Source organism: Myripristis murdjan, chromosome 6 (assembly GCF_902150065.1).
Source record: "Myripristis murdjan chromosome 6, fMyrMur1.1, whole genome shotgun sequence".
Taxonomy (NCBI): Eukaryota; Metazoa; Chordata; class Actinopteri; order Holocentriformes; family Holocentridae; genus Myripristis; species Myripristis murdjan.
Window position 1 is genome coordinate 3,720,566 of NC_043985.1, and position 65,379 is coordinate 3,785,944.

General features: G+C 39.6%; 1 protein-coding gene across 2 annotated transcripts; it reads right to left on the minus strand.

Moving 5' to 3' along the window:
• Positions 1-2,950: 2,950 nt before the first annotated feature.
• On the minus strand, positions 2,951-27,302 carry rpgrip1l (RPGRIP1 like). 2 transcript variants are annotated; one of them, XM_030053431.1, is made up of 26 exons: positions 27,253-27,302; positions 26,259-26,354; positions 25,362-25,506; positions 24,811-25,124; positions 24,050-24,149; positions 23,589-23,732; positions 22,638-22,743; positions 20,240-20,386; positions 19,906-19,979; positions 19,384-19,523; positions 19,098-19,204; positions 18,728-18,778; positions 18,102-18,281; positions 16,917-17,034; positions 15,400-15,852; positions 14,925-15,067; positions 14,245-14,581; positions 13,372-13,676; positions 12,706-12,801; positions 10,742-10,816; positions 10,035-10,185; positions 9,286-9,383; positions 8,296-8,482; positions 6,793-6,877; positions 6,283-6,419; positions 2,951-5,726 (listed from the first exon to the last, which is right to left on the minus strand). In XM_030053431.1, exons 2-26 carry the CDS (start codon positions 26,344-26,346, stop codon positions 5,596-5,598), a joined length of 3,912 nt encoding a protein of 1,303 aa, XP_029909291.1. In that variant the 5' UTR covers positions 26,347-26,354; positions 27,253-27,302; the 3' UTR covers positions 2,951-5,595. The 2 variants fall into 2 exon arrangements, with proteins under 2 accessions (XP_029909291.1, XP_029909292.1); XM_030053432.1 differs by lacking the exon at positions 18,728-18,778.
• Between the last annotated feature and the right edge of the window lie 38,077 nt (positions 27,303-65,379).

Below are 65,379 nucleotides of genomic sequence, written 5' to 3' on the forward strand. Positions count from 1 at the left end.
GTGGCCATACTGGAGGCCTTCAACTCTTAGGCCACTTAGGCAGCACTGTGAAAATGTATCGCCCCTGAAACGATGCTGTTTTTGGGTATTTGATTTCATCGCCTGAGTTAAGTAAATTGCTTAGAGCACTAGCGGAGAGTTACTTTGAGGGCCCACTTCTTATAAAGATCAGAAGGTCTCTCTCAGTGTTCATTGTTGTGCCCTGTACAATATGTCAGACGTTAATATCTACATCTATTATAAAACCTTTACCTATATCCACTATAAAACTTAACAGCTTAAGTATAATTCCAAAGCAAAATAAGATCAAGGATGGAAGATGGTGGGAACCATGGAAGGTCATCTGCCAGCCACAAATCATGGAAGATGGTGATATGGCTGACAAAAACAAACCAGAAGTAATCACTTCAAACAATGAAAACATTATGCCCAAACTGGCTGTCACAAAATGTAAAGATCCATCCCCATCTCAAGTCTATTTGAACATGTAAAGATTGGTTCTCTGTACTCTGTACTAATGTCCATGGAAAGGTTTGTACTGGAGGGAAGGTTTAGTTAAGGAGTAAAATATTGCACACTAATATGGGAATAACACTCTTTCCTTACAGTATCAATTTGGAATTCAGGCATATAGTATTTTTTGTCCAGTCTGACCAAACAGGTTAGAAGAGCTCTGTGAGATCAGTCAGAGCAACACTGTAAAGACCTTTCCAAGCAATATCAAATCCATTACTGCACTCTTTGCAAGGTACAATCTACAAATGGAGAAAGCTCCAGACAACTGGCAATCGCAGGCCAGCCTATTGAGTTCAACAGCTGACCAAAAATGCTCAAAGTATCTAAGAACCCGGAGGAGTATTTGTGGCTCTGGAAGCATCTGTGTTGAGATAACCAAGAAAAGTCCACATGGCAGAGAAGAAAGAGACTACCGGAGCAAGTTGCTTTGGACTCACAGTCGTCTGTCCCGCAAACAAGACATAAGAGAATTCAAACTTTCTTCATACCAGTATTCCATCATCATAACAAAGTCATCCATATCAGTTTTCCTGAAAGCAGCAGCACTGTTGTGTTTTGATGACTTGATATATATATATGAAAAAAAATCCACCAGAAAATAATCCCTAGGGAAATGTTTACTTTACACAGCCAATTATCAGTTCTGAACATTATAAGGTGGCTATTTCAACCAAAAATTCATATTTAAAAATCAAGGGATTTTGATTATATGCTGTGGAGTCATTGGTACCCCTGCATGGTATGCAAAATGATTTGTTGTAAAATGTAGGTAAATTGTAGCAAATGGGCCAGACATTCATACTCACTCATATAGTCCTTTAAGTGCTTCAGGAATTCCAAATTTTATTAGATAATACTTGAGGATGAGGGAACCCATCAAAAACACTGCAGTTGAACCAAAAGCTTCCCAGTGAAATACTCTAGCAACCCACCGACAAAAAGCCAATAAGTTTAAAGACCTCAGGGTTATTTTTTCTACACAAGGAAATTATATTTCCATTGGTTTTTAGTGCTTCAGAAGAGTACTGAGCAAGAGCTGTGCATTCATTCATTTGGTCGTGCAGATTTTGAAGCAGATGGCGTAATACGCATACTGAACAAGCACATAAAGCACTGGCACTGCCTAAATGGTCGCGCAGTAATATTTTTAGCGATAACAGGTGGATTAGATTATCTATCAACAGAGCTGACTGAAATGAAGGTCAAATATCTCGATGCAACTTCTCAGAAAATACATCCTCTTGAAGGATGTATTTACCATGGCATTGTGCGCGCTTAGGGCTCACAGTGCGGCTCTTCAGGCTCATATTCATATATTCCACAGTGGTTTATATTAGAGGATGCTGAAAGGCACAGCTTTGTTATAATGGCCAGCCTTCACAAACAGCTGAAATCCTGCAGCCATCCTGCTGTATTGGCCCAGAGGAAGGACTATTGATAGACTCCAGGAACATTTAGTATGTTGCCATGGATATGTCAGCTACAGAGAAAAAAACACAAACCTTGCTGCTAACAATTATGTAAAATTACCTAAAAACTGAAATACAGATAACACATTACAAGCAATATCTTTACACAGTGGATCCTGTTGTCCAGTGTTGTGGAAACAAATAATAGCAATAATTCAGGATGCCACTACATAAACAGCGGAAGAGATTCTTCTCTAAAATACTTCCTCTCAATTCAGTTTTCTTTTTGAAACTAATGTTTAACTAAAACCTGTTTTGTAACAGTGCAAGCATGGCGCTGCTTGTTCTAAGTGAAATTTGTAGTAACTTTCTTTCTCTGACATAAGAGTTATCAGTTATCAGAGTGGATCCATTTACACCCAATGCTATATTGTAGTAATGTGATCAAATGTTTTTTTTTCTGAGGCCTCAGATCAACAGTCCAATCAATCAAAAGTGTTACTTAAAGCAGAACTAGTTCATATTCAGAAACCAAATGCCTTACCTGTAGCAGTGAAACAGGCTCAGTCTTCAGCTCTGGCTCAGTGTCCCTCTTGATCTACTTCTCTTCTTCAGTGGTCCTGTCTGTGTCAGCTGGAGCTGACATCCAGCTGCCCACACCCAGAGGATCAAACTCCCATGATCCCTGTGGGGAAATCAGGATACTCCTGCAGCAAAGTCTAGGAGATAGGTAATAAAACAACAAACACACCCGTGGCAGTACAACAAAGAGCACATACTGAAGATTTAGTGTAAGAGGAGTACAAGTGTCCTTTACTTATGGTTTTTGAAGAAAAACAAAACTCTAAATGTTTGCATCTTTTTATTTTTACATAGGAATCCGCTATAGCTTTACAGAGATTCAGAGAATTAATATTCTAAATAAGTTATAAAGCAACCTTTTCCCTGTGCCCTTTCTACACCATTTGTTGCCTAAGGTTTACAGTTTTGACTTCAGTCTTTTGGATTTCCTCCTTCATCATCTTTATAGCTTCAGTTTCATTTTTGGCATCAAATAAAGCTGGAAATGAAGAGCTTCACAATGATATATACCGTAATACTCCTGTGCACAAAACCTTCAATATGAAAAATGCTAAAAATTCATCATATTGGAGATTTAAAGTACAGCATCTTATGATAACATGTAACTGCCTTGAGATAATTCTCACTCGGTTGATGACTGACAGATTTTCAGTTTACCAGCTGTTTGTCGCTGTTGTAGCGTCTCATGTAAAGAGATACACAGATACATGGATCATCTGCATAAGCACAGACAGGATTGCGTCAAGCACAGTGTAGAGCAAGCAGGCCTCAGCATCCTTGTGGGTGAGCAGGGCCATTGAGTCAGGAAGCATCGGACCATGATGAGCAGTGAAAGCAAATTAGAGCACCACGGAGGATCATATTAACACATACACAGGACACTGATGCAACTTTTAAGACAAATGATGAAGATACAACAGCTGAATAAAAATATTTTTATGTTGTATATTTACAATACATAATTCTTAACCAAATAGCTTGGCACAGCTGAGTACACTGGATTGGTTAATAATAAAAATTTGTATCATACATAGCCTGTTTTAAAAAGTCAGGTGTAATTTTGTCTGGTAAAAGTTTGTTTGCTTTTTTGGAGCAGTGAAAAGATGGTTCTGTTAATTTCAGTATAAGGAGATGGCAGAGATGGAACTCCTAAGGCTAAGTTACTTGATGGTAGTACTACCAACGTCAAGAGTTTAACTTTATATTGTACTAACATTTACTCAGTCTGCCTATGATATTCAGTATTGGGTTTATATGCTAAAGTCTGTGGGCACTTAATATTTTTTCCTGTGGTGTTAGCATCCTCGTAGTACCCGCTTCTATGGAATAATATTAGCTCAGTAATGTAAGCGCAAAGAAACTTTAAAAAAGCAATTTATATTATTTTTAAGTACATATTGACTCAGTGTATCAATCTATGAAAACAGATGTTTTCAATTAATTTCTTGTTCCTCTGGACGTGCTGTGACATGAAAATATTTTGCAATACTGATTTCCACCCCTACATTTAGTAAGTTTACTTAAGTTCATCGTCAATAAACTCTTTATTATTACACTAAAATACAAAACATCAAACATACAAAATTCAAGGCACACTTTCAAAGATTCTCTCATAAAAATCAGGATCGAGCCTACCATGTGACACAAATGTAACTTTCAACTCAGACAAATGCAGACATACAAATACAGTCATGAACTGAAATGTCGTTCTATCATACAAGTTGCAGCGATTCTGTATGGCAACGGGCTTCTCAAAAGTGCTGTCCAATATCAACATGGTGACAGTGTGGCTGAGTAATCCAGCTGTTTCTTGCAGTGTAGGAGTTGATTTTTATGTTCACCTGTGACCATAGCTGCTGAATGCCAAAACCCAAAATATGGCTGGTTATCTGCCAAAATTCTAAGGCTGATGAACTTAAAAAACACAGCCAAACTGACCAGCAACTGGCTGGTGGTAAATTCAAACCTTAAACTCTGGTAGACTACATGAGCAGCTATATCCACACTCACAATTCCCATGTGCCTGAAAACAGAACTTAAAAGAACGGTGCAAAATAACTTAATAATTCCTTTCAAGTATAAAAACATATATTATTTACCTAATTTCATACAATATATAAACAAACTCACTATTACCAATTTTTGACTATAGGACTTTAAAAAATCTCAAATTTTATGAATATAATAATAGTACAGTACACATTAAACAAGATGTTTTATTACAATTCATATTGTTTTCCAAAACTACCTTAATAAATAATTACACTACAGAATTCTCTTCCGGGAAGGCATCACAGTGGCTGGCACGTCCTCATATTAAACCAAACAGGTTTCAATGACAGAATGGAACCTTCAAATGGTGGCCCCTCGCCTGCCAAATGGCTGATGAAGTAGATAAACATTAAAGCCAAAACTGACCAGCATTTGACCAAAGGTAATTTTCAACCAGTGGATAATACCTGAACATACTACATACTTAGTACTCTTGTGCCAAATATATCAACAGAATGACATACCCCATATCAAAGCTGATATCTACAGTATACCAACACTGTGCAAAATAAGAAAATAGGGAGGAACCTACAAATGAAGGCTGCCAGGCTCCCAGCATGACTGATCAATAAACCGCCAAATTTAGCAGTATTTGTCTGGAGTATGTCCCAGTGTACTCCTGTTGTCCTTTTGCCGTGTGTTAGTGTGTTTTTAGCATGCAAGTGTGTTACTACACAAAGTGTCAGTATGTCTCTGCACCAAGTTTATTAACACAAACTAGCCCTTTTCACCCTTGAGTTCCTTGGCCCTAGGCTAACTGTATCCTAGGGCATAATTAACCTTGATTCACACTTGTACTTAACCCAGGCCTTACAGTTAGCCCTGGGTTAAGGGTTCACAAGCGAATATTAACCCTAACCCAGCATATCAAACTTTTTGTATCTTGCCCAGAACCTTGGCTGGATTCATAATAATGCATCTCTTTCTCTAGCCTACTTGTTATTTCTTTAGCCATTACTTGAGCACAACAAGTCTATCATGGCACCATGGACAATTGAGATGCACAAGTGATTTTGACTGTATGCTGATATTAGGCCTATAGCTGCAGGGCGGAAACAGGGGTGTACTCTCGGTCTGGGTCCTCCATGATCGCCTGCATCGCCTCCAGTCCCTCTACAGACACAGTCAGACTACCCACCACCACGCTGGTATCCTCTACATCCACCACTGCAGAAGAAAGAGAACACACGACTGAATATCAACATGACCATATTTGGCACTGACGGTTATCTGTCTGTGTGCTGTACCTTTGCTGTAAGTTGAGGTCTAAACGTCTGTAAGAATGGAAAACATGGAAAAGTGTGCATTTGTGTATGTGTGTGTGCAAGATGAAGACACAAAGAAACAGGGAGAGAGGAGCTGTACATGCATTTTCCGTCTTTCATGGAGTTCAAGAAAGCTCATAACTGGAGCTGAATTACAGGCATAGTATGTCATTTTATGATGTCTTAGTACCATCTAGCGGCTATTGGTGTCCACGTCTAAATATATACTGAATGATAAGCTCAATCATATTTCATTTCACAAAGTTAGAGGCTGTATTTTTATACAGCAACACAACTTACGTTTGCACATAAAGTTAGATATGTTTAAAAGAGCTGCCCTCAGAGCTGTTATGATCATTTGTACACGTAATTACAGAATAATTACAGATTGTAGCTTTAAGCATGATAACTTCTGGATGTTTGTGTGTGCATGTGTGTGTATCTATGTCTGCACTCACCATTCAGACTTCTTTCAATCACATCTTGTTGTTTCTCCAGGATGTCAGGGATCCTCAGGTAGGCCACACCCACATCCTCACACTCCCTCTCCTGCTCCTCTTCCTCCGGTGGCTCGCTCACCACCGTAAACCGGATGCTGCCCAGTCACAACCATGAAGTCGGTTCAGGTCAGATTTTTTTTTATTATAACCTTTATATCCAGTGGGAATCTGCAGATTGCTCATTCATTTTTCTTCATCTTTAGTACTAATGTGGTCACTGCTGTTGTGTTTTTGCAGTGCATGATGTCTTTTCCTTGTGTTTTCTGTTGATAAACTTTTATTCATCTGTTCAGTCATGGTGGCTATCACTAATCATGCTAACTGATTCCTGTGTCATGAAGGAGGACAAAGTTCCCAGAACCTTTTCCCCCCTTCCTCCCCAACTCCCCTTTCAGCCTTCCTAGTGTCTGTTTCAGCAGAGAGAAAATAATAAGCAGAGTGGACTTTTCTTGTTCGAGGTTTCCATACCTTTCCATCTGTGGGTTGTGCCCCTGTAGGACTCCCTTCAGCAGCTCCCGCCTCGCCTGGTTGTTCTCCACATCCACGTGAATCACTGGGAAAGAGTAACAAAGTTACAGGCTGCTGGGTCAAATCTCACATACAAAATAAATACAGTAGGTTTTCTGATATGGGCACACTGACAAGAAGGATATGTAAATAACTGAAAAGCACACTGAAATGGCAGCACTGACTGCTGTCATTTCCAAACATCAACAAGCAACAGTTTATTTTCTCATTCTCACAGTTTAGATGACCACTTCAGCCATAGTAGCCAGTGATATGTTGAATTCTTTTCTTACAAATACAATTCAAAGTTGGAAAGAGACTTAAATGCTATTCAAACAGTACAGCAAACATAAATATTAAATAGCATTAGCTAGCCCATGCATTCGTTTGTGCTTGGGCTAGTTAATGCTCAATGCGTCCAGGTGGATCTCACACATAGGCCCAGATCAAATAGGATCTAAAAATACTTTATATGACTTTTTATATTAAGCTGCATGCAAGGGGTCTTGCAAATGGAGGGCATTTTTTTAAAAAACTTCCTAACACAAGCTATAGGTGCTGCATATCAATAAAACGCACCAAAGTAAAAGATACATACAAACAGAATTTCACGACATAAAAAACAAAAATAGGTGCTTGTTTTTATGTGTTGCAACATGTTGCTGGTGCTGCCGCTGTATTTTAGCTCTGTCGCATAGTGTACAGCGAGCGTCAGTCTTTTCTCGTAAAATGATCCCAAAACAAGCTTTTTGTTCTCTTCTTTTTGTCTAAGCTGTTTCTTGGCAGAAGGCCAGAAAACGCAACGTACTCGATGTAATGTCATTTGACCTCAGTTGTTCACTTAAATCTCACATGTTCACTTTATTTAACATTTTTACACATTCACCCTTAAAATGAATACATAATAGGACTGGCTAACTGGTTAACCGCATATCTGTGCACATATCTAGACAGGATACTTCATGATGCAAAATAAGCGGCCTAACCCTAACCTGTGAGCTGTGAGGGCGGATACTGAGAATGCGTACAGTCCATCAGCAGTTTTCTGTCTTCTCCCACAAGCCAGAGGTTTTAAATCTGGACCAGACTGTGGTAGAGCTCATTTAACATTTCTTTGTTTTGATCGTTTTAGGGATATGAAATCTGACTTTGACCCTCTATTCTTTCCATGTTGGTGGGATTATAGTGAAAGACCATTCTCCTTAACAGGAGCTGACCACTAAGCCAAGCCGATGAAGATCAAACATATTTGATTTAAATGGGAGCACTGCCAAGCAGCTCGGCTTGACTCAGTCAGAACCTCATATTACGCTACGCTACAGATTCTCAGTATGGCTCAGCCTTGAACCGGGAACACCCCTCCCAATCGACAGAATCTGTGTTGACCATGCCGTAGTGTGGAGTCAGCTTCAACCACCCTGTTGCACCCAGATGATCTCACCAGTGCCTACTGCCAGGCCTTACCGTTGCTGTAGTTGTAGTGGATACTCTTGCCTGGCAGTGGCTTTGGCAGGGACAGGGGGGTCTCCTCTGTGGGCAGGTCCAGGAGGGAGTACTCCACAAACAGGCGCACCACACTGCTGTCCTGGGCCACCCGTGACTCAGGTCTCAGGCCAAGAGACACTATCTCCACACGGACACGATCTGAGGGCTGGGGAGGTCAAGTTGGATCCATGTTTATAAAATTCATTTAGAACAACTTGGAACATTCGTTTAACCTATTTAAGGTGGTCGTTGTCAATTAATTGTGATATCCCCAAAACATTTCCCAAAAAGCCTTTGCCTCATGTTTTAAAGAGGATGCTGTTACTAGCCCTAACCTTCTACTTGGTGTACCCATGTATCACCCATGTGATACATGGGTGATGACAAGATACAAGAATGATAACTTTCATTTAAAAGTATGATTCGATATGATTCACTGTATTACAATATGATAAGCGACACAATACACCTTACAGTACATGGTTGGTGTTGCCGTCTTCCTGTTGATGCAGTTGTATTGTTACAAAATGATGCATCAATGCAAATGATGACTCGGCTACACCTCTACTGATTTCATTTGGAAATTTACACTGGTAACTTGGAGGGAATGGACTGAGCAGATACAAATAGAAGCTGGTATTCAAAAACAATTTCCAGCTTGTGCGTAGAATCGATCTAAACTTAGACAAAAACATTACACCCACACAAAACACACCACAAACAAAACTTAAGTTCAACTTTGTTTTCCAGAGCTGAAGACCAACTCCTTCCTCCTTCCCATGCCACTGTGTAATCCCCAGCTATGAGGCCCTAGCTGTGTACATCATAACAACACAACAATCCCAATAACCTTGATACATTCCATCTATTGCATCCTTGTGCAATGACTACATCCTCTTTCCAAGGTTCTTGCCAGTGCTGAAAGAGGTAAACAGAGGAGTGGATTCTCTGTGCTCTCCATTCACCGACCTTTCTCCCTGCAGACAACTGTCCAGGAACAATGCAGTCATCGCTGTCGGACTGGGTCGATTCACTCTGATCCTCCTCGGCTGCTGGGACCTCAACATCTGGAAGGATCCAGACATAGAGCAGGAGAAAGGGTGGAGAAAGACAAGGGAAAAAAAGACATGAGAAAGAGATAAATCACAGGCACTAAAAGGGAAGGTCACTCTTTGTAGAGCAGTCAGAGCAGCAAAACAGAAGTGGAACTGGGAATGAGCTCTACTTTAAGTGAGTGTCTGAACAATAAGCATGCTTTATAAGGGGAAAATGAATGGTGAAGAGATTTGAACGGATCATCTCCTCAATAGCAACTGGTATTGTTATGGCTATTGATATGGGGCATCACACTATCAAACATGGATTATTGGCAGCAGCATTCAATATTTATGTCTGTTCTGGTGAGGAGGCACTGAGAGAAAACAAAAACATTGTCCATTTGCACTTTAAGAAAGCATACAAGCTCAAAAACAGGATTTGTTTCCCAACCAAGCCATTAGGGATTTAACAGATGATGTTTGGGTTGACCTGTGATCATTAAAGTGAATTACTTCAGTGCCTTCTTACTTGCTATCATGTCAATAGAGGTGTAAGAGTATAGGGTAAGGGGTATGGAAGTGGTTTGTAAACAGTGAATGGAAAAAATGAAGCAAGAATTGATAAGATAACTTCAGTGAGGTAGCCACTTCACGAAAAACATGTTTTTACTTTCTTTTTACCTTTTTCAATAATTTCCTCAGAAATTTCAGAGTCGTCAGAGCAGGACTGAGAGCTCACTGGGATCACCTGCCCTTCAGAGTAGTGAGACTCATCTTCCTCAGGCTCTTCTTCTGTGGTGTTTGGAGGGGTTAGGGTTACTTCTGAAACAACCTGTGGAAAAAAAAACACAGTGTTTGTCTTAGGTACCTTTATAATGTTGCACAGCACTATAACTAGACTGTACAACAACAGTACAGAGCCAAAGTGTACATCATTTCTCCCTTCTGTCCCATCCTCTCCCCGAAAGCTCCTCCACACACCTCTTAACAATTTCAATTCAACTTCTTTTTGTTCACTTCAGATTCAAGTTCAACTTCCTGTTTATGATTGGCAATGTAAGAATCAAGTGCAAATAAGCAATAATAGTAATAATGAGAAAACAAAGCACCATTCATATCACTGAAAAAGGAGGTTTTTCAGGAGGAGGAGATTTCAACTGAAAATTAAAAATTCACCATTTGAAAACAGACACAACAGCATAATTATTGCTGGCTGCAAAATAAAACCCCTAGAAGTTGTCAGCAATCTAAATGACCTTACTGAGAGTAATGTAATTTGAATTACTGTAATGTTTGAGCAATGACCATCAGGTGTTAATTTCTTCCTCCCAAAATGGACGTATGGTTGTATAGCAATTTTCACTTACACTCAGTGAGCCTGAGCTTACCTTTACTATAGGTGAGAGCTTTGTCTCTTGCCTCTGTAGAGGCATGCTGGCAGTTGGCGAACTGCTATCCTCATTCTGACATAGGAAAATTGAAAAAAAGAAAAGAGAAAAAAGATTTGTTATTTTTACCACCCCACAAAAGCTGGACCAGCCAAGAATTATGAATGTCTCTAATCGATCACTCCCTGATTGATTCCCATTGTTGAAACACTCGCGAACATGCAGCATTTGGCTAGATAACTGGAATGACTGGACACAAAATAGAGAAGTCCCAATTTCAGGCATCGTGTGGTTCGGCATGTTTGTTTATACGTTAATATATATGTGTATGGATGTATTCAGTTATGGATGACGAATAAGTAGGCAGTGGATGAAGAAGTATTTACTGCGACCACAATCTTGGAACCCATCAGTTATCGTGTGGTGACGATAGAGTTTTTTTCCCTAGCAAAGCAAGGGGATTTTTAATTTACTTACATTCATTATCTACAGCCTTTCCCCAGTGTTAGCCATAATGAACTTATGCCTAACCCTAACCTTAACCAATAAGGCAAAATTACCTCCCAAAATGTAAAAAGTGCCTGCACTTTGCCAGGGAAAAAAACTGGCAGGGGCAATTTTTCCGGGCTTCTGGTATAGCTGCTGGCTGCTGGCTTCCTTTTCTTCCGTTTCAGTTTCCACTTCAGTTTTTTTTTATTTATTTATTATCTTTTTTTAAATTACACTAGTCAAATGTTTCACCACATAGTACACAATGAGTTCCAATGACTTCCACTATGAAAATGCACAATTTACATTAATAAAACTAAGAATTCTGTGTTCCACAAGATTTCATTATTTAGAAACATGTAGTCCCTTCATGTAATGATGTGAAAATGATGTGATACTTTATTCCTCTCCACAGGTCAGTCAGTGGCCAGGCTCAGATACAAAGTAATACCCTTGACCTAGGACACCTATCCAGATAAAAGTCGCTTAATGACTTAATGACTTTGCCCACTTTTGTTATAGTGATATATGTGGCAACTAATATATTTTAATGGCCAAAACTTGACTGCATTCTGAATGAAGCACCTTGTTCAGTTCCAGAGGTGGGAGAAAAAAATCGATTTTTAGATGCATCGTGATGTGGACATGGGGCAAGCCGGCATCGATGCATAAATGTCAATAATCAATGCTTATAAAATAATTAAAAATTGCAGAACTGAAGTATATGAGCAGCGTCTAGCCGGGCAGTTACATCGTGGAAAAAAAATCACGGAACCTAAGTGTGAGAGAGCAGCGTCCAGCCGGGCAATTACAAGATGCACACAACAGAAAACAATCACTAGAAGATGGCTGAACAAGCTGAAAGAAACATCAAAGCGGCACCCTGTGCATTAAAAGGGAGAGTTTGGAAACATTTCGGATTTTATGAAGAGGAAGGGACAAAAGACCTGGATAAGAGACAAACAGTGTGTGAGTTATGTCACACAACACTGAAATATTTTGGCAACACGAAATTACAGTAAATAACAGTAAATTCATTATTTAGCATTCTTTTAAATCATAGTTCACTACAAATACACCTTGTTTTAGTTGTCACACAGTAAAAAAACAAATTGTCTGAAAAATGATTTAAAAAATGACAATCACAAAAATATGCATCGAGATGCGTCAAGATGCATCGATAATCGCTTTATAATTGCATCGTTGCCCTCATAATCGTAATCGAATCGAATCGTTAGGTGGCCAAAGATTCCCAGCTCTGTTCTGTTCCATCTCAGATTTCTGGACCATCATCTGGGAAAACAGTTTCTCTACTTGCAACACAGTGAGATTTGACATCTGAGGCAACATATGAGGGTGTGCCATGACAAAGCCCTACGTTGGATTCACCTATATGGAAGGACAAGCTCAGGCACATATCTTTGCCTGCTGAAACCAGGACATTACCTAGCGCCATTTTTTCTGATAAATCTCACCTTGTCATCCGTAGTTGTGACATCCAGGAACGTGACTTTTTTGGGAGCCAGTCTCTCCTTCATCTGTGTCTTCAGCCTGGGCTTTGGCAATGGTGACTGATTGGGAGAACACATGGATGGGATATAGTGAGTATCTATGCAGAACAGTATCAATATAAAACTACTGGTAGCAGGACAGAAAGCTAACTTCACCTTGTACAGGTGCTACAGTGGTCGGTTCATCCTAAAAATCACAAGCCACTTGGCAACCCACTATAAAGATTCTAATGCTGTAAGCATTTCTAGAAAAGAATGGGATCTCCAAAAAATCACTGTAAATTTGCCAAAGTGGCTGGTGGAGTAGACAAACTCACTATGCACAGTCAAAAGTTGGGCAGTAGGTAATGCTAATTTCCCACTCTGAATAGTGGACATGAGGGGTTATTAATCATTGTTTTTTCATTTTCATAAGAAACTAAATCAATGATAGCGTATAGAGGCACAAAGGAAAAAAAGTGCAACAGTAGATATTTTTAAATCAACATGCCAAAAATTTTAAGCAAACCAAAATAATATAAAGTACATGGGTCTGTGCACCTATGTAGGAGTTTGTCCCTCTTCTCTATGTACAGTTGCCTTAATCTTACCCTCACAGTTGAACAGTACAACATTAATTGAGCTGCTTACATTAGAGACAGCAACATCAGGGAAGGCGGTGGAGTGATGAAGTTCTGTGACTTCCCTTTCTTCCTTCAATATTTCGTTAACATCTTTGTTTTTCAATTCCTCATGTGTTGCCGTCTCCTCTTTCATATCGTAAGGTTCTTGCTTGTGTTCATCGGTTTCCTTGACTGGCATCTCTTTGGGGACAAACTTGGCTGGTTCAACATCCATGGTTGAACCTGGCGGAGGCATGTAAGTGAACTTCCACTTGAGCGTGACTTCAATATGGCCGGTGGAGAGTCCAGAGGGATTGGCCAATTCAAACACACCTGAGGAGCATTACGTAATTAACTGTAGAATATAATGCCACAGTCAATTGCTTGAAATACCTTGTTTTTACGTAATTAACTGATCCCTCAGTGGATGGATGGTTATACAGATACACACACACCAGCAAATAAGATAGCCTTGCAGCTAACCTGCTAATCAAACAAACAAACCAAAATCAAGTGAAACATGCTTGAGTTTGGAGAAGCATTCTGAGGGTGCACTCACATCAAGTCTGTTTTAACTCTGAAGTGTCAAATTGAGTTCATTTAAGTAGGTAAGAAGCATGCCATTCAAACTCGAGTGGAGCCAAGTAACCGCACCAAAATGCCTGAAAAATGCCAGCCTCAGTCCTCTTCCAAGCACACCGTGATGCAACTCATTAGGAGTGAGAACATTCTTATACTAACCGCATGAAATGACCCGCAAAAGATTTCATGGATATAAGTGACTGCACCCTGAGGCCACAGAAATCTGAATCTTTGACTGGTTTTGAGACTAAAACCAGACTCAACCACAACCCTGCCACTGAATTTCTGGCAAAGTAATGCAAATCTCAGCTGCACTCACCTGTGATGCCCTTGTCATGGGCAAGTGACAGTAAGGGCACCCTGGCCTTTCCCAGATATGTGTCCATCTGCTCGTCCTTGTAGTCAAACACATAGAACTGCAAGGCATCAGACTTCAGGTAACGGTCCAGGTCCATGTCCATCAGGACAGAGTAGGACTGGAGGTCATGGAACTGGGGGTCACAGCAGTCTTGGACAGTGGCGGTGTCATGTTCAGGAAAGTCAAAGAATTTGTAGATCACATATGGACTAGGCTGCTGGGAGTCCCGGGACGGAAGATTGCGGCAGCATTGCACAGTAACGTAGAGTACATTGCAACTGCTGCTGGGTGGTGCCAGCTGAGTTATGACATGGAGCAAACATGAAAGGTATATTATGGAGTTGGTTGCATCATTCTACACACAAGGTTAGGTTTATCATATCTGGTTGTACATTAGCATATATCACTCTTAGGTTACAGGAATATTTATCACATCTACTGTCAGGCTGCTGTGGCTTTGATTCTTGTGCACCTTACTACAATTTTCTTGATATGTTGGCGACCTGGAAATTTAAATGTCATCTATTGCTTCATTTATTCAAACTTGCTTGTTCTAGATAAGAACATCAGTTAAATGACAAATGTTGAATGTAACATAAAGTGGTATGATAAGGAAGGATCTCACTCTAATATGTGGGTACCTGTCCACTTTCATTCAGCGTAGGATCGATGTAGCTCATGGCTTTCACCCTCTCTTTATACAGACGGATGGTCTCCTTCATGGGTATCCTCAACCTCATCCAGTAGTCCACAGAGCCAAAGGACTGGATTTCATCAGATATACCTGATAAAAGAACTGCATCTTAGACATGTACTTACATGATGAAACATTTTGTACATCTTGTGTATGTGATGTACAGTATATCTTCATACTTACATATTCACCTTATTGATATATTAAACATATGCACTGACAGATTTATTTCCACTTACTTAAACGAAAATATTCAAAAAATATGTCCATGTATGTCCATGATATATTTTTGAAATATTTTCGTTTTTTCTTTGCCTCAGTTGTGTTGCTGATATTTTGCACAATTTAATAATGCTCCAAATCGTGATATTTGCCAAGAACCCAAATTCCCTGTTAATGTTTCATTATTTCATCTTACTCACCAACCAGCTGCACGGTACCATGAACCTTGCCGTCCTGCTCTAGAAGCTGCCGCAGCCGAAGCTGTCCCTTTGCTACTGTCCGGTAGTCCAGTCCCATGGCCAGATGCAGCTCTAATGTGACTGAGAAACTATGAAGATACTCCAGAAATGAGTCGCCCATACACACCACATACTGAGATGTGAACCCATACTTAGGGTTGTGGCCCGTTACCACTGGAGTGGAGTGCACTTCAAAGTCATAGAAGGCGTAGCTACAGAACGTGGCAGGTTCACTGTCACCAAAAGCCTCCAGAGCAGAGGGAGGCAGTGTGGCATTTACTATTTGGAGCTCCAGAAGATTCTCTCCACGTTCGAGATGAACAGTTTCATCAAACTCATCCGCCTCATCCTCGTCAGTGATGTCTGGTTTGAAGACATAGGTTTTGGTGCCATAGGCTAAATTTCTCAGCTGGGCTAGGGAGGACAAACATGAAAAATAAAGTCACAGCTAATGAAGACCAGAACAAATAAATAAATAAACACATAAATAATTAAAGGTAAGAGCTGACAAAGCAACCATTCACCACACAGTAATGCATCAAAGCAGATTAGCTTCAAGAAATCTAGGGCACTGGTAGAGAGAATACTGACAGCTGCTACTCAAATAGATGTGTTGTTACTTTCCTGATATTTTAGTCAAGTAGAAGTAGAACTGGTACTGTAAATATCTACTTGAGTAAAAGTAAAAAGTAGATCATTTAAAATGTACTCCAGGTAAAAGTTATTGAGCTAGTTTTTAGAAACAATAATGCTGAAAGATGCAATCTTTTCCATGCAACTATAGGAGGACAAGAGTACAAAGTTCAAACTAGCTTCTTTTCATTGGAAATTTCAAAATTACAAAAAAATGCAACAACAAAGTAAAAACAGATTCCTCTTCTCTTCTATTCTGAGTGACTGTTCACTGTGAAAGGCCCTGCAAATTGTGAGTTTATGATGGTGCTTAGAAAATGTGTACTCTGCAATAGCTGTGATTTGAAATATAGCAAAGTACAATACTTCAGTAAAAATGTACTTCAGTACATTTAGTACTGTAAAAAGTAAAATTACTGACTGAAAATACACAAAAACAGCTCACAAAAATTTACTCAGTTACAATAACATGAATACATGTTCCACCCCTGATCCAGTGTTTCTACAGTTTTACTTTTTAAAATTCCACTTTTACGCAAAACTTTATTTCTTCACTTGATTTTAAGGTTTTGGCTTGTCTTCAACACATGGTTAAAGAGAATTACAGTTAAGTAAGCAACATTGCTCTGTATGGTATAATTACATAAAATGTGTAGTTATGCCTGTGAGGACTGAATCAATTTTTTTTCAGTACCTTTCAATACTTTTTTGAAATTTCAATACTTTTCAAGAGAAGGAAATTCCATGTTCAGCACTTTTTTCTAGGCCGTGGATTCATATATGAGATCCCTGGGAATCGTAGTGAACAAACTACAGGGTCTGACAGGGGAAGCTCAGAGAAATACCTTCCAGTTTCTTGATCTTGGCCGCTCTCATGTCAAGCAGCTGGGCCTGACGTTCCGACCTCTGCTCATACTCGATTTTATCACAGTCCATCTTCCGTGACACAGCCTCAAGCTCCACCTTGTCATCCAGAGTAGACAAAGATTCCATTTAGATGTTTACATGTACATTTCAATTTTACACATTTAGAAGGCACTCTTATTCAGTTTTCAGTTTTATATTTAAGTGACACTGTAGTTATAGTCCTGCACACAGACCACCAACACGCCATAAAGCTTAATTTCTCCTGTTCTAACAAAGCACAAATAAAAATGGAGTTAAATGTATTAACATTCCCCAAACACTCATTTGGAGGTACCTAAACCAATCTTTAGGGATATTTTTTATAATTTAGTTGAATCTGGCAGTATTTGTAATTTACATAAGCTACTAGGGCAGCCTCTGCAGGCCAAACTGACACCTATTGCAGCATTTTGACTCCTGTTAGATCACCGACTGATCCAACTTGTGACCTTTATTGTCTTGCCTTTAGTTTCTAACATGCATAATTAAATCTTAATGGATTTTACCTTTTTTATTTAATTCATTATTAATGAAAAATTAGTCCTGTGGGTATGGTCACATACAAAAAGGTTCCATAACGCTTTCTTTTACCAAGGACATATAATGAACTCGTCTCAAAACAAATTTGTAAAATTACTTATTTCATTGCTTTAAACAATCAGCTAAAACACCAAAATTGGCTAGAATTTGAACAGGCATATTTCAGGTGCCATTTCTCGTCATCAAAATGTATGCATTTCCTGATGTGAAACAGGTTAATTATGAGGGAAAAAGTTATTAACATTTGAACATCCATTAAGTGTAACTTTTGATAGCTGCAAAACATTGTGAAGGTATGAGCTCTACTGAGTGCCATCTAGTTTTTTTTTATTTTTTATTTCATTCTCTAATTTAGTGGATTGTTGTGCACGTAGGAGCTGGTAAATCTTCACTGTAGTAGTAGATCTGTCTGCTTGAAAACTCACATTAGCAGATTAACCAACTATTATTTGGAATTTATTTTCTGTTCTAAAAATCTATTTGACTTGTAAGCTACTGTGAGCAGCAAGTGAACACTAGAATCCATCAGCTAAATGGGCAAATTAAAAAGGTAAGTTTCCTGCCATGCATGCAACTTATTTTACCTTGTAGTCTTTGTTGATCTTGTGCTCAATGCTGAGCATGTTTCTGGTCTTCTCCAGCTCCTGGATGGTCTCAGCATGTGCTGCTCGTAGCTCCCTGATGGAGCTCTCTGTATTCCTGAGCGTCTCCTCCTCCACCTGCTCCAGGAATCCCAGCTCACCATTCTTCTGGGATTTACATACCTGTGAAGGACAGAATCTCATATCTTATTTTATGGACAGAAGGATGTTAGAGTATGGAGTTCAAGTCCCCACAAGTCAACTAATACCCATCAAAATGAAGCCTCCTTGGGTCTTTACCACATGCAAATAACACTGACTAGTACCTGAGCCTGACTTCTGACCTACCCGTGTTGGGAGGGGCAAAGGAAATTTCCTCAAAGCAATCGATAAAGGATCACATGAAAATTATTTTTTATTTCTGCTTCATTTAGACACTGTTCAAAGAGAAGGAGAGTAAGCACGAGAAGGTACGACATGCATTAGCCCACTAAATCACCAAGACACTGCAAATGAGCATTTAGTTTATAGTGCAGGGTCAAAAACATGCTTCACCAATACATATGCTAACCCACCTGAATGCATGCACACACACTTTATAGCCACCGAATGCTGACTTTTCTGTTTACCTTAATTAACATCAACGCCTCGGTGAGCTCTGCCACGTCTACCTCGCTCTCCTTAAAGAACAGATTATGATGGGATTGAGACATTAGTGTGTGAATAGGTATGGACCATAAATGCACTGGACATGTAGTGATTTTCACATGCAATGCTTGAGATGAACTAAAGTCCACACTAGCCCTGACCTGGCTGGGATATAATGCCACCTATCAGCAATGTATTGATAAATTTTGGATGTTATAATCATAGGTTTGCCTTTTGTGCTTGTTACTTACATGTTTATTTTCAAATGTAAATATGAACTTAGCAGGTTAAGCAGTGAATCATTTTTAATTTTGAAGTTAGCTTCTGTTGGACAGTAGCTCTGTGGACTACCTTAGTGTAGAACTTCATGCGATCATTTAGTTCATCGAGCTGTTGCTTCTGCTCCAGCACTTGAATTTGAAGTTGCTTCTTTTCTTCTGCCAACTTCTCACTGTTATCTGAAAAAACAAACATGATTTAACCAGACAGTTCAATCACAATTTCCACTTTGAAACTTTTTGTCACATTTCAATTCGATGTATGCTTCATGCTCTGACAGAGCATATCTCTAGATCTGTTCATGAAATCAGCTTTGAATGCAGTACAAGCAGTATAAGAAAGCGGAACTCAACCATACCCCTCTCTGCCTTGATTTTGTCCAGGATCTCATTCTTGTCAGTGAGGTCAGCCTTCAGCGCCATCTCTAGCTGTGCTATCTGTAATTTTAGCTGCTGCTCCTGAATGCGCCATTTTTGTTGCTGAGATACATCAAAGGCACTGGAAATAAACAGAAAATATATCATAACACTTATTCAAAAGTTAAAGGCCTAATATTTACAAAATGAATAAACTTCATGTTTTTGCTAATCTTTTCCTGAAGCAAGCAGTAGGGGTTCACCATACTGACAAAGTATCATACTGCAATATTTTCCAGGCATATTGTTATTTCAATATTGATTTGAATATTCATAAAACTATGAGAAAATGCTTTATCTTTCTATCTGCAAAGGCTAAAAATATAAAGTATCACAATAACTTGAGGCAGACATACAGGTGACATGATATGGTTCAGACAGGGTTCCTAAATATTTTCAATTTCAAATTCCAGACTTTTCCACACCAAATAGCTCGATGGCAGCAAATGATGAAAGCTGCTCACCTGCTGACCAGTTTATCATGATTCTCCTTCAACAGGTCCCTCTCCTTCACCAGATCGTTAATCTGGTCTTGCAACTGTGCAACACAAAAGATGTAAAGAACAGATGAACATGTAGTGTGTGTGTAATTGAGGATGGGTCAGTGGTAGTAATCATTTAATATATTTAAGAGTTTTCAACAAATTTTCAGATTTTCCCTGCACGCACCTTGATTTGTGGACCAGGCATTCTGCACAGCACATAATCTCCCAAACAGTTCACAGCCAGTATTGTAATCCTGCTACTTTTTCGACTGATTGCGAGTTTTTCAAGTTTACAACATAGTTTAACAGTTACCTCCTCTGTCCTCTTCTCACAGAGGGTCATATTCTGTAGCTGCCTCTCCAGATTCAGGCTCTTCAGCCTCTCATCCTTTAGCTGGCCTGTGAGCTCGACCACCTTCACCATTGCTGCGTCATGGCTGGTCTTCATTGTGTTGTGACTCTGAAAACCCAAAATGGACATTTCAAATACTGAAATCACTTTATTCTTCTTATAACATGAGCAACATCCAGCATGATGTGCTAATTCAGAGTTCTCTTTGCCATTCATTCAAAGGGGAACAGCTGACCCAACATACAGTGGTCGAAAAAAGTTGTCGGACACCCTTAAAATTTTACACAATCTCAAATATCATCATGAAATATTTGTGGAAAAATCTTTTTTGTGATTCAAAAGGTGTGGCTGCATTAGACAGATAAAAACAAATACAAATTATATTTTTTTGTTTATTGTTTACAAGAAAAACTAACAAAACTAAATTCTTGACAGTTTAAATATGTCAGTTCTCAACATTGTCGGCATCAAAGTCAACAAATAACAGAGAATGTGTTCAAAACTGAATAAAAAATAAATAAACCATCACATCATCAAATTAATATTTAGTAGTCCTGCCATTGGCACGTAGTAGAGCTCTAATCCTGGCTGGCATGTTCCCCATGAGCCTTTCACACTGTTGAGGGGTAATCTTGTCCCATTCTTCTTGAATTACTGCTTTTAATTCTTCTAAATTCTTTGGTTTATGCTTTGAAACAGATCTTTTGATAATCCACCACAGATTTTCAATGGGGCTCATGTCCGGGGATTGAGCTGGCCACTCTAAGACCTGGATACTGTGCTCCTGCAGCCAAGTTCTACTGGCCTTGATGTGTGTCAAGGGGCATTATCTTGTTGAAACATCCAGTTTTTACCTCGACGGAACAGTGCACGCGCAGAAGGGAGCATGTGGGTTTCAAGAATGGTACAATACTTGGCAAAGTTCAATGTGCCATCACAGACAGTGAGATGACCAACACCAGCAGCACTCATGGATCCCCAAACCATGATACTGCCTCCACCATGCTGTTCACCATGACAGTAGGTACTGTACATGCTGGAGATAATGCTTCGCCTGGCCTTCTGCGTACCCTCACATTAGTAGGAGGAAGATAAAGCTGGAAACTGGACTCATCTGACCACAGAATCTTCTTCCAATTCCTGGCTGTCCAGTTCTTGTGTGCCTGGGCCCAACGACGCCGGGCTAACCTGTCTCTCATTGATCAGGGGCTTCTTGATAGCCTTGTAGGACCTTAAGCCATGATCTAAAAGTCGGCCACGTACAGTGCGGGTGGAACACTGGACACCAGTTTGGTTTGACCACTGCTGCTGAAGCTCCTGTGATATCATTCGGCGGTCTTGCCTGCACATGCAGATCAGGATGCGGTCATTTCTTGCTGAAGAAACCCTTTGGATGCCCAGATCTTGGTTTGTCTTCCAAGCTGTTGGTTCGTCTGTATTTCTGCAGAGTGTATCCAACTGCTGAACGACTGCATCTGCACTTCCTGGCTATCTGGCGGCAGCTGTACCCTTCCTGGCTGAGAATCTTTCTCTTCAGGCGTGTTTCCTGCGTTAGGTTCCTTGTTTTAGCCATTTTTGTGTCTGAAGAACTTTCAAATGTGCTGGCTTTATATAGACACGAAGCTTGGCAACAAAAATTGTGTCTTTTAATAAAAAGAACGACCTTCATCACTGGTACCAAAATGACCCAATACTCAAAATTTCTTATATATTTTTATGGAACCAATCAATTTTAAGTTTTTAATGCCTTTTTAGGATTTGTTTAGTATTTTGGCTGTGACTATTCTAAAAGAAATTGCACTTGAAGACCTAAGAGTGATTCTTAATGCAATATTTCACAAATGCATGGGGTGTCCGAAAACTTTTTTCCACCACTGTATATTCAAAGCTCAAAGCTGTGCTACATTGGGAACTTTATGTCAACTTTGGGATTTTAAATAAATCTAAAGGTCATCAGTAATGAATCAGATATGATGTAAACTGAAACAAATATTTTCTTATTTGTCATAGCATCATAATTATGCTGGGTCAAAACACACTCAATATGCAATCTTGTGTCCACCATGACACATCTGATGTAACATCTAACAGCTAGAGTACAAGTCAAACAAATGAATGCAAGTCTGGAAGACAGACTTTTACTTGCCAGCCAAAGATGCATCAGATGATGACTGACAAGAATAAATACAAAACTCTATGTAAAGCTGTAATACGCTTCTTGTTGTTCTTGCTTTATTGATGAGTTAAATTTCTGAAAGACAAGATTGACAAGTGTCAGCCTGGCAAGCCCAGATTTAAGCCTAGCTCACTCTAGTATTTTTGTGAGGAAATTCTATAAAGGAATAGTGTTGGATCTCACCTCTTGCAGTTGGAGAAATCTGCCCTCCAGTATTGTTATGGCGTTGGCCCTGTCAGTCAGCTCCTTCTGCAGTTTGATCATCGTCACATTGTTAGAAACATTGGACCTGGGAGGGATCACAACACAAAAGCTTAGTTTAGTTTAGTTTATTTTGGTCATTTACAACTTTTACAAATCAAATACAAACGTAAATAAATAAATAATATCAACTCATTTTATTTGAAGTAGTGACAGACAAAAACAAAAATGTAGAATTTATGGCAGGGCTGTTGCATTGAACTGCATTAGATTGTCCAGGTGGACCTGATAAAGTGGCCACTGATTATGTATATGTAGGTATAATGAATTTAGGTTGAGAGTGTCTTTGACTTTGTGCAATATTACAACGGATTTGGTCATCTAATAGCTAATATCTATGCAATGTTCACAACCTGTATCCTGTATATGGTAACCTTAAGAGATCCAAACAAATCCAACAGTAGTTCTAGCATTTAGGAGGTTGTCTCTCAAAGCAAGATTAGTGGGTTATTGAGCTAACTTTGGTCTTCAGCCTGGCTTTTTGGTCTCATGATGGCGGCTCACGTCATAGCAGGGCTGATCACCCTAATAACTCATGTTAAGGCTGTCGAATCTAAACGTATACAAAAACTGCCTCCTCAGCAAACAACTCTTGGAACAATGGCATCAGCACTCCAACAGGATCCAATTTTAATTTTGCCCTTATTGCAAAAACTCCAATTCCAAACCCCCAATAGATTACTCTTGCCTTAACAGACACGATGGGTAAACCAGCAGAAGACCTTGTTCATGATGAATTATTTTGTAACTTTGTAAAAAGTTTATTGTGTTTCTAGGACCATTTTCAGACATAAAAGTAGGTTTCTACTAAAGCAGCTTTCACTAAGTCAGACACGGGTACAGATAAGAAACCCACTGAACTAGCACAAGTACCTTAGTTTGGAGGTCTGCTGTTGTCGGATCTCCAGGAGTCTTTCCTCATATTCTGTCTCCTTCTTCCTCAGTTGGTCCCGAAGGAGCTCTGAGGCTTGGTCCATCTCCTCTATTTGGCTTTGCTGGGACTCAATCACATTATGGCTGTTGCACAAAGACATGCACACTGGTTAACATGTGCAATATGCAAGTACGTAATGATCTAGGTAATTTATTTACAAAGTTAGTTTGAAATAAAGCAAAAGAAAACATGTTATTACCCACAAATGATATAGTCATTGTTTGGGATAGTAAAATTATGCTACCCAGTGCTTAGTTAATATAATACATTCGTTCTTTGTCTATGGACTCATTTCTGTGTTGTGATGGGTCATATCTCAAACCCCACTGAACTGCCAATATGTGTATTTTTTTTAAATGATGCAACATTGCAAAGATGCATCATTCCTCTAGGTACTTACAGGTTGCGGATCTCTGCCCTTGCATCCTCCAGCAAGCTGTGTCCGTATCGTGGTAATTGTCCTGTTGGAGGTCTACCACCTCCCTCCACACTCCTGGCACCTGCACAGGACAAATCAAGCAGTTTTTACACGGTGTGATGAGGATATGAACTTAGTTGTTAACCAACCCAACTCTCTTAGCTTGACTTCCCAGTGGTATGAGCACTGATGGTTGTTGACTAGTAACATACAACCTTAGGTCCAAGATCATCATTAAGTAAACAAACACTAATATATGGGAATATAAGGCTTTCAAAAGAGTGCAGCTTGTCACTGAAGGAAATGTAGGAGATAATGACACATATATTAAATTTTTGGACCCACAATACAATTGCTCAGCTACAAAACAGATTATGCTGCACAAAGTGTTTGAAGAATCCAAATGGCATGCTCTTGTTTTGGGGTTTTTAAAAGATGACCCTGTTAACTTCAGTAGTTTAGGAGAAGGCTAAGATGGGACTCCAAGGCCTAAATAACTTTGTATTTAGTAGTTTTTTTAAATGTAAAATAAAATGAAAGCAAGTGTTTCAACTGATGTGACAAGCAGACAATTACTTAAATTTTGATGTGGACCATCCCTTTAATATCTTAGGCTCTGAACTGAGGCTCTTTTCCAGAGTAACTTACAATGTATGTAACACCACTAAAAACTGAACCATTTGTATAGTACTGCAAATCAGCTAATCTCATGATTTTTTCTTTGATAATGATCTGTAACACACTTTTTGGATGTAGCTGAGATGGAGAGGGCGTGTCATCCCGTAGCCTCTTCATTCCCGAGTTGATGCGTGGCTGGACGTGGCCATACGGGGTGGTCCGCCTGCTCTGCACCTGAAGGACCTGCTGCTTTGCCACTAGGAGGCGCTGCTTCAGTCCTTCGTTCTCGCCCTGCAGCGCTCGAACCTTCTCCTGGAGCTCCTCGACTAGCTCTTCCCTCTCCAAATCCCGTACCCTGGGGAACGCTGAGCCCCCACCAGCTGCCAACTGCTCCATACGACCCCTGTCCTTCACCAGCCTCATCAGCTTAGTGCCCAGCCTGGAAGATTAGCAGGACATGGATGATAAAATGTAAGGATAATGAGTGAAGATCTTTACGGTACCGCTTTGTGAGGCTGTGATGTTTCACCAACACTCAATAATCATACAGGGAGAAATCCATCATAGAGGAGGCAGAGATACCAATTTCTCTATCAACAGCCTCAACAGATCAGATTGCACACAAAAACAAAATTCCTATATGCGTTTTTTGTCTAACTCAAGTGTGGCATCTCACTTCTTGATTTTGTCGTCCTGTTTGTGGATATGCTGTTTAAGGAGCAGTGTCTCGTCATAGAGGCGAAGGAACCTGTCCTCCAGCTCCTCCCTGGACACTCGTGAGATGTCTTGATAGGGTCGGGCATTTTGACCCACCAACAAGTCTGTGAACAGAGGGCATTCAGTAAACACAATGCTTTGTTACTTTTTATTGCATTTTACAGCATTTTAGCCAATGATGGAAAAACTGCAATTCCGAGATCACCAAATTACAACGATCCAAAAGTAAAGACACATGCCCTGACAACATTCCTGTGACCATAAAATTAAGCAATAGAGTGGTGCCAGGAAAGAAAATAGAATGAGATATGGAAAAACTGTAAAAAAAAAAAAAAAAAAAAAAAAAAATCTTAATGAAAGCCAAATAATTGTAGGAAGGAGGAAGATGTGAGACTGCAAAGTTGCTTCCGCAAAGCTAAGACTGTCCTCAGAATCTCCAGCCTTACTTGTCCCAGGTTCATGCTGTCTCTCTTTCTCTGTAAAGAAGAAAATGTAGCTCCAAACTGCATCTTGCTTAAATTTTTAATGTATGCTAAAAGCTATTGTTCTACACAAAGACTCAATAATCAATTCTAGCCTAAAGTTAACATTTGTACTATTTACAAATGAAAGTTTCATTCCTCACAGCAAACATTTCTTTAAAAAAAGAAGTACAATATATATTCTTAAATTAGTAGGGTTCAAGTCTAATCAATATACAATCCAGAAATTGTAAAATAATAATAATAATAATAATAATAATAATAATAATGATAAAAGAGATTCAAGTCATGTTTATCCTAAAAATGAATTACAGTGATAACTAATACAGACTCTGTGCTCTATTCCTGTTGTTGTGGCAGGCGGCATCACAAACCTTGTGCTCCAGCTGCAACTTCAGACAGGTTCAGGGTGATGTCTCTGACTGGCACGTCAGCTGCAGTTTCATCATGAAATGTGGACATAGTTCAGCCTGAAAATTAGTTCAGAGGTCTTCAGCCACACAGAGCTTGGCATGACTGCAATGCAGTGACAAACCGTGATGAACCTTGACAGGGTGACATGTAACTCTATAAAGTTATCAGCTAACATGCAAACGACACCAAGAATCAGGTTGAGGTTCAAGTTTCGCTCCTTGGAAACCCATCTCGACTCAGCAGTGGGTGTCAGTGGGTGAAGGCAGAGTAATATCAGCCCTTTTCTCTAGTACGCACAGACAAGTAGCTTGACCAAACACCAAACACCTTACATAAACCTAGCAGTTTTTTTTTTTTGTTTTGTTTTGTTTTGTTTTTCAACTTTACCCGGTATATGCACTTATAGCATTTCTATAACGTTAACGTATAATGCAAAATAACTGTAAAAGTTGGACTTTTACTGAAACAAGTGCTGCCTGGTGCATTTAATACATGCCGAATCAAAGAGAGGCTCTTCGTGATTGGAAATGGTCTTTAATCTTATCTGATAAGGTGGATATGTACCCTACCATATGCAGGGAAACATTAAACTGCCTAAATTTTGTTTGTGTGACTTTCTCTCCATACATGAAAAACAGAACAACGGCAAATGTGTCAAGGACGTCAGCAAACGTTATGTGTTATGTGTTACTGCAGGACAACTACTGAAATACTTGTGACTGTTATGCTTGTTGTTTGTTGTCCCATCAGCACCAAATCCTGAAAAACTGCAGCCTAGCCAACATTCCCCGTTAGCGGCGGTTCACTTTAGCTCACTTCTACACCCTTTCGCTGCAACGGGCTGGCTCAATAAAAGACAAACCGCACTTTAATAGTAAAATGTATACATATCTATCAGGGAAACTGTTCTTCGCTGTGACGTTATTTATTTAGATAGATTTTACCGGTCATTACCTTACAGGATACGCTTCTTCCTCAGCGACGGTTGCTATTCAAAACAACACGCTTCGCGTTTTTACGTCAGACGCGCATGCGGCATTTGAATGCATTGTGGGATATGTAGTCCTCTTTCAGGGGACAATAACCTGTACTATCTGTGTACATATTCTTAACATATTCTTAACATATTCCACATATGTCTATGCTGTATTTGCTCTTTTACTATCGCAGACTGTAGACTCAGTAAACCTAATTATACTATTGTGTGCAATAACAGCAAATAGAAAGCTCACATTGGCTTTGTCTCAATCTGCTCTCAGGTCTGACTGCATGTTCCTTTGGCGTATTTTCACTACATAATTCCATTCATTCTTTCATTCATTCATATCACTTGTCTGTTATATGTCAGTTCTATCACAACTGCTTTCCATTATGTTTTTTTTTTTTTTTTTTTTACCCTTGACCATCTTTCTGTGGGGATGCTGGTCTAATTTCAAGACTTTGTGTGGCCTAACTTTACATGTAGGCTATTTATGAGGAGTGAGGTGGTAAGATGGCTCACTGGGTATACATTGTGGGGAATTTGACAAGCATGCTGTCAGATGTCTGCCTTTCATGAATTGGCAATGGATCTAATTTAGTAGCCTGAGATGAGTGGGCTCGCTGGACAGAATGAGTTCACTCTACATGTCAGGCTACTGGCTTGCTACACAACGATCACTGGGCCGTGACAGTCTCCTATCACAGCTGCTTCTTCAAGCCCTAACCTTTGACCCCTCCCCCCCGCTCTTTAGCAAGCAGTGATGCAGAGGCGAGTCAGGGCGGTTCGGCACGCTGGCGGCCGGCTGGCAATGGAGCGAAATACGTGTCTGTCAGCAATGGACTGTCAGAGTCAGCCTGTCGTTGAATTCTATGATGCCTGCCGACCTTTTGTTCAACAGGCCGTGCCCACCTCCATACACAACTGTCAAGCACATGATCAGAAGAGCATGGAAGGCCTTTTTTTGCCTTCATCTCATTCCCCCATTGTAATATAGGGAGATTTCCCCTCAAACATCTCCTGTCTTGGCTTTTATTCAGTGTATTCATATGAGTGTCACTGGGGGCATCGGGTCAGGTCTTGTTGCTGGGCAAAAATCAGAAGAGTTCACTCTTGTCAGGGAGCTGGGGAGAGTCATTCCATTTAATACTGCATACCATCTGTATGCATTTTAGACACCTAAATTTTGAATTTCAAGTTTGCTCCAGTATATCATTCTCCAGACCAGCAGTACTCCATTTACTGCTGTGAATCATTTGTCAAAATAAAACCGCTTTTTCATTAACAAAGAAACAGATCTTGTGTATCACTGGTAAAACAGGGTTTGATTGAGGTCAAGTCTAGTTTTTCCTGTTGGGTCAGGATTCTCATGTATTTTTTAAAGAACACTTACTAGTTCTTGGCAGAGCATCTTGCCAGATTATACGCAAATCTTTTCATTTGCTTTAGATAAAGTAGCACAGAGCTGAACAGGGTTATCAGTGGAACTTTGACTGGTAATTGCTCCAATACCCCACTATCCAAACCAGTGAATCCCAGAAGTCTCACTGATGTGACACTAGATGGCAGTTGGTTAACACCATCAGACGAGCTGAATCCTGTTCCCCTCCCACACTGCTCTCCATGTCTGCTGGGAGAACTGCTCGCTCTTCAATAGATTGTGGTGTAATGATGGCACTTGATTGGCTGATCATGAAGATGGGAAGAAAAACATTTTACAGGAAAGCATTAACATCTCTGTTACAATGGTAATAGAAGAAGCAGCCATGCTGACTTCCTTGACAACTGTCAGCTTGCAGCTTGATGTTTGCTCTGCATTGTGTTACTCATCAAGTGCTCAGCATCCTCAGAAGTTGGGTCCATGAACTAGTCCGTGAGCTAAAAAGTTAGCATCAACAACTTAATAAGCACCAAATGTCAGAGCCGAAATGCATTTAAATATGGTCAGTAAGGTGTAACCATGGCTAGATGACAAATTCTAACTGCACAAAGTTCAGATGATTATACAGTGAGAACTGGAGGTTGAGCTACATATGAATAGAATGACATCCACTTTAGTTCCAAACTTTCATGTAAGAATCACATTTTTCCACAGTGAATCACATCAAAATGTTTGATATGTCAAATTTTATAGTTGCCATGGTTTTAAACAGATTTTTTTGAATGCTATTAAAGCATTACTTTATTTGGAAAAACAGCAAAATAGCAGTGATAGCCGCCATGGATGAACAGAAATAAAAAAGAGCGCCACCTATAGAAACACAAATGTCACCACAGCAATCAGTTTCAGAGTCATGGTGTCGCAAATACCTGTGACAGAGTGACAGAGCATTGCACAAAAGTAATTGTTCTCATTTACTTGTATTTAAAAGAAATATGTATCATATTTCACTGTCAAGCAATGGATACTGGCCTTTTACCAAACAGCCTTCCATGTTGTTCACCACCAATATGATGGAGGATCCAAAGCTATATACAGAAGTCTATCAAACCTGGAAGGACTTTTTTGTTTGTTTGTTTGTTTCACATTTTATGTGTTTAACTGTTTGGTTTTTATTTTATTTTTAGTATTTTTTCTCAGAGTTTCAGCCTGTGTTAAACAGCTACTAACTGTGAAAGAATTTCATGAGTCTGACTTTCAGAGAGTTTTCATGTCCCATAATGGTTCAAATGCTTTTTGAGACTTCCACCTGACACCATTCAAAATTACTGTGGAAACCCTGAATCTTTTTAGTATTTGGCATGAACATTAAAATTTAAAGATGCTGAATATCAGCAAAAGATATCAAACCCCACAGACCCATGTCGATCAAACCCTAAGGTCAGGTGGCTTGCTGTGGCGTGCCCTTATTTTGTCTGCTTCCTCTGAGAAAGCACATATAAAATTTTTCTTCTGAATCTAGGCCACACCGTTCAGGATGATGGAGAGATCCTCCTGATTTCACCTCAGCCGCACTGCTGAAACACTGCTGTTTAGGGCAATGAATAACACTTCCCTCCAGACTCCAGGAACAATTAGAAGACTCCTCTCTCAGGCGTCACTGTGAGAGAGCAGACGATTTTGGCTGGCAGAGTCATTTTTCACTCCACTTTTACAGTGTAAACGCCAGAGTGATTGAGCGGCTGCTTTGCTTATGTAGGAGTGTGTGAGGAGAGTGTTTGCCAAACCCCCCTGTGTGTGTGTGTGTGTGTGTGTGTGTGTTTGTACATTTGTGTCTGTGCATGTGAGTATATGGAAGCCTCCCTGTGTGTATGTGTGTGTGTAGGTGGACTGCCAAAGGGAGGTACATGATTTATGGACATGGCTGACTGAGCTATTACAATACAAAACTAAAGTCTGGACCTCCCACCCAGGAATAGTAACTGGGTCTAAAATGACTGACTATGAGAATTTAGCAATTTGTCAACAATCACATCAAGAGTAAGAGGATAACTTATTTTTAACACCCATCGCTTCTTTGAATGAGTCTTGGTATTTTACTCTTTCTGCTCTCTGCTCATGTTTCTTCTAAGCAAACTCCATGACTAATCTATCTTGGTATTATATTTACTTTCTATGTTTAATGAAACCAATTTACAAGATCAATATTTACCAGCACTTTTGTCCAAATGTTATATTTTTTATATGTTTATGCTTATGTTAATTGTTTGTTTGATAGGGGATTTGGATGTGTTGTTTTTTTTCTGTTGGTGAGACAGAGCTAATAACTGTTCCATACTTTATATATTTAGGAAATGCAAAATAGAAAATAGATTTAATACCACTTTCCAAAACATTTTTGATATGACAAGTTTGTTCTGAAATGATATCCTCTTAAAAACAAACAAACAAACAAAAAAGATTTTAAAAAATTGAGGTCCGTCCTTCACAGAATGGTAATATTTTTACTGTATGGATTCTCTATATTTTGTATGATGAAGGAGTTTTTTTCTCAAATGGATATATAATGTGGGGTTTTCCTGGACCTCTGAGAAACAGTTTTCAAATTCCGTGGGTTTTCTCCATGGCAGTGAATCCTGTACACTGTGATATCATGCAATCACAGCTTATACAACAGACACAGTTTCTGTGAAGTATGATGGTAGATTGTGGTTAATTGTTAAAGCAGAGGTGTGATTACTTGAATGATCCAAATGGTTTTATTGGTCTGTGGTTTCATCATTCTTTTTGCTGTTTTTAGCATTCATTCATTCATACTTGTAGATACTATGCACATGTGCATAAACACAGACTTACACATATCTACATATACATAGCCACATTATTATGCACTCATCCTGTTACCTGGCAGTGACAATTAGTCAGCGTATATTCAATTTCTGAAACCCGACCATATAAACACAGCACGAGGTGACGTCAACATGTCCGGTGATATTAATCGGGGGGTGCTGTTTTCTTGCCGTCTACCCAGACACTTGACCACAGTGGGCAGCTGAAGCAGACCCAGCTCTAATTACTGATGGCCATTGACCTACCTCTTTAAGTGAGGGGGAGTGTGTTAAGGTCGATGTCAATGTGAATGTTGCTGCCGAGTGTGCTTGTCTGCCTGATGCCGGGGTGAGGTTAAGTACATGTTGTCTCCAGTTGTCAGGGTTCTGACATCTGCTGAAGGAATTAATGACACACAACTGTTAGTGACACTCCTCTATCACAGCATTTCAGCAGAAAGTGATCTACATCATTAAAAGATAATACAGATATGATTTATAGTTATAGCCCATTCTCTGTTGTTTGTCTGCCAATTTATTGTTGTTTTCTGTCCAGGCTACCTCTAATTTAAATTTCCACAAATTTCAGATTTTTAATATCTTGTCTTTTGTAGATTAAAATACAGTGTTTTACACTGTCAAACTTAGCTTGAAATTAACTGCTGATCATGCTGTCAAATACGCCCTAAATGAAAAGACATACCTGTGACAAGCAAGTTTGTAAGGCAACATGTTTTTGAGGGATTATGTCCTGTGTAGCTTATGTCAGATGACTGAACATGACATAATGCAGCACTGATATGACGATGCTTGACGATGGTGTGCAGACACCAGGAGGAAGAATGGTGTGGAGAGAAGAACATGGAACACTAACACTAAAAAAAAAAAAAGAGGGAGAAAGAAAACGAGCGTTGCTCAAACCCACAGAGCTTCATTTTATATTCTATTGGAGATCTCAAGGTTTCCAAAGATACCAAATACGTTCTGCGGAATAACAGGGAAATGTGTATAAATGATGCACAAGGCATCTAGATATTTTCTATTTTTATGGCACAGCCATAAAACACATCTTGGGTTTGCATGTTTCATTCAATAAAAGTTAAATGTAGCTTCAATGAAGCGCTGCATCCAGCAGATAATATTTCTGAGCCACTGTTGTAGTGTATGGAAAAGTGTTCTTTTTTTTTTCACCTATGTAGCGACTTAATGGGAAATTTAGAGGACAATCAGGGTAACAAGAGTATAATATGTATATTTTGTTGTGTAATTTCTTTTGGTATTGCCCTCAAATTTCTTACTCTGCATAATGTGACATGCAACAACTTTATGCCACCATATCATTGCTGTCACATGAGAACCTCACAACTCCAATTTTGGTGGTTTTCATGTTTTTACTTCAGTTGAGGGATGCTTCTATATGCACTGACAACATTTTCCTACTGTTGGTCCTATCAAATTTTTTCAAAACCCACTACCTAAAAAATAACAGAAACACAAGCCTGGTTTCTCAATTTATGAAAAGTTGACATTTTTGGAATACAAGGTTTCCACCCCATCGCTGTTTCATGTTATGTTGTATATTCCAGTCATTAATATTATTTGCTGTTGTTGTCAGATGAAATGCATCCTCAAGAAGGAGGTTTTTCCAGGATGGCTGACTGTTATTGAAATTATGCACTCATGCGTTTTTGTCGGCTTCCAGGGCCCAGTGGTGATGAAAATCACAAAAAATGACATCATTTCATTACCTTAATTACTCTCTGTCATCACATTATTACAAAATTATTACAAACCGAAAACGAGGAGCAGCAGCGTTATGCGCTACAACAACGAGAGGGTCTACTGTAAACCCCTGTGTGAACCTCTCGGCTCCATTGTTAACTTGTTCCAGTTCACCCCATAGTGAGCATATTGTCTGTTCAAGGATCTCTCGAGCTGGTCATTAATTATGTTGAAGGTGAACTATGACTTGGGGATAGGCGGTTATGAAAATTTCATCAATCTGGTGAGGTGGGGGGGAGCCCAGCTGCTCCTGTCAGAGGCCACTTCTGGTGGACGAGCAGGGGGTCAGATCTTGAGGGGAGTAGTGTTGTTGTTGTTATGTGTGTGTGTGTGTGTGTGTGTGTGTGTTTGTGTTTGTGTGTGTGCTCCATTTCACAGGAAACACATTGTGGAAGCAACGGGATGCATAAATGAGTGAAAACAACAGCACAGTGAATGCAAGAGGGATATGAAGCTCCAGAGAGAGGCACTTACATCCGAGATGTCAAACGCGGCACTGAAAGCGTCCTGTCTCGCTGTCGGCACAGGCTTAATTGAGTCGTGTTGATATTCAGAGAAACTGATCCTCCAAGTTGATCTCCCACTTTAATCTGTTTCTAGATGAAAACACACCTCTTCATTTGCCTAACACATATAATAATGTATTGCAATGTAACAGCAAGAAGGATAAGGATGTTGTGGGTAGTAGGGGGCAGGGCTATGTGGTTTGTTGCTGTGTTGGCATGTTGGGTAACTGTCATATAATATATGCAATGTATGCATAAAACTTGTTCATGTTAGATGCTGGTTTTATGAGGTGCTGTACTGCCACTTGCAGACATCGTGGGTTTTGAAATATGAAAACTGCACTTTGCATTGGCAATGTGTTGTGTTGGCCAAGATTAGGGTTATTGTTATTATGTTAGCTCTATGTTAAGTCTTACTGAGGTAATAAAATAATTTGTTTAAGTATGAAAGATTTTACATTTATTTTTGCCTGCACTGTAATAGTATAAATCCATGTGATTGTACTTCTAGCCAGTGTTGTTTCACACATTGTCAATGCAACATGCAACAGAATAGTCGACCATTTAAAATGCCCTCCCCAAACCCCTTAATTTTCCTTTAATCCTGCCTAGTCCCTGCCTTCCCCTCTGCCCCGCAGAGCGAGTGACTTCCAAAGCAGGGGGACATGTGACCTTTTGTGTCCGGGGTCGCGCACTTCGCCGCCGCCGTCTCCCCTCCTGAAGACGTCTCTCTGACAGACGTGTAAACAGATGCAGCCGTTGTTTGCTGTGACAGGTGATTATAGTTGGCACCGGTGCCAAGGCAATTAAACCCGAGGGCTGACAGCACCATTTGGTGGGCTGTTATTTCGATGCCGGAATAATTGTAGCAGCACGTTTTCACCTGCTAGGCTGAGGCCTCAGAACATCATTAATCCGAGGCAGGAACATGGCCGGCTGGAGGCGTTCAGCGTCGAAGAACTGGCTTAGGCCCATGTTGGTTTGATGTACAGTAATGAGATGGCTAGTGAGGATGTGGAGAAGAAATTTACTTTATGATAATTAGTCTCAGTGAGCTGGGGTTAGGTTCTGGGTTTGTTTTTTAAACTTTATGTATCCAGGGGAGGTCGACTGAGCAGGCATGCTCCTTTTTTCAGCAACTCAGTCACATTCATATAGTTAGACGCACTCTCACCGAGGTGGTGCCCAGTACAAGCACAGTCTTCTACCAGAGAGACAGTCCTGTGGGGAAACATTCCACCTCCAACAATATGTAAGGCCACCTCAAGGGGGCGATGCAGGGCGCTAACACTGGGCTAAACAAAGGCAAATGAGTAGCAGTCAATTGAACTTTTCCAGAAAATCAGCTCTCTAAATTATACTATTCTATTTATTTATCTGTTTATTTATTTATTCATTTTAATTGTGCATCAGTGAAAATTTCCAGATGGTGGTTAAGAAGGTGTTTTTTTTTTCTCTTGTGGTTTTACAGTTGTGTTTAACTGTAATAAACAAACTTTTTCACAGAATCAAAGTAGTGTGATTTGAATATACTTAAATACACTGAGTGGAAATTGCTGACATTGTTAGCTTTAGTAATTCCAGATAAAATGTTTAGTGTCATAACAATGGAAACCAGTTAAGTAAAACAAAATACAGTGGTTGCTTGGAACTACAAAGTATAGTTTCATTGGTAACAAATGTCCAACAGTTATGTTATATTTTAATAAGTGATTTATATGAAATAATGAAATATCTTTATGCTGACAATAATCAGTACAGTTAAGTAAAGCAAAAGAAATAGTGTATTGTTGAATTGGTGATGGTCAGTTTAGTTAACTGGACACTGACCTGCTGATTAAATCCAAGTTGATCACATAATGATAAAATAAATCATTTTAATGCCATCTAATAATTTTATTAAATTATATCTAACATAACTCAGTTTGGTGAAAAGTGTTGGCATTACTTGATTACTAACTAACTAAATCCAATAAATTATTTTTTTTGAGTGCAGTCAACACTGCCAAGTCTAAATACTTGTATAAATGTTTTGAAATTGCCTTAATTTTACATCTATCAATTTTCATATCAGCTTATAATTTACATTATAAATATTTGTGTAACAATGAAGGTAACACTTCAGTTACTCATAAATATTTGGAATCATATGCTGTGATCATTTTATAGCACTTAGTCCCATTGACTTCCATACATTCTACTGTGTTTAGCATGAGCTCAACACTGCCCCCGATGGCAAAAAGACTGTACTTTTTTTTTTTTTTTTCCACAGCAGTTAGTGGTTCGACTCTATAAGCTTTGATTCTACTGTCAGCCACTAAGCAGTTGGGGTTTGTTGTGCTTTCACATCGTGTTTGCGGTTTGGGTAATATGGTGCTCTATTCTGACCAATTCAAGGCAAAGGCCAGAGGCTTTGACTGCACAGTGGTGCCACTTTTTGAACAGGCAAATCATACATTTTTCACTGCTTTGTTACTGACTTTCATAATGGTACATTGTTTGTGCACTATAGTGCCTCAAGTGGTCACAAAACACATTGGGTACCTTTAATGTCCGGGCCAAGGCCTAAGGATCAGAAAAACTGCAGTAGCTGTCACATATTACAAACAGCTGTTCACTTATTTTTCCATCAGAAATTTGAATTGGCTGGTACAATAACCCAACAGGAATTTGTTTTGGTAACACCAACAACTTCTACTGCAAAGTGCACACTGACACACATGGTTCAAGGAAAAGAGGAAAAGACAACCTTACATGCAGTACATACAGACAGTGCAAGACAACATGTCCCTCTACATGTGAGGGGTTTCATTCTAAAATATGAGATTCTGGGAAATCTTTGCCCCCTGAAGTGAATTATTCATATATGTGTGTATATATATATATATATATATATATATATATATATATATACATATATATCCCCGTATATATCCCCAAAACAGAATTAATTTGATAGCAAAGTTCTTAAGATGACTCACTACTTTAATAATACTTAACATACTCTACTTTCATGGCATCACTTTTGACAAATGGTGTCTCATTCTGAAATGAATTTTTGGGGAATACTTCAAAAGCAAAAAGAGAAATTCAGAGGCCCTTATGTTCTACTTTTTTTTTTCTAAATGTGACTCAGAGGCACCAACTGTTACATGTTTGTTTTGTTTATCTTTTTTCTTCTTCTTTTTTCTCCCTCAGATAGGACAAATTAATCTGAAAGTAACAGAAAAATACATTACCATGTTTGAATAATCTCTCATATTACATTTCTGAACATGGTTTTTATGAGGTAACTATGGTGGCATACATTTTTCAAGTAACCTAACCAACCCTGCATGTAAACAATTTAACCCTCTAAAGCTGTGTGCTTTTCATACTGCTGCAAATGACTGCCTGTTGTCTGATACTCACTGACAGATCCAAATTGTAAATCCACTGAAGCCCCTCCGAACACACAGGACTGAGTCAGTATTCACAAATTGCCCCGGCTGAGTCTAATGTGGGAGAAGTCTAGTATTACAAGGCAGTTAACTGTGGATTCCCAAACCTGGATCAGTAAATCCTACCAAGTTAAGTGTCAGTCACACTGCCAGCTGGTCCGGAGGAACACATGACACCATTTGTTGGCGCAGAATGACGCATGCTGTTTTTCTTTAATTATGATGCTGAGACTCAGTTGGCCTCCGCTAACAACATTTAATCAGCAGAGATTTAACTAATGGCGAGACTTTGATGAGATGCAGCACTGACTGTCACGACTTCCCTGCAAGAAAGCCCTTCGCAAGTGTGTGACTGACCTCTTCTGTTTTTTTTTTTAAACAGAAAGGGCATTTCACCCAGTAGGTGTATTTTTTTCTTTATTTATCAAAAGAGAGCATCATGGAGGATCACAGTGACCCCCCCACCACCCCACCCCCAAGACCACACAGGGGGATTTGTTGGCTTCAGAGGTTGGGATGTTGGGCACTGGATGATTGTATGATCAAGATTTATGAACAAGTAAATAAATTAATAAATAAATCTCCATGGCAGAATCTGCAAGGCTATGTGTCCAACAAACAAACAAACAAACAAACAAACAAAAAAACAGCAGTAAAAGAGAGACACCTGGTGAAGATAGGCATGGTGTGTAGCTCCATTTAGGAACATTAAAAGTAAAAGTTGGGTGACCAGACGTCCCCATTTTCAGGGGACAGTCCCCTGAGTTGACGCTTTGTCACTGGGTGGAGCTGAAATGTCCCTGGATCCCCTCCTGTCTGACAGCACTGATATTACCAGAGGACATCTTGTGATTTGTAATTTTTATCTCAAGAATGTCCTGCATATAAATGAGGGCATATGACTGTAAGATCTTGTATAATGGAAAGTGTAAAGTGTAAAGTGTTCCTCCAAAACTGGAAGACAGATTGTCAGTTTGCAGACTTTGGACGTCAGACAAGTTCACTTGATTTTGTTCAAAAACATGGGGAAAAAGGTGATTAGCAAATACGCAAAAAATGAGCAAAAAATGCAAAAAATAAATAAATAAATAAATAAAATTAAATTAACCAAGATAACAAGAGAATTTGCAGAAAAATAGCACTCAAATAAATAAATAAATAAATGAATAAATTAATTAATTAATAACCACTCAAAATAATATTTTCTTAATTCAGAGGAAAACTATGTTAATAATTATTACAGTGATATATTTAAAAGTCAGGTCCGTGATGCTGACCTCAGACTTCAGACTTGTGTCTTTAAATGCTTGTGAGAGGCTTTGACAAGCAGTCCTGTCCCATTCTGGAGAATGTCCCTTTTCAATATGTGCCAGCCAATCACAAATGTCCCCAGATTTGCTCCCAAAAATCTGGTCACTTTAAGTATAAGTGAACAGATAGGGCTGATTTGTTTCCATACTGTGTGGTGTCTTGTGTTTACAGCCCAAGTCTCTTTTACAGTTAGCTGTTGTCTGTTGTCAGGTGGTGTGCAAATCATTTGTGTAATGACAAGACTATGGTAATTAGCTATAGATAGCTATAGATATATTGACATGGACAAATATAGATATCATTTTAGCCATAATATGGGTGTAATATACTTGTAATCGATGATGCAATAATAATATTTATTGGCAAGGTTATAAGTCAGAAGGGCAAGAAGAATGTCATAACTTGGCATAATGATCACAGCACTTTGTTTAATATTTTCAGTTGCTACAGTCCTCACAAGTACAGTACAACGTGTGTGTGTGTGTGTGTGTGTGTGTGTGTGTGTGTGTGTGTGTGTGTGAGAGAGAGTGTGTGTGTGTGATTTACTGCAGTCAGTTTTGGGAAACCAAATGTGTGGTCAGAAAAAGCACCTGGGTGCGACTGTGTGTCAGCCATCATGCCTTACAAAGCCTACTGGAGCTGTTAAAGCTCATCCCTTATCATTTCCCTGCTAATAGGATTAGTATTCTAATGTCCATTGTGCCCTTAAAATTAGACTGTCACTCTACTCATAATGGGAAACTCGTATCATTTTACCTTCAAGAATTTCAGTCTGGTCAAGTGTAGCCTTATTGCTATTGTTGTCCACTTTAGACAAACAGCAGTGCCAAGGTGTTAATCTTACCAGTGCAGTTCCATTTGTCTGGGGGATCACTGGCTGAGCAGACAAACCCGAGTGTCCCAGTGTGTCCATGTGTATCTTTAGGGATGCAAAGGTGACTGTCTGGCCCAGCAAATGGAAGTTAAGCGAAATTACAATACTTAAATCTCTAAAAATGTCACAGATGGAGCGGTTTGACATAAATAGGTTGTGGCAGTCAATGTCTTGGAAAAAAAGCCTTGGATCATGAAAGATAAATCAGGTGAGATCACGCCAAGAGAGCACATTTTAATTCCTCCCAAAAAGACGATAGACATTCTGTCATTTCCGTAAGTTATTGGGAGAACTATACTGCTTTTCAAGTTTGAAGATGAAGTCAACGGGTTACTTTTTTGCTTCCTCACTTCTAAACTATTATCTTCTTTTAAGCATGCAGTCAAACTCCTCAAAGAAATGTCACAGCTAAAACACTGTTTAATCTTGGCCTCTTGGGGATCATGGAGTAGTGTTTTAAGAAGATGAGGGTGTCAATTAAGAAGAAAAACTTCAAAATGGAGGCGATTAAACTTTGAAATCTTTAAAACGCTCCCCGCTGAATTGTCTTTGCTGTGGAAAAGGTTGCCAAAGTGCACAGCTTCTTCTGAATTGTGCAAAAGAAGGAAAGACAAGTGGTATTTATTTACCATGCTTTTGCTGTCAACACACCTTTGCCTGAATGTATCTGTCGACTCTTTCTCTTTCCTGTCAGAGAGCTTTCTTCCAGACTTGCTATAAGATGTCAAATAAGCGATCCAAAGACAGGATACCACTTGTATGTGAAGAACTTTAAGGAAGAGGATTGAAAGACAGAGACTGAGAATATGACAGAGAGACAAACACACACACATTCTCACATGCATGTACACATACGCTCACAATTATTTTCTCAGCTCCAGTCAGCTAAATAACTTGTTCTTTGTTGTTGCCGCACCCAACAGTGGACTCATTTTCTAATTGATGTTTCATTTACAGTCAACTCGCTGGCTGTATGTGTTTGGAGCCGCATAACAGACCTCAATTATCAGCAGCAAGGTGTATTCTTGAGCAATTTAACAGGACCACTTATGAAAGAGAGATAATAACCCACAGGAGTAGCCTGAGAGATGACTTGGGTGCACACAGTGGAATAATGTTGCCATTAAATTGGGCCAGAAGGGTGTCGTACTGGTAGATGAATTGAATGCTCAATCCCAGTGAAAATGTGAAATGTAGGTGGTACACTCTATCTGGCATCAAAAATTTTGAGAAAGATTAAAAAAGCTTACACTTAATTCTGCTTTGCTATGCTTTGGACCAATTAGATACAACTGACAAAAACATAAAAGAAGCACAAATTTGACCAGTGAATCACCAACAGTGATAATCATGCAGCCTGCATTATCTAATTTCATGCTTGTTCCACATTTTTATGTCAGCTGAGTCTCAACAGTCCTCACGTCGGTCAGGCTTCAGCAATTTTGCATAGTGAAACTTAAAAAAAAAAAAAAAAAAAAAAAAAACACTTGTGAAAAGTCTTTAAGCAACCTCTATGTGACACTGAGTGGTAACCTTTGAGTTGTTAACTGCTAGTTATTATGGATGCTTGAATAATAGCCTGCCATCATAGAGGACATAATATATTTTTCTAGCCTGGTATCTTAATCTGTGAACAATTAACACAACTTCACAACTTTTAAATTTTGTGCAGTGCATATGCCAAAGCCCAATTTTGCTTGCAGCTGGTGCGTCAGTCCAGTGGCACTTGATAGAACCCCCAGTAACACGATGTAGTATAAAAGGAGTGATAAACATTACATAAGTAGGTAGGTTGGGGTGGTGGATGGGTCAGACATACAGACTTTCTCCATTTCCTAACCTTGACCATATCCTTTCCCTAACCCTAACCATAACCAAGTGGCTTTGGTGGCTAACGATTAGCTAATGAGCTAATCTTGCATAATGTTGCACATGAATGAATGTTATGTAGCATTATGTGCAAAGCCTCACTGATGATGTCATGACCTTTCAAATTGAGGCAAAACTGGACTTTGGCGTTTTTTTTTTTTTTTGTTTGTTTGTTTTTTTTGTTTGTTTTATTATTTTTATTACCTACTTTTTATTCACTACATGCCTGTTTTATAGTTTGTAGTCTTGATTGTATCTTTGTACTTTTGCTGCGGCAACAACCTAATTTATGGATCAATTACTTTATCAATGACAGGAATCAATAGCATTTCATATTACCTAAATCATTTTAAATATTTAAAAAAAATTGCACTTATTTTTCCTAGGTAATCTCTGGCTTGAAAGTAGAACCCCTCATACAAGATAAGAAAATGGCTATTTTAACATCCAAAGCCAGGGCATTATAGATGGTGTAGCTATCCATGGTGCTGAAAATACTGAGCAATAAACAGAGGGAAACATTTTTGTTTTCCCAGAACAGTCATGAAGCCCTACGTTCAGAATATCACGGCTTTCAGATAAAAACTGTCTAAAACTCTAAAAAGTCATTTTAATTTGTGGTAAGGAATTCATTTTGACAGATATGAATATTTGACATCATACAGTACATTTTAAATCAGTGTCTTTTTTCCACAAAAAGTGACACTGAGTCACTGAGAAAGCTGACAGGTTGAAAGGTTCAACCAGAGAAACATCCAATGTGTCCATCGACTGAACCGGGTAAGAACTCCAACCAAATGCCTGGTGTCAAATATAAACTGTGCTCTGCAGCAAAATATTCCCACAAAGGTGATGCCTAATTGTATTTTTACATTAAATCCCAGCAGTCTTCTTTGTGCCTCTTTGCCCATTGGAAATTCAAAGGGAGTTATCACTCACCTCATTAGAGAGTAAATGTGTCAGATGTAAAAAAGTCATCTTTGTTTTCCTCCTTGGTGTGAAATGATGATCTTCTTGTCTCTTTTTCGCCTTCATTCCTTCGTCCTTTTGTGTTCTACCTGCCATTGTCTTTCTTCGCCTTTGTCATTTCACTGCTTTTGTCCCAGTGTTGTCACAGTGTTTCAACTCCGTGTGTATAATAAAGCGTGCAGTATTACATTTAGATAAACATCTTTCATTTACTCAATGCATTTTGCCAAATTGCCATTGGTGATAGTACCTCTGTACTTGAGGGTTTATTCAGCTGTGACTAATTATTTAGATCAATATCGCATTCTCATGATGAGGTGAAAAACACTTCAGAGGCATTGGCAAAATTCTATAATGATTTGTAAATAGGGGAATTATTCTTTACCTTGTGCTCTATACAGTGTTGGCTTTGTATTATTCTTAAAAATCCATGTTTTTCCTTTTCACTCTTTCATTCATTCATCCATTCATGCTTAACCTTGACTACAGGGTAGCTTCCTGCTGGTTAGACGAACTGGGAGTTTAACTTTTTTCTTTTCTTTTTTTTTCTATTTTTTTTTTTTTTTTTTTTTTTTTTAGAATTTATACATTTACTGCATTACATTTATCTGACATCAAGTTCCTTTGCAGAATAAGCTTTTACATGCAAAGCATAAAATCTGATGCATTATTAGAGTATAAACCAGCCTGTTACAGCTATATTAAAATACCCCCTACAGTTTAATGCATCACTAATGAATGAAAGGAACCATGCCTTGCATTAACTTCTTTTATTTTTCATACTTAGGTGTATTTTACTGCTGATAGTCCATACTTTTGCTTAAGTAAAATTTTGAAAGCAGACTTTATTTTACTGGAGTAGTTTTCCATTATGGTATTGATATTCTTACTTAAGTAAGGGATTTATGTCATGTGTCATGTTTTGGCATTTATAATTAAACTGGTGCAGTTAACAATGGTGGAGAAGGCATTTTTCATTTCACTACGACTTAAAAAGGGTTTCTCATTTTCAGAGTGTGAGCTTAACCAGGTTATTCTGACCCAGTTACGACTTTAACATGTGCCAAACCAAAACCAAGTTAATGAGGAAATCCTCCTGCGCATGTAAACTGAGTCGCTCGGGATCAAAACATCATCTAAATGCCATAAGTGTTAGATCTAAACTATTTTTATGGCGACAAAATGTTTTGAATTGGAATATCTTGAGTTCATTCATTCAGTCATTCATTGTGCCACTTACTTCCATGTGCTGCAGCAGCTATAAATAAGCCCACCAGTAATACTGATCAGCCCATATGCATGTGGACTGTAATTGCCCCAGTGCATCTCAGCACAAAACTTTCACACCCTTTCAACTTTAGCTGTCCTCCAAATTGCTGTTGACACCGTGGAGAAGCGTCTAATATCAATCTGTAATGGGTTCTGATGACAAACTACATGGTTGGAAGACCATGTAATCTCCCCTCAATTAATTAAAGCACACAGGGCTTTCCAGCTCATCTACTGCTGGCCACGCTGAACCAGCTGCCACTAAATGGCTTCACTCGCCCTGCTGTCAAGTGGAAAAGATTGAGCTCCTACGTGCTAAGGAAGGTGCTTAGCTGAGGCGGGCAGATGCTGTGGCTGCTGTGTGTGTGTTTACGGTTTTTAGAGTGTGTGTGTGTGTGTGTGTGTGTGTGTGTGTGTGTGTGTGCCACAACACCATGAGTTCTCAGAAAACATCTGCACATTCAGTGAGTTAATTACCTGCGCCAGTTCCCCAGTCCGTCAACACCAATTCACTCACGCACACACACTCGCGCGCGCACACACATGCAAAAATCTGTGAAGCAGCAGTCAGTGAAAATAACAATTGAGTCACAAACACAAAAACCAGTCGCACATTTTAACAAGGCTCCCTCAACATTTGAGGAGTTTCATGTTGGTGGAGCCACCGTTTCAAAAACAGATGACTCTGTTCAAAAACAAAACTATTTTATAAGCAGATGTCAACAGTAATCTCTAATGTGCTTTATTTTCACGCCAGCAATCATTTTGTCAGAATGGAGGACATTTTTTTTAACAACTGGTGGATGTCTTATTTTAGAATAAAACTATTTCTACACACGCCTTTCCACTAATTCCCTTCTTCACCACTGCCTCCCACTCCTAAACTCCTTAACTGCACAGACAAACATCTTCTTTATTTTTTCTACTCGGCCCAAATCCCAGGCCTGGCTTTCTACTTGTAATTAAATGAGAAAAGACTGGAGCTTTACTCTTGCTTTGATAAGAGCTATCAGTTTGGAGTTACTTTGGCTATTGATTTGATTAAGAGGCTTATACATTGTTTAATGAGTTTTCCACTCCAGTGCGCGCCTTCTAATCAGGCGTATTGCCAGGTCCTGGGATCCCTCTCTCTCTCTCTCCCTCTCCCTCTGTCTGCCTCTCCGGGTCCCGACCTGGCAGCGCCTTCCACACTGTGCCACACAAATGCTCAGATATTGAGGAGGCAATGGAGCAATTTGCTCTCAATGTGGAATTTCAAAATATTTTATGTCCTTTTTCCTGAGAACTCTTGGTTCTATTGCACTTGAACTTAGATTATATCATCATCCTAGCTCTCATCGGTTCATTCATCATTCCATTTGTCATTTGATTTAGAATAATTGAAAAGAATTGTCTCAAAAAGAAAGAAAGAAAGAAGAAGTGTCTCATTTCCAGTCATTATTAACTACAGCTGGTGAAACCTGTCTGGTCTTTTTCATTTCATGAAGCTCCATGTAGACACGCATTTGTTTCCCATTTGATATCTTACATAGGTAGATTTTCACTGGAGGATTTTTCTTCCTCTAATCGGTTTGTTCCCAGCACAACTATTATTTTAACACTTTTTCTTAACATGTAACAGTTAATGTTCCTAAACTGGCTACCCAAGAAAAAAAAAAAGGAAACAGAAAACAAAACAAAATAAAATAAAAAACAATCAACAAATAAACAAAGAAATAAGCAAAATGCACCCATATATACATTAAACCTAAAATTAATTATTATTTCGATGGGAGGCTGTTAAGAAATAGGCATGCAAAATGTTTCACCTCCAAATAATTTGCAGAAATATGTTAACAAAAACAGGTTAACTGAAAAGGTTATATGGACCTTAAAAACAAAGTGGTTACATATTCATTATTCAAAAGGATGGAATTAAACTATTCAAGCATGGTGGAAAAAGAGGTATAGGCTTATAAAACACAGGAGCTAAATCTCATTAGACCTGCTATTCAACCATTCAAATGACATTTATAGTCCAGCAGAACTGAAAAATGGGTTATCATCAGTAACTAGGTGGCAAAATACACTATGGCTTTATCATTCAGAGCCGAGGATCAAAGAGAAACAGAAGACTACTTTTTATTGAATATTAGACAGAACCAACAAAAAATAATGTTCGTAACTAGTTATGTACTCACTGAAATATGATTTTGTTTTATGTTTATGTTTGTGATCATTGTAAAATATCATTTGTTTCCATTTTTTTGTGTTTTTGTTTTTTGTTTCTGCACCACAAATTCATTTGAAGCCCTGTGTGGGACGTAAACCTGGGATTACAGCAGCCATTTTTACACATTCTCTTATCTTGAGCAAGACGCTGAACTCCTACCTGCTCACCTGCTGCAGGCTGCTGTGGAGTAGAGCATCAGCTGACTCCAAACATGTAACTGTGAATGGAAACAAGATGAGCTGAGAGCGTGCGTCCTCCTGCAGGCTCCTGCAAATACAGTCCAGCCATTTCTAGCCTCATGTGCATCTTCAGCAATGGCAGTTTAACATTAATGCGCTGAACACTTAACACCGGCATGAATGAAAAGTATCTGAATGTGATTTGCACATACAATAGAGTAGTGTAGTGTAGGGTTAAGCCCTGATTGCCCTGCATGCAGATAGATATACACTGAGGAGATCACCCACCTGTCATTTTATTGTCATTTGAGCAGTGGATATCTAAGCACATATATATGTATGTATATATGTATATATGGATATATATATACATATATATGTGCTTAGATATGTGTATATATATATATATATATATATATATATATATATACACATATATATGTGTGTGTGTGTGTGTGTGTGTATATATATATATATATATATACACATATATATGTGTGTGTGTGTGTGTGTGTGTGTGTATATATATATATATATATATATATATACACACACACTGGTATATCATTCCCATTTATGAGGCCACCCCCCTCCTGCCCTCTACGATAGCTTTAAGCACCTCCGTTATGAAAACGGCCCTCGCCCAGCGCTCAATCTCAGCCATGATTGACAATTATAGCTGCATAATTCTCCCCCGTCACCCCCCTCTCTCTCCTCCTTCATTCTGGCAGGGCCGAGTGACAGCACCTCAGATATAGCAGACAGATAAATATGTCATAAATCACAGTGACGGGCTCCTAGGGCTCTCTGGGGAGTAATCTTCCCCTGCCTCGCCAGGCCACTATTCATCATTAGATGGAGAGTCACTCACAGCCTCTTTACCAGTGGTGACAGTGGGAGCCAAAGGAGGCATCGACTCAAAGCCAGCGCAAACAGCGGGAACAAAGCCCTCCTCGCCACTGCCAATAACAGAGCATTAAAGATGAGATTGCCTGCTTTCTTTTTCCCTTCCTCTGTCTTCCCCGACTATTTTTTTCCCTCTTTCCCCGCGGAGAGATAACTCGATTTGATGTCGACAGCGTCCCTTTTTTCTCCCGGGCTTCCAAGCGGGCCCGGTGTCAGCCATTGTTAGCCTCTTGAGTTATTAGCAGCCTTCAGCTCCGGCGCTCTCGCTGTCACTTTCGTTAGCCGTGGCTAGCTTGACAGTTGCAAAGTTAATTAGCCCCGCTAATGGGAAGCCGGTGTTTGGCCGGATGTGACATTTGAGGTGTGTCGAGAGAGAAAACAAACAAATCAAGCATTTCATTAGTCGACTGTGACAGGTTTCCTTTTTGCCTTTGCCGAGCTTATAGGCCTGCATTGTTTGTTTTGAGGCTGTAATGAACTTCACGCACCAGCTCGTTTCCTCCTCCGCCGCAAAGTCTTTTACTCCCTCCACTTATTAATGCCAATACAAATAAAATCACCCCTGCCTCTGAATGTAACGACACGCACATTAATAATGTATCGGTGTAATGGCTCAGTGCAGTCACCTTTCACCGGGAAGAAAACGCTGGAGCCGATTTGAAGCTGGATAATGATCAATGGGGCACGAAGACACCGCGGCTGTGTGACGATCCTGATTATATTTACACTGGCTTCGCCGCCGTTGTCAGTTCCTGTCACTCGAGTGGTAATGAGAGCAGGGGAGGCCTCAAAATATTACCTGCTCATCGGTGGGAGAGCTGGGAAAAGGCAGCCGGAGTAATTAGACAGCTGAGGTGGTGACAGGAGCTGAGTGACGTGACCATGGCGTGTTAACAACTCTGACTTTGACTCGCTTGGACTCGCTGTGCTCGCGTCTCGGAGCCCTCTGGATGTGACAGTACAGTAGTCAACTGACAAACATCATTGTCAGTACCTCAGGAACTCACACCGCCGCTGAACACTGCAGCATTACGATGCTATCTTAGTTGAGACAGGTAATTATGCATACCTGTGTCAAAGCGAGGCTCGTGTTATGCGAGCTCCTCAACTCGTGCAGCTCACTCAAATATCATGTGGCTTCTTTTCACGATGTGCCCTGGTTAACCTCTGACAGTGAGGCGCTCCAGGTTATCAAAATGCATTTAAGCCGCATAATCGACACTCCACTTTAAAACTTCGTCATGCTATTTCAGGCTTCCCCAACCCTCTGTGGACATTGCAATTTCCCGCCAGCCTGCAAACGCCCTCCTCTCTTCTTTCCCGTTCACCCCATTCCTATAATTCTTTTATTTTCCCATTTCCTTACGCCTTGTCTGTCTAAATAGCTCCTCTCACCCACTTCCATCTATAAATCATGGACCGAGATGCCCCTCTTTGTCAGGCAGCAGTCGCATCGCTTCTGCCGCGCCATGATAACCGTTCCCATCTTTGGCGGAGGCATGGAGATTTATAACGCTTTGATAAGCAACAAGCTAGCCATCACTCTCAGCCAAATAGACTGGCGCACGCATTTATGCTTATTGTGTTTGTGTGTGTTTTTTTTTACTCCCCTCCCAGAGGCCTTCTCTTCCTGCCAACGAGGGCAGGAGGCGCAGCCTGTGTCATTATTTTCTATTAGATAAAGAAATAAATGGCCCGTGATGGGGCTTGGCTTTGATAGAGAGGGAAGAGGTGACAGGCTTATCATTTGAGACTTCTTTCAGTACTTAAGAGCGGATGCTGTTTATTGTATGTTTGATATTTGTGTTGTTTGAGACCTTTGGGATCAGGCATTCTGCTGTTTGCAGATGCCTTTCAGCCCTAGTTTCATACTGCGCCCATTGTTTATCCCCTCTTCTTAATTGGCAGTCAAATAAATTTATTAGCTGATTGGAGATTTGACAGGCGGCCACTCACCCACATTGGTCGTGGTCACAATTTGTCTGTATTTCAACTGCGTCGTGGTCTAAGGTATCACATACGATTACAGCGGCTGCGGAGCGTTTTGGCTGCTGCCACATATGGCAGGGTTATTGTTTGTGGTCCCATACATCCGTCAGACCTATCAACTCTGTTCACGGGAAGCGTATTTAATGCTTACTGTGTTAATAGCCATTTGTTATCAGCGCACACAGATGTCTGTTGACATCTAAATGGCTCCATGGTGAGTCCTGACTGGGGCTGTGCTGAGGGAGCAGCAGCTAATGTTCCATGAAGGGAGCGTATGGCACGACAGAGACCAAGGGTGTTATTTACATTTGAAAGATATATGTTATGACGGCGGTCCAAAGCCTCGTTTCCACTTATTATCATGTCAGCCAGATAGACTCCCCTTTTCTCTCATCATTCTCTCTCTCCCATTCTCTCGCTGGGTGTCTCTCAAGGTAAATTAGCCGTCATGTGATTTATACCCTTATCGCGGCGATAATGTTGCACGAGCCGGCGACTTCATGGCCAATGAGGCAGAGTCATTTTGGAGTGGTTAACTAGTAAATCTGAGCTCTGTTCATTCTTTGCTACAAACTGAGGGAGCGCGATTAGGGGAATCATACTAATTATCATGAAAATATGCGCCAGTGGAAGACGAGGCTGCTGCATGTTTTACTCTAATGCTTCTGTCTGTGACAAAGTGTAACATTATGTTGGGCCTTTACCAGGGTCAAGGGATGAAGCCTGAGGCCACTGTACATCCCATATCCAGATACCAGCTCCAGATAATATGCAAATACACTGTAAGGCCCAATCCCGATTATTTGTAATATTTTTCCCCCTCTGGCAGTGTGTTTGATTTATTTCCAGTGGACAAAGAATAAGAGCAGGGCTGATTCGTTATCAAGAAAACAGGAAGCCATGGAAATGGAATGGGATTTCACTAGTGATTTTATGGTTTTAGAGAGCACAAGATTTAGAAAAAAGAGGAGAAAACTCCTTTTTTTGGTCTTACACAGGGACAGCCAGGCATTCAAGCAAGCAAGCAACTTGGTTGATTGTTGTGACAAATTGTAGGCAGGGCAAAATGACAAACTGCAGGCAAATCATGCATTTTTACTGCACTGGTGTCACCTTTCATGCTATAGGTTTTACTCTTACATAAAATCCAAACAATCTCTCTGAGCTTGTTTTACTCATCGAAAATTCAAAGCAAGGCGTCTCTCAGCTCATTAGAGTAAGTGTGTCAGATGCAAAGAAGTCGTCTTTGCTTTCCTCCTCCGTGTGAAATGACAGTCCACATCTCTCTTCTCTTCTTCATCCTTTCATCTTTTACAGTGGCCTGCTGTATGCAAATTGCGAGAAAGGAAATATTTCAATAAAATAATTCGAATTTTGCAAGTGTGAAAAATTTGGCAAAACAATGCAATGCTGTTTAATACTATGAAGAAACTGCATGTTCAGAAAGTATCTTAGGCTTTCGTTGACGTGTTCAAATAACTTGAAATTTCTTTGGCAGGAGTAGTCTGTCAACTTTTTCCTCAGAGGCGCCAAAAGCTTTCAAATCCTGAACTGACTTGCATGTTCGCTATGATTCGGCCCAACATCACGATGCATTTTAAACTTGTAAGCAACACTGCGGTTCAGATTTCTTTGCCTCGTTTTCGCTGTGGTGTAATCACAAAGAGGCGTCTGAACATGTGCGCCTCAAAGCAACATCGCCGTATAAACATTTGTTTCTCCTCTGACAACAATTATTCATCAGATGCTAATTTCATTCGACAAGTTCCTCAAAGGGAATAGAAATGAAGGGAACATATGTCAGGTTTTTGATTCCCTCGCTAAGCATATTCGGCTGTCAGCGAAATCTGAAGACTGCCGAGCTGCGATTGATCAGGTGGAAATTGGTCTTTTTTTTTCATCTCATATTGGCCGGTGTGTTCTCACCAGTGCAGATGACGAGGCTGGGAGGTCAATCTGTTCTTGAAGGAGAAGCCTGCCAAATCAGTGCCTTATTTACAGGGAGATGTACAGGCACAGTTTTCTTGATAAAGACTTCTAGTTACTCGGTACAGGCATTATCGTATCAAAATGACATGATTGCCAACAACTGCATAATTATCATGACACAGGCAGGTTCACACCAGTAGATATCAGATTTGTGATTTAATAAAACGCACTAGATCACTATCAAATCCATGAAACATGACAAGACACCAAACAGCCAAGCCAACACAGCCAATGGGCCTACGACGAGCACAATGACTTTTTCCTCAGGCGTCGAACAGCATCAGCCTTATGGATTCCCTGCACCAAGAGGCTAATCACACTTCTGTGCATCTTGTGCATCTTTCCATAAAAGCACATTCCCTTTAATCCCAGATCATATACGGAGATGGATCTTTGCAAATCGTCTTAGCAATCAAGTGTTTGCTTTATCTTCATTATCAACGCATACACTCTCAGAAAATAAAGCACATAATTGTACCTTTAGGGGTACAAGAGCTTGTCACTGAGGGTAGTACCCTCTAAGGTACAGCTTTTGTACCCTTGACATGGGGTACTTATTTGCACCCTTGTGGTTTGCAGCGACCAGTCTTGTTACTGTACTATAACTACTGTAGTATTTTTCATATCCACAAACCTACAAAACGTATTTGAAGGCTACTCAACCATAGCCTATAAGTTAAAATCTACCATAAATTTATATTTGACCCAATTTATTTGTTCATTTGGGTATGTATTTATATATGTTTTTATTCATGAATTTATTTATTTATTATTGTATTTGGCCTAACAAATGCTATCTCCTGATTTTGTACCTTAACATTTAGAGGAAACAGTACATATGTACCCTTTACTGCTTGGAAACAAATATGTACCTTTTTGGCTCTGAAAAGGTACATAGCCTGTAAATTTGACTGTTTCTGACTGTGTAGCATCAGTCTCTAATAAAAATAAAATGAAGAAAATATAATTAAAGGGCACAAGTTTAAACTCAGACATACTACGTTGAAAGGCACTGGTGAGGTTTTGATGAAATCAGGAAGGATGGTGCAATTTGTTTCTGATTGTTGCATCTTGCAATCACAGATTCAGTCCCACAACGGCTAACATTACACATTAATGTTGAAATATCCTTGATAATAAAACCTGTTCACTCACCCTGGACCTGGAAACACAAATAAGCAAAACTGAAAAAAAAAAAAAAAAAGAAACACTACCCTTATTATATTTTGTTATCAGTGCTTGTGCTTGTTTTTCTGTTGGACCCTTCCCTGTATCAATTTCCGGCATCTCTGTTTGCAGCCAGGTTTAGTTGGAGTGTGTATTTACCAAGTCTAACAAGCACTTCTCTTTCTTTTTCTGTTTTTTTTTTTCTTTTAGACTCCCTGGAAAAGCACAACCCCTTCTCTTATTCCCCCACCCCCTTTGTTCTCCTCCTTCCCTGCACTGTCCTGGGAGTCTTTATTGTTTGGGTGAATATTTCATCAGTTTCACGACCCCGGCCTCTCATCCGCTTGGCCACAGTTTCATATTGTTGTTTGCAAACCACATGAATAAATGAAGAAAGACAACAGGAGAGGTTGGCTGTCTTAAAGCGTGTTTTTCTCAGCAGGTGAATCCATATCATACTCTGCCATGGGGCTTCAGTGTCGGTAGTTTTGGGTCGACAGGTTATATGATGATCATACCTGCTTTGTTCAGTGTTTTCCCCCAGAAGGGAACCACTGTAGGGATGAAGAACAATACATGATGTCGAATTCTCTCCAAAATCCATGATTATTTGCTTTTCTCCTTTAAACTTTTTTTTTTGCATCTTTAAGAGTGCAGATCTGGTAACTCTCACACAGGCCTTATTCCAGTATATTATAATACAGGCCTTTATTATTACACAGCTACTCTGAATACTTGACTCTCATTGGTCAGTTAAAGAATTCTGCAGCCGGTGACTTTTGAATGAGCGAGTGATGTCATGGCCGATGCCAAGCTGCCTCATCACCATACCTGTTCCCTCCTGATGAATGCATTTCACCAAAGAAAGCCTTGATGCTGTTCGTGTAGGCTGTAGGCGAATGTTAGCAAGCTAGCTACATGTTGGCTACAGAAAATTCAGTAGCTTATTGTAATTTTGTTACTTTTTTACTGACTTTGATATGGAAACAGCTCTACAAGCCATGGAATAAATGGGATAATCCCAGACAAGGTGGCCCTCTACTGAAAAATAGAAATATGTCACTCATTCTTGCATTAGTTCATGAAACCTGTTCCTGATTGGCTGGAGAGTGTGCACGTTGTCCGGCTTAATATTAATCACTGATCTAAATTCCTTTGATTTTCAGATCAGCCATAGCAACAAACTGAAACGTGGCTCGTCGTAAGCCGCCACACCCTAACTTGTTTTTTTTGGGTTTTTTTTTTGTTTTTTTTTTAAATACTGGTTGCTTCAAAACAATTGCGATTATTTTCCATCAGTACATCGGCACTAATACTGACGTAGACAAGCCATTTTTCCATATTCATTTACATAGTCATCAATTAATTAATCAATTTTGGCAAATTCACATGCTGTGAATCAAATTTAATAATAATAATAATAATAAAAAAGATTTTTGTCCATGAATTAAATATAAAAAATATATTAAAAAAAAAAAAAAAAAAAAAAACTTTAACACACACAACTAACACACAACATGATTTGTACACTAGGGTCTCACAATGTATTATTTCCCCCTTGTAAATACCTAAAAATGAAAAAAATATACATTTAAAATAAAGATTTCAATGGGTTTTTGTCCAGATTAACGTAATTCTGTTCCATGTAATCTTAGCCAGTCTGAGTTATTTAACTTTACATTCAGTTCCCATTTACTGGCACACAGCAGGGGAGGGGAGTTTATTTCAGCCTAGGTGAAAAAGATTCAGATTTACACTGACGTCATTTAGCTGATGCTTTCAATATGGATGACTTGTACAGAGTGCAACATTTGTATAAACTACAATCCTGAGATCACCAACGTTACCCGCAGTCAACAGGAGTTTAAAAATGCGGCAGACCTATATGTTCTGGTAGCTTGTGCTAAAGTAGGGTTTATGAAAGGTCCCCTGTGGTTGACAAAACAATTTATCAGAATGAGCTTGCTTAATACTGCATAACACAGCAAGATGAAAAATGACAGACCTAAGTGAGGCCATAAGAGGACTTTTTTTTCCAGCTATGAAAACACAGTCAAGTCTCATGAGAGCCTCCTCAGATGCAGAGATACTTCACATTAAAAGCCCTTAATTAAGCGTTCAATCATCATTTTAAATGTTGACTTAATTTGTTGTCAGATTGCTGTCATGCTTCACAGTGTTGAATGGAAGATTTTGTGAGTCATTTATAACAACACAGCTTTTTAAAGTAGTAATTCTTAGATAAATATCACAGTCTATTGCTGACTGATATGACATTCGGCTTTGGTGAGCGCTCTGGATCTTCTGAAATCCAAGCCAAGTTTCTGTGTAAGTATTTACTTACACTTACATTTACTGGTGAGTTGGTAAATTTACATGTAATTAAATGGCCATTTGCCACCCTCAATCACTGTCTGCTATAATACAATAGCGATTCAACCATTATCCAGTTCATGGAAGCTTTTCAGTTGCATTTGCTGTATCTGGTGGATCTGTCCTTGGAGAATAAAGGAAACAATCTGTTTTATGTTTCTGTTTTCTTTGGAATCAGTAGAAGAACTGGGCAGTTAGCATGAGCAGTGAGAGCGACAAGGAGTGAGACTACCAGTTTCAGAAAATGTGTTTTTTTTCTGTCTACGACTGCTGGCTGACCCAGTATCCATGATCAGGAAAGGAACAGATGGGACGATAGTAATGAATGGTCCTCCACCTATGTCTGCAAAGTTTCATGCAGATCTGTACATCACTTTAAGAGATATCCCACTAACAAACAAACAAAAACATAACTCCGTCCACACACACACACACACACACACACACACACACACACACACACACACAGACATGCACAGCTATACTTTACACACATGCACAAGTGATGCTGACAAATGCACATGTATATGTATATGTATGTAGACAAACATAAAGCAACTAGAAGCACACACACACACACAAATCTGCAAACTGTAACTAGTGATGGAGGTTTGAAGGTGTTATAATTATATTATATTACTGTATTGAATTATTCTAAATTCCCTAACTGTTTTCTCTCTTACAGTGCTTATCTTCTCTTGCAGTCCTGTTTAAAGACTGAACCGAGCGATGGAAGAAGGAGCCCTGGCTGAGGAAAAGTTTACCCAAGCAAATGATAAAAAGTGTTTTTCAGATGACGGACACAATCTTCTTCTTTTTGGAGATGAGCCTGGTCTCTGCGGCAGATATGCAGCCTTTTGAGAAATTGCTTCCAAAAAAAAAAAAAAAAAAAAAAAACCCTTTGAATAGGACACCAATGAGTGCTAACATATTGTGTCCTGTATTCAGCGGGAACAGCATATGGTGACTGAATGGACAGTTACTGAGAGCTGTGAAGGAGGACAGAGGCCCAAAAAAACTGATGAGAGAATACTGGCACTTTGAAAATTCATAAGAAAGTGGTAATGTGTGAGATTCTCATTTTTTGCATTTTTATTTTGTCTCCATCTTTGGCACAAGGTGGACATTGCAAGTGTTTTTGCACCACACTTTCCACAGATCACAAACAAGCCATTGCTGCTGCTGGAAGCGTAAAACACATCACTTCCTGTTTGCCATTGGATTGTCGTTCCCCAAGAAGGAGCCGTAAGACATTGTAAGATTTGCAAATGTAGTAAGCTCTGGCTGGCTGCACTGGCATCAGACTGAAACACTACTGTATTATGTATCAGTCAGATAAAGTGTAGTAAACCAGACAGTTTATAATAAAGAAAGCGTGCTTCCAGACAGATGAATCACCGGGAAAAGTGCTATTTTTTGGTTGAAAAATTAACTGGGCCAGTAGCATGTTGTCATGTTCAACATGACAAAATAGATGCTAAAGTTATAGATGTTGTTATCAACATTGTTTAAAATAAATTAAAAGTATAAACACGCAAAGCAGAGCAATATTGTGCACTGAGGATTTTTCTGAGAGTGGGAAGATGCTTTTTTTTTTTTTTTTTTTTTTTTTTACAAAAGTTTAATTTAATTTATCATCTCTCCCCACTGGAAAGGAGCCCTGATCTGTTAGTTTGACCTAGCCAACTGAATCATCTCTTCAAACATGTTTCATTGTCTTTTTGGCAACAGGAAGTTGTTGCATTTCCTATGAACCCTTTCGGCAACAAATTAACTCGTGACAAACAGCACAAAGTGTCAACATTGACTGACATTTTTGTAGTTGGCTAAGCTCAGCTGGTTTGCAGAAGAGCTGTGAACTGGCTAAAGCAGCTAAAATGTCGTCTGAAAACGATGTGACAGAGGCTGGACTTGTCAGTCGCTGGTGATTCGAATCTCTCCGCCTTCAGAAAGCGGCTAACAGAGGAGCAGTTTCAGACTGAATAATGGAGTGGAGACAGAATGGTCACTCAGTCTGAATATCCGTCTAGCAGAAAGCTGATGCCTGCCAATGTAATGTCTCAAATCTAATTTTGGTGCTGTATTCATATGAGTCTGCAATGCTGGTGCAGGCTGTCCTATCAACAAAATATTAGCAGACAAAAACTATACTGCTATATATGCCCCCACTGCCATCACCATGTCAATTACCATTTTTTGTTGATGACACACAATTGTACATGTCAAATGACCCCAATGCACTTCATGCTCTTATTTCCTGTCTCTCTGACATGAATGTTTGGATGGGTAAAAACTTTTCATAGAACCCAAAACAGCAAGAGAAAACTGGCAATGCTTGGTGGTCTTAGAAAAATAAATTAAAACACATTTTAGACTCTGAGTTAGATTTTCATTCTCGTTTTAACAAGGTCATGAAAACATCCTTCTTTCATCTTAGGAATATCACTAAAGTCAGACCTTGTTTAACTCAGAAAGATGCTGAAAACTTCATTCACACTTTTATTACTAGCTTTTTAGACTATTGTAGTTGCCTATTTACAGGATTGCCTAAAAGATAAGAAAACTATCGCTGGTTCAGAATGCAGCAGCCAGAATCTGGACTAAATCAAAGAAAATGCATCACATTACCCTGCATCTTTTAGAAGTGATTTTAAAGTGCTTTCACTTGTTTATAAAGCTTTAAAAGACCTTGCTCCTCCAAACATCAGAGATTTTCGTTCATTTTATGTTCCAGCCAGATCACCTAGGCCCTCCACAGCTAATCTTTTAAATGTTCCACATGAGTCCCATAATGGTGAGGCTGCCTTCTGGTTTTATGCCCCTAAAATGTGGAATACAGTGCCCCTGGATATCAGAATGACAAGCTCAGCTGGTATTTTTAAAAGGAAACTAAAGACATTTTCTAAAGTTTTTGTTTTACTCTGGCTTTTATTTTGGAGTAATGTTATAACCTTAGTTTTTCAGTTTAAGAATTGGTTTTCATATTGGTTTCATATTGGTTTTCATTTTTAACATTTTATAGTTTTTATTAGCGTAATTTGTAAGCATACTTTTTGTCATTGTTTATTGTTTTTATTCTTTGTCTGTTCTTTGAATCTTGTAGTTGAGCTGTGTCAAATTTATATGCACAAATGAAAATCATTAATATTCTTTGCCATCACAAGCCACTTTTTTGGAAGTAGATTTTGCATGTAATCATTAATCGGAATACTGAGTGAGCCCAAAACAAATGCATAGTGTGCTTTATCAGCTTGCAAAGATAGATGATATTGATGAATCATACGTTCACATTCATTTGCCAAATATTTAGTGTCTTCCTTGTTTTTCTCTCATTAACTATCAGAAGAAAGTAGCACTTTAGAGGTGTGGTATCAGTAGCAGACAGACATTGATTCAGTGGGAACGTCACTTTGCAGAGCAAGTGACTCTGCGCGAGCCGCATTGTCGTTGTACTACACAGGAACAGGCCTCGCTACAAGATGGACATTGATCCAGCTCCATGCCTGATCAATATTGGAATAAGTAGCTCACTCTGGAGGCAAATTAAAATGTCAGCCACCTGAACATCTTTTGTCCAGACACGTAACAACACTGTGTAAATCGAGTTGAGTTGTGCCGAGTTGTTGTTTCATTTCCCCGTCTGAGTGAGAGGAGAGGGAAAAGTCAGACACTCGCGCAAAACGTGTCCTGCTTTCTGCACTTACTTGTTCGGTTCAGATAAAGCCGGTCGTATGAAGGATTTGGGAATTTGTATTCAGGGTGAGTGCGTTACGGCTTTAGGAATTTTGATTAATATCAGGGTCATATTGATCCTCTTAGTGAGGCTGATCCTGACTATAACAACTCCATTACCCATGAGTCCCTGATAGGAATGGGAAAGCAAAGCATATAGGATGCCAGCTTGACCTGTCCCAGCTAATGTGATAGCAGTGCTCATGTAGAGAATTGGATTCCTTGTGTTTTTTTTTTTTGTTTTTTTTTCTCATCTCATCTTGTATCTCATCTAAAAATAATTGAGACTTAAAACAGTTATTGGCTGTTATCAAGGTGAATACACCTGTTCCCTCTCAAGTTCAAGTTCAAGTTCAAATCTTTGTTGTTCCACTTGGGGAGTTTTGTTTTGTAGTGTGGGTTTAATATAAGCACACAGATACCACCTGCCAACACATTAAATATGTTTTAGACATTTAGCTGATATTCTTATCCAGCCATGTTACAGTAAATTATAACTAGGTTTGCTTATTTTTTCAGTGATGACGTAGACTCGGCTAGACTACTGGAAATTTGGAATTTTGAAATAGCTTAATGAAAATTTGCCTCATGTTCACAGAATGTTTGCTTGGCAAGATACAATAAATATATAAACATGACTCAAGACAACATGACAGAACAGAGCAATAATAAAAAGTGCAATTTCTGGTTACATTTTGGGCATATAGGTGACTTTTCCAGAGCGATGAGACATGATAGAAATATGAGCTGAAATGCTTGAATCACAATAATTTGGAGAAGCCACAGTCTGACTGCAAATATACCAAATACTCTTGTGACCTCAGAATGATCAGGTATGGAGGGAATGAATGAGCATGAATCAAGAAATAAGAGCCAGGGGGGGAAATGTTGAAAAGTGTATCTCCTTTCAAAGTCTCTGAGTTGAGTTGGTAACAGGTCAATTCAACTTGGCAGCCCTGCTTTGTTTTCCAGCAAAGTTTGGCAAAGTAGCCAGCTCAACCAAGCATGTGATTACGGAGTGCTGACACCGAGGCCCGGCCAAGACTCTGTTGATAAATCTCCCCATCCAATTACAAGATGTAATAATTTTGCACTCAAGTTGGTAATGAGGTCTAATGCTGGCCCCATATGATAATTCCCCCGCCGGATGCCGGCTTGATCAGATGTTGAGCTTTGTAATTAGACTGGCAGAAAATCATTATTTGGTGTTCAAATAGAAAATGAGGTTGGTGGGAAGTCAATTTGGCCGGGCTTTGTGAAGCGTAGACAAGAATTTAATGATTTAATTACAGTTGTAAGCTCCTTGGATGAGACTTCAATTGAGCCGAGACTTTTGCCAGGCTGTTGTGCAGCGGGGAGAGACGGGGACGTGCCGACCGGGCCCTTGACATCAGTTTAGGAATGACAAGGAGGTCTCGCTGTGAGTTGAAAGGGTGAAATCCATTTGTGGATGAATTCTGCTTCTATGCCGCTCACAGGTAAAGATATCACACTCTTTACATTTGGCTGATGCTTTACCACAATGAAGAGAGCAGGTGGGGGTTCGCTCTCTTGCTCAGGGACACTTCAGCAGGACACACAGCGGTTGATGGACATGTCGGCATATTCCAGGAATCAAACCCATGACCTTGAGCTTCAGCAACCCCACTTAGTGTGATGTATGCCCAGGGTGTGATTTGTATAGGTGCCACTCATGGTGACTGACTGTACTGATCAATTCAAAATATGAGACTTTCTCTGCCTTTTTTCTTGAAGGAGATGGATCAAATAATAAATAGGAGGTCAGAGACTGAAATGGTTACTGTATGTAGACTGCTTGGCTGATCTGATTTCAGCATCATTATTCCACTATTTATTCATACTGTTTCAGAGGAGGGTTTTCCTCCGCATGAAAATGGTGAATAGTCAATAGCGCTGTCAGCATACTGTAACGCACCGGATGAGATGGATCATCTGGTAAAAGGTTCAAATCACCCAAAGTTGTGACACTTACAATTATACCACTCCTCACTCCGTCATTCATTTATTGACTGCAGAATGAAAAGCAGCGAAAAAACACAGTCACAGGCCCGCCGTCGCCAGCATCACCATATTTATTCTGCTGCTTTGCTTACATAAATAATATGAACCCCCTCGTGCATTTACATACAGATGGCAGATTTTTTTGCATTAATCATTCCAACAACAGAAACCAAACGGCCGTATCCAGCGCTTGAAATAAATCAGGTGGCATTTCATTGAGCATTAGCCAGATAGGGTGAGCTAAGCATAATGGAGCCAGGATTGCTTTCCTATTGAGGGTATAAGCGCTTTCATTTTCCCCCTGTCATCTCTCATAAACGTTTACTGCACTTTGGAGGTTTCTGTGTTAGTCTGGAGCAGTGGGAGTCTGGGCCTATTAAGGAGCCATTATGACCAAGCTCGGATGCAAATGGTAGCTAGTTATGGCATCCAAGTGTTTGGTGCGGACGCAGTGTGGTAAATTTCCCAGCTTCTGTTCCTTTTCTTTGTTGCTGACTTTCAAGAGACAGCGAACAGCTGCATTAACACTCAAGCCTGCCAATACAACAGCATTGAAGCTGGAGACGGACAAGAAAAAAAAGCACCCAGCAAAAAATGTTAAAATATGTTAAAACAGGTGTTACGATAACGTCACTTTCACAATATATAGCAAGAGTAAAAAAATATGATGACATCGCTTCCAATTTACAGCTTGGAAGTGTGTGGGTGTTTCAGTGTTTATTCACTGAAACACCCCCATCCAAAATCATTTTATTTCTGAATATAAAATCAATGATAAACAAATTTGCACAGAAGTTGCAAATTTAGTACAGCTGTAGCACGGGAGTGAACATGATGGATAACTTTGTGTTTTATTGTCAACTTTTGACATCGGTCGATTGCCTGTTGTGCTTGTTGCTTGTGCCAACACACTTCTGCAATTTGCAGCATCAGGTAGGAGACATGAGAGTTGTAAAAAAACACCACATCCTCCTTGTATTCACCACTAGCAGGTCGACGTGAGTGATTATTCCAACTTGGCTGCTTGTGTTCATAGCAAATTCGACATGACGTGAGCACAGCCTAATGGTTAGTCTTACTGTTCAATCACCACTCCTGTTCAGAAACCTAAAATAACTGTTTGTTTGGAAGGTACTGGCTAGGATTCACTAGGTAACTACTTACTACAGGAGGGAAATTAGGAATATAATGTGTCACAGAAAAAGCTGTGATCTGGCTACGTCTTACTGTAATTTATGGCAACGGTGTGTGATGCAACATTTGTGACAAAAACAATGCTGTCTGACAAAAGCTCAAACACTGGAAGCAGTATATTATGTTTTTGACCGCAAAACAAACATAGCATACTGCTTTATATATTAAACCTTAGGATATAGGTATCAAAAAGTACATTTATGACACAGGTAGCCTATTGAATTGTGATAGCTGTAACAGAGCCAAAAATATTGAAAACAAACCAGCTCAGAGCAGCACCATAGTGCCTTGCCCTAAAACTTCCTTTTGCAAGCTAGTTTGGTGCATGTTCAGAAAACAAGTGGAACCTTATTTTCTGACTCTGTAGAATGAGCATTTCCTCTGTTTTGGAGAGTGACTTCCCTGTCGGTTCCTTCCATATGGCAGCAGCTGAGAGCGTCATAGTGTGCACTAATGGTGTCCAGGCCTGGTCGTCCTCTTTAATCAGCGCTGTCTGTCAGGCCGCTGCCTGCGGCTCATTAAGAGCCAGACTCCTGGCTCTCTGCAGGCCTGCTGGGCACACCTTTACACGGGGAAACAGATCGCTCCATGACAGCGGCAGGCTGGAGCAGTCACTGCCAGTGACTGACAGGGAATCTGTCAGTCAGTGACGCTCTGCTGTGAACAATTTGGGAGTTTGCCTGAGTTTAGCTCATTGATGTAGCAGGAGAATGTCACCGGCAGTAACTGACTGTTATGATCGGTGGAAAGTGGAGTACCACAGGGGACGGGCATGACAAGCCCTTGACAAACATGATTACTGACAGTAAAGTGGATTAGGTAAACAAAAAGCTGGGTAAACAATAATGTATAAAAGTATTATTTTATTTCATGTATATATATTATTTTAGGTTATGTTTATGTCTGTGTGTGGTTTTTAATATTGCAGTGATTAACGATGTAGTGTAAATTAAAGGTTGGGTAAACTATGACCTCCTAGTGAAAACTTTTCTTTTTACACAACGCTATCTTTGTCTAACTTACAGCAGTTTTGATGCTACTTACTATGAATTTACATGGTACAGACATAGGCCAGCTCCATGCAAGGAGTGCATGGGTCAGAGGGTCAAAAACATTTAACAAAGTTAAAAATCACAAAAAATAAGAAATTGTTAAAACATAGTTACATGCTATGTGCACTACTAAATTGGGGAAATGTAAACTAAATGTAGACAACATGTTGCAACACCAGTATTCTTTGATAAGTGTTAATAAAATCAGTGGCCCATTATTTTCAATCTGCCACTGAAAGTCAGAGGCCATATTTAACTAGAGAACCTCTCTCACCCCTCGGATCCCACAGGCCTCAGACTGCCTCTCCTCTTTATTATTCAAATTCGCTCAGTGTGTGTTATTGTAGGTTTATAGCATTAGATAGTGACTGCTATCTTATTGCCTCACAGCATGAGTGAAGTCCTCAGGGCTGCCATGTAAATTGCTCTGACATTTTTATTTGGAAAAAACTTCACTGTTTGTCTGTGCGACAAATCAAATGCAAATGATGTGGCTTTGCAACCAATGAGACGACTGCATTTTTATCCACAGCAAATTCACAGTGACATGGTGGCCATGATCTGTGGTGCTCTGATACTCAGTCAACCAAAGCACCACTGTAACTATAGAGCAATTATTTTATACCTATGTAACATGTGATACATTGGTATGTATGTGTTTTTTGGGGGGAGTGGCAAATTATAGACCAATTACTGATTAAAAGTTGAAAAATATAAATTGTATAAATTCTGACTTTGGCAGGTAGTATCAACCTGCTACATACTCATTAGTGCAGAGTTTGCTGCTTCCTATTTGCCACATGGCATGATGAATTTATGACACAGGAACATCAATTACCGCTGCCAAGACACTCAAAGCCCACAGTGGACAGTCCAACCCGACTTTTAAGAAGCTTTGTCTGCCTCATGTTGCCTATTAGAGGCAGAATTAGTAGGATTTGTGGGTTGCCGTTCGTGAACACAAGCTTCAAAGTTGGCCCATCCTCCCTGGCTAAGCTAACAACCTGCAGTGAGTTTTTGTTCCCTAGGATGGCGACGGAATTAACACCATTACTGTTCTAGGAAAAAAAAAAATTGACCTGCCATCACCTACCTATCCAGCAGAAAACAGGTCAACAGTGCGTTGCTCGTCATCCTCATCCTCTCCCTCACCAACGGATGAAAACCAACCCCAGATCCACTCTCATTGTGGAACGAGCTTTGTCTGCTTGACACTTGCCACATCCACAATTTTTGTAGCTTCCTATTGGACGTGGCACTATTGATCTGGCAACATGCTGTGCTGTTATTGGCTGGGAGCTACGCACCCACTGCCCAAAGGCCAACGCCCAGAAGAGTCCCAACTTCAGCAAAATCAAGAAAATCCAGGCAGAGGGCAGGGTGTCTGAAGATACACACACCAACACACACTTCTAGTGACTCAGAAGTCATGATTGAGAGGGATTTTTATATATATGTATATGCGTCTATACATTGTTTTTTTTTTTTTTTTTAGGAAAATCCTACTCATTCTGCTGTTAAACTTTGTCCATGAGCAAATGCAGCTCTCAGTTCCAGGAAGGGGTTGTAGTAGCAGAAGCCTCAGACTGCATAAAGATGAACTTCATTTTGATGCCACTCTGAATTTGGTTTCATTATACAAAACAAGGACTATGTCTGAGGAAAAGGTGCAACTTTAATTTTTTTTTTTTTTTTTTTTTTTTTTTCCCACAAGTAGCCAAACATGAACTCAAATTTAGAGGTTTCACAAATGAATACAGTGTATGGAAGGAGGTCAGTGGAGTTGAGATGGCCCAAACTTCACGCTAGGCGGCACACACAAGCTGTGTCCCAATTCAGGGTCTGCATCCTTCGAAGGCCGCATTTGAAGGCCAGTTACGTCACAACACTGCGCGAAGGCCTGTCCCAATTCATCCAGAGCCGAAGGATCCTTCAAATGTGCACTTCAAATGCGGCCTCCTTTTCAGCCGTTGGTAGCCGATTCGAAGGCTGCACCGCGACTAGCCTTTGCGGGCTCCCGTATCCCAAAATGCTTTGCGTGCTGCTGCTCAGTCAGAGAAAAGTTCAGATTTCACATTATAAATATTTGTTTTTTATTCATTTGAACATCCAACGCCATATATGTTAAACCAAAACCCCTGTTCTGTCTTGTCTGACAGAAAGAAACGTTATATTTCGGTCTCCGGAGTTTGTTGTCATGGAAACAGCGGTAACGGCGGTTACGCAACCAGGAAATACTCCGAAGGCTAGACCGTCCCATTTCGTTGCCGTTAGTTGACGGGGGAGGATGCTTCGGTTGAAGTCCGGGTCCTCCGAAGGACCCGGACTTCGGAGGACCCAGACTTCGAAGGATGCAGACCCTGAATTGGGACACAGCTACAGAGACTGAGGTGTTGCATAGTGCATAGTGCAGATCATCTGGTCTTCCTTTCTGAAATACAACAATTGTGTTGTGTTCTATTCCACAGGGATTGTTCACATGATTAAAAAAAAAAAAAAAAAAAAAACAAGGGCAGGGGTCAGTAACGTTTATTAAATAGCCTCTCTTTACAGCAAATTGATTGAAACAACAATTTTCAAAATATAAAAATATGCACTGTTAAATTTACACAAAGAGAAATAGTAAGATAATAAATCCAACCTTATCAGTCTTAACCTCTGTGCAAAAACTGGGCTATTATACAGAGGAGAATCACATCCTCACTACCAAAACTCTTTAGCTGTGGCTCTCTGGTAGAGTCCAGTTGGCCAGTAGACTCACAAACAACCGCAAATCCACCCAAAACAGAGATATATGTACAGTATATCATTCTTGTACAAATACAAGAATGACAATTATCTCTCCTAGTTTCTGTTGTTGTTGTTGTTGTTATTGTTTTATTATAATGTATCACTACAGAGGGACAGTTGAGAACATGCTCTGGATGCTTTTGTGGTTGATTGCTGCAGCGTCCATTTGCTTTGACAACTGAACTCTGGGCCGGATCTACACACAGGCATTCACGGCACATTGCCACCAGGGGGCTCAGACAGGGTAAAGAGCATTAACTGCATACAT

Excerpts from the sequence above, each read along its gene's own strand:
- rpgrip1l (XM_030053431.1), bottom strand. The coding sequence starts at position 26,346 with ATGTCCACATTTCATGATGAAACTGCAGCTGACGTGCCAGTCAGAGAC. Across the intron at positions 19,524-19,905 it reads CATGATAAACTGGTCAGCAG|TGCCTTTGATGTATCTCAGC; the intron begins GTGAGCAGCTTT and ends GTTTATTTCCAG. Across the intron at positions 15,853-16,916 it reads CAAGATCAAGAAACTGGAAG|CCCAGCTGAGAAATTTAGCC; the intron begins GTATTTCTCTGA and ends TGTCCTCCCTAG.